Source organism: Anguilla anguilla, chromosome 2 (assembly GCF_013347855.1).
Source record: "Anguilla anguilla isolate fAngAng1 chromosome 2, fAngAng1.pri, whole genome shotgun sequence".
In the NCBI taxonomy this organism is placed as follows: Eukaryota; Metazoa; Chordata; class Actinopteri; order Anguilliformes; family Anguillidae; genus Anguilla; species Anguilla anguilla.
In genome coordinates, this window is record NC_049202.1 from 29306838 (window position 1) to 29363162 (window position 56325).

Sequence of the window (56325 nt, forward strand, 5' to 3'; positions counted from 1 at the left end):
GATGATTCTGAGATAAAAAGCTGAAATTCAACATTTGTATTTATAAATTATAGCGGTTTTGTTTTTTAGGCTAAGGGAAAATGTATCAAGGCATATTACAGGAGCACTGAGAAAAGTGCTAAACTGCACAGGACAAAATACCAAATCAAAAAAGTAGTTAAAGAAATACAAAGTTATTTATTCGGTCATAATGAATTCAGCACATTTCTCCCTCCATTCACTCCTTGGAGTAGGCTATGTAAAGCCTGCTCCAAGGAGTGAATGGAGGGAGAAATGTGCTGAAATGAACAACGTGCAGCTTGGGTGGTTTGCTGGGACCACATGCACACAAATCAGTCACATTTTTGTGTTCAGCACATTGTGTTGCAAATTTTTATGAAATGTTCTCTATAAATAAAGGCTGATTGATTGATTGATTGACATTTCACTCAGTTGTCATGTAGCTGCTCTATTCAGTTTATTCAAAGTCTCAGTTTCAGTGAAAACCTGAAAATATATCAATGGCATTATGTCCGCCTAGAAAAGCTTATCTTTTCTATAACTACAGCGTCCACAATTATTCATCCCCACCCCCCATATGGTACTTGTATTCGGCACCATCCCAAGGGGACACCCCTTCTAATTAATGGTTGCGGCTATTTCAGTCACCCATTGCAAACAGGTGCATAAAATCAAGCATACAGCCATGCAATCTCCTTTGGCAAGCACTGGCATTAGAATGGGTCGTATTGAAGAGCTGTGACATTCAACATGGCACTGTCACAGAATGCTACCTTTTCAACAGGTCAGTTCATCAGATTTCTGCTCTGCTAGAGCTACCCCAGTGAACTGTAAGTGTTGTTATTGGGAAGTGGAAACATATAGGAACAACAACAGCTAAGCCATGAAGCGGCAGGCCACACAAGCTCACAGACTGCCAAGTGCTGAAGTGCATAGGGGTGTGCAGAGACGTCATTATCTGTATCTGTATCTGTTCAACCAACAAAATTATCTGTATCTGTATTCGGATAGAAGACAGGAAATGAGCATGGTTTATACCGGAAGTCAAGTTAAATTCCCCCCCCCCCCCCCCCCTCCTTAACTGGGGGGACATTGAACAATCAGAAACTGAAAAAATATATAAATGGAAAGATTCTGTTTGGCATTGGAAACTATTTACAGTAAAGAAATACAGAAAAATGTCCTTCAGTTGAAGGGAATAATCTTAAATTCCAATGATGCTGCGTTCCCGTTTCTTGATGTGTTAACAGTTCGCTCCATTGGACTCCGGAGCAGTGGAAACACGTTCTCTGGAGTGATGACTATCTGGCAGTCTGACAGACGAATCTGGGTTTGGCCGAATGCATAGTGCCAACTGTAAAGTTTGCTGAAGGAGGAATAATGGTCTGGGGCTGTTTTTCATGGTTTGGGCTAAGCCCAACATCAGTGCCCAACCTCACTAATGTGAATGGAAGCAAATCAAATGGTTTTGGAATAAGATGTTCAACTAGTGCATATAGGTGTGATGTTCAGTTGTCCACATACTTTTGGAAATGTAGTGTATGTCACATACAAATAAAAACAATAAAGAAGCAACAAAGCCAGCTCTTGCAGTTGAGAATGGATGATGGTAGCATGTGTCTGCATCTTTATTACACATAGCTGGCTATGGTAGTACCAATGAACTGTTCCACTAACTATAATATTTATTGTGGGGATGGGCAGAGGTAGGGGCTGGGGAGCAAATGTGTCGCACCAATATCAAACTCACTCCAGTGCCCCTGTGTTTACACCTTAATTGAGAAGGCTTTAGCCTTCCTACTTCATCTGTGCACCAGGGGCAAAGGATGTGCTGAGCATAGGAACATGTCCCCCCAATATTGGAAACCGTTAAACTGGTCCCCCCCAATAATTATACCGGGAAAAAAAAGAAAATGTTCGCCATGGACTTTTATTTTGAAAGGCATGCTGTCAACAAGTCACAAACATGGTTCCTTTCAAAGGAGCGCAATCTTTAAAAAATAGCTCCATTTAAATTGTGCTGTAGGTGTCTGCTCACCAGTAGGCTCGGTAGATTGCATTCAGATGACTGAATTGGTACAGTATCAATCTTTTAAAAAATCACCCCATTCGATCTGATTTATCGATCGATCGATCGCTTAATAATGTTAACTGATAAACCTACCTAAATCTACTATATGGCATATTAAAAGAATGACTGAAAACAGGCCTACCAATTAATGAGTTGTGTATATATCATAGAAGCTTTATAAAGACATACTCAAACAATAATTGAAACAGGATCTGTATTGTGTATTAAGGAAACAAAATGATACAAACATAGATTCACGGACTGAGAAACCTACACATGAGAGGAGGGATGGCTGACAGTTTTATTACTGGTTGGCTGAACTGTCAGTGTGATGGTGATAAAAGATATTGCTTATTAATGCTTAACTTTGTGATAAACACATCAACTGCTTTAGTTGTTGTAAGCCAACACTGTTTTATACTAAAAAGGACACATCAATCTATTCAATAGTGTAAATCGTATTCTGCAGGCCATTCATTTAACAAAATTGTAGCGAGTACCCCACTTTGTAAAGGGGGCCTCATGATGTGCAGCAATACAAAAATGGTAAGTAAATAAAATTCAGTGCCATGAACCCAACAAAAGTAACTAACTTTATACATGTAAGCATTTTTGTCAAGGAATGTGAGCATGCCTATGTGCTGTGGGGTCAGTGTGGTGGGCAGTCTGCTGAAGGTGAGACCGGCAGCTGAGAAGGCGTACTCAGATGGCACCGATGTTCTAGGATTGGTCAAATAACATTTCGCTAATGCTGCCGAGGGAACCATGGCTTATGAACTTCACACCAGTCGAGGAGTTAAGGGAAATTTGTAACTAATGATGGAGAAATGTCTGTAATTTCAAATCTAATTGCCAATGTTAGGTTATTCATTGAAATGGTTTAACTATTTAATCAAGAAAAATAATGTATCAACATTCTTAATATAAGGTCCAGGAAACTGGAATATGTGAGCTCTTTGCTGATGTGTTATTTTAATATTTAAAAAAAGACATCTAAAAGCCTGCGGCAAAATTATTTTGTAACCTAAAGGTCACAGGCTTAATTCCTGGGTAGAGCACTGCTGCAGTATCCTAAAGCATGGTTATCTGCATTACTTCAGTATATATCCAGCTGTATAAATGGCTGTAAATGCTGTGTAAGAATGTTGTGTAAGTCGCTCTGGGTAAGAGCACCTAATAAATTCCTGTAATGTAATAATCATTAAAAACAAGGAATAAAACTATTAACACTGAATAACACAATGTTATGCACACAGTGCTACACAAAAGAAAGCCGGTTATTTTTACAGAATATTGGTTTTCCACGGTCATATTTATTTTGATTGATTTTGACTGGTTTCCCTCTTAATTCTGGTCATATCTTAGACACTTGGATCAGTGCATAGGTTTGAATCAGTGAATCTTTACACCTCTAGCTACAAGGCTTCTCTTAGAAGACCTTATCAGAGGGATGATTATAATAGCTGGCTGTAGTTGATATGATGTGTTCTGTGCTTACTACCCTCTCCTGTGGCAGCTAGTCAGAGGAGGCAACACTTGCTCAAGTTTGAGAGAGGCAAGAGAGAGAAAAAATAAACCTGGTTTATTAATTAGTACCATTTAATTTAAGGTTTTAAGAAGATTTCTGCTCAGTTTCAACCATATAACTAGGTTTCTATATGCAGAGGTGGGTAGTAACGCGTTATATTTACTCCGTTACATTTACTTAAGTAACTTTTTGAATAAATTGTACTTGTAAGAGTAGTTTTAATGCAACATACTTTTCACTTTTACTCGAGTGTATTTGTGAAGAAAAAATGTTACTTTTACTCCGTTATATTCGGCTAAATTCCGCTCGTTACTTTTATTTTTTACCCATTTTTTATTCAATGCACGTTCTGTTTGTTTCATTCTCTCAGAGAGACTTCAGCCAAAGAGGCTGACTGGTCTTTGCTTTGGCGCCGTCATAGCCCCACATGACTCCGTTTCACCAATCAGACGTAGCTAGTCACAGCACACAGAAGGATGAGTGGGCAACAATGGCTGAAACAACGGCGGGTGATTCGTAGGAGGCAGAACACCCCTGGCCTCACATTCAAACTACGTTTTACTTACGGACTACCAAAAACAGTAGTTACATTATGCGCTGCCTTCTTTGTCTGCCTAGAAATGTGGACATTTCAGCCTACAAGAACTCAACTTAGAACTTGAGAAAATATGTGGCGGTAAGTTGTATGTTAGTTTTGGCTGTGGATAAATAACTATTTGACTGAGTGGTCATTTATTGTCTTGGACAATCCGTTTGTGAAATATACGCGCATTTGTGATGCCTGGGTACCTTCCAAAATAGCTGTGCGTAATACCACAGGCGTTGTTTACGGCGGTGTCGCCCTTTTTAGTACAGTCTGGCTTGATTGACAATTCATTTATTCAGTAGGTGAGAGTATAAGCTTTCTAACGATGTATAACATGTCTAATTTTGCTTTTGGAATAGCGTTGTTTAGGTCAGCGTAACTGAAATTTTTCTTATCATCGCATTCACTTATGTATTCACTCTGTGGTAGCAGTAAAAGACGCAGCACGGAACGTGGTCAATGATTATTCGTAATTTCTTGGGAAATACTATTTTTATTGAGGACTTCTGGGCATAGCTAAGCCGTATGTTTGCTGATAGACCTAGCTGACATCGTTTTCTGGAGCAAAACAGAAGCGGGTTGAACTGTATTGTTGATTTACAGTCTCTGTCTCCATCTACTGAACACAGATAAGATTTTATCATTGCTATGTAAGTAGGCTATTATTGCTCAAAATACTTAGGTTATATACGTTATTTTTGAAATTGAGTGTGTTTAAATAGGTTACTGAATTTGAGCAGGCTCCTCTTTGTTGTGATGATGAGTCTATTTTAATGGATAAATCCCTGTAGCCTCATTGATATTTTTTCTGTCAACGGAGGGTTCACCCCAACAAACTGACGGGGTATACAGACTTAATAGAGTCCAACAGAAAGCGAAAATCCTCCTCTTCTGACGAACCTCCTGTGTATTGTTTTATTTAAAGGGATATGATTTAGGCCATATTTGAATTTGCACATGGCTATTTTATATTTTGTTTATTTCTATTGGACAAGCATTTACAATTTTATATTTTGGACATTTGGATTTTTACGTTCATTTACGTTGCTCTGCTTATTACATTAAATCAGATTATATGAAGTAACTCAGTACTTGAGTAGTCTTTTCACGAGATACTTTCTTACTCTTACTCAAGTAATTATTTGGATGACTACTTTTACTTCTACTTGAGTCATTATTATTTTAAAGTAACAATACTTTTACTTGAGTACAGTTTTTGGCTACTCTACCCACCTCTGTCTATATGGCATTTGCCTCCCTTGTGATAAGACCCATGAGCCACAACTGACCCTCTGTTTGAGAGAATACTTGACGTAAGATCAAGTAAGTGTGCTGTGTAATTCTTATGTGAAATTCCTTGCTTTTTCAGCATTATCAACTTTTACTGGCAAATAAAATACCAGGTTTTGTCTGAATTGTGATGGCAGGTGTGCCATCCAGCAAAGTTACACCTTGGCAGAGCATGCCGCATATTATATTTACAGCCAGGAAGGTTATTGGCTTGCTGAAGACCTTATTGTTCCCTCAAATAGGCTGAGTCATATATTTTATACGTTTATTTTCACTATTTTTAATAGCCAATTTTCACTGCTATTTTGCCACCCAATTTTAAGTACCCTATCACGCTTTGAAATGTGTGGTTCCAAGCAACTGCGTCCTTTTCCACGAACTAAGCCGTGCAGTCATTGTGTTAAACAAGTACACTTCCTGCAGACTGCATGCACCCAGTTCACAAAGCCAGCGCTTTTGTGTGATTAGATGAGGAAAAACCTGCTGGGTGGAACCCTTCCTCCCTGGGTGGGGCCACAGACAATTATGCCACACCCTATAAGTCAACAGTCAACACGGATGAGGCATGGAATGCATCACTACACTGATCCCTCCGTTCTGCTACCTCAGGACGCCTAGCACCTCCCCCTCTTCGCACCTGCACTTCCAGAACACGTCTCCTGTCTGTTCTGGCCCCATGATGGTGGAATGACCTCCCTGTGGAGGTCAGAACAGCTGAGACACTGACCCATTTCAAACGACGACTGAAGACTCACCTCTTCAGGCTGCACCTCTCCCCATCCCTCCCTACCCCCCTGTAAATGACTGTAAGCTTAGGGTTGTAACTAGGCAGCTGTTTCGTAGGTGACTTAGGTGCATTAACTGTCTTAACTACTGCTTGTATTTTTTCCATAGACTGCGTTGTTGCCGTTCTCGTTGTTTAGTGTTAATCAGTTTAACCTTCAGGGTCCAAGTTGAACTATGCGGTTGTTCCCTGCACTTGGACCGGTACTTCTCTCTAGGGGTTTCGTCATACTTGTTCCTGGTTATGGTTATACACTTTGTTGTACGTCACTCTGGATAAGAGCGTCTGCCAAATGCCTGTAATGTATGTAATGTAATGTAATGAAACCCAGATGAACCAAACTGTAGCTATCATAACTACAAAATAACATGGTTTATTGGAACTTGTTTAGAGATGCATTTTTTTGTTTGTTTGTGTAATGATAATATAATAATACGTTGTATTGTCTCTGCATTTTTAATGCCATTTTATCTGGATAGTATCTGCATTTAACCCATACAATTTGTAGGTAATTGGGATGGCAAGTATGCCATCCAGCCAAGATACACCTTGGTGGGGCATGTCCCATATCTATACAGCACTGAGAGTTTGGCACTTCAGGGTTCCCCACAGAAATAACTGCAGTAACCACAGACTCTCAGCCCTTAAAAACATGAATTTCTGTACATTCTGACCCCATTTCAACAGGCAGAATTCATAAACAACTTCACACGTCCACACAATAAACTAAGGGGATTTTGCGTTTTCTCCTTCTTCTTTTTTATCTTCTTCTTTTTACTGCCACAAATGCACCTAGCCCCCAAATAATATGTCTCCCCATTGGTCATGTTACGTACATCAACCAATAAAAACATCGGATGCAAACTCAAAATGAACATATATACAAGTGCGCACGTTTAAAACAGTAGGACTTTGCAACTCTGATGTCTACTTTCCTTGTAGCCTAGTAGCCTAGTGCCTTTGGCTTTTGGTTGGAACTATTTACAAGACTGATAGACCTAGGTTCAACCCCCGCCTCCAACTGCAGCAAATCTCTAACTCTGTACACTGGTTTGCCGGCTAACTAAAAGTACAACATTTAAAATATTCCTTTTTCATCTGTAAAATCTTTCTGGGACAGTTCCACATTCGGCCTTTTCAGCATATTTAACGTTAGCTTCCTTATGTGTGAGTAAGTTGCCATTCTTGTATGTTGAAAACGTGTTTTTCATGAGATTGGTACATATTACTGCAAGAATCTTTTTGTCTCTCTCTGTTACCTAGTGCGATACCAGTTAATGCCAGTAGAAGGCCGCCAGCCAGGCGTATGTGGTCAGCTAAAAGCTTTTATGTTTTATTATTAGCGTACATTTATATATAATTATTATTATCACTTACTCATTATAAACACATTCCAAAAAGAAATAATATCTCATGAAAAACATGTACAAATTACTCAGACTTTCAAAGCACTGTCTAAGTCATTCATTCAAACTGGCAAAATCTAGGCCTGCCATTAAAAGTACTGATATCAAAATGACGCCAAGTTACTGTACTACAAACAATATAGGCTATCTTGCCTCACAGAAATTAAAGAAGCTGTATTCCAAAGCAATGATACCCAATGTCTCCTGAATTGTTTCAAGTCACTTGGCCCTGTGTTTTTTAATCTTACCATTTCACAATGTTATCATTCAAGCTTTGTATCACATCAAAGTGTCAAGTAATTACAATTGCCTCATGCAAGACATTTAAATGCATGTACAAAACTGCTGGTGAATACCTACAGAAAACATATTCCTCCAGAAAAGATGTATACTTGGTTGTAAAGTTCATTTAACTAAATGTACAAGTTATTGTATATTTTCTACTTACAATAAATACTGAATGTAAAATAAATGTTGTATATACATACATAGAATACTTCATTATCCCCATGGGGACATTTCCCTCACAGCATGTAACATACACATTTAAAAACAGACATTTATACCAAGAAACATCATTCATGCAACAGAAAGGCTGGGCAGCTAAATTCATACATACAGATAAAAATTGAGGTTTATTCAATCAATCTAGACTCTTACAAACCTATCCACACATACTGTATGTTTGCCCTGTTAATCTACTGTATGCTTGTATTATTATCACTTACTCATTACCAAGCAACTTGGTCTCATTTTGATATCAATACTTTTAATGTTAGGCCTAGATTTTTCCAGTTTGAATGAATGACCTGTAGACAGTGCTTTGTAAGTGTGAGTAACTTGGCATTTTTGTACGTTGAAAATGTGTTTTTCATGAGATAAAATAAAACAGTTCAATTTGCAAGAGACAATGAAATTCACAAAATTTGCCTCATTCACAAAACATGTGTATGATTAAATTTTATCATTAACTGTGCTTATAAATGTTTCTACAAACATTTTGCCATTCATCAATTTTTTCTTATCTAAATTTGAACTTTGGTAAGATCAAAATCTATGCATGTTTGGAAACATGCATACTGGCTTATGCAGAAGATGGTTCTATTTAGAATGCTTTATTGTTCATGGAAAATCATTTTAAGAAGTTACAGACCCCATGATAACAAATGTTTATCAATACAATTATTATATTAATATAACAAAATATTAATATTAAGCATGCTATTGATTTTAACTATATTAACTAACCTAGCCAAATAAGCCCAAATTTTTCACTAGCTTTTTATTTACATTTCAGTTTTCGGTTCCTTTTTCAAAAACTCATATTCTTATTTTCATTTTAGTGTACAATAATGTTTTTTCCCCTCACATGCTTTTCATTTTATTTTATCATAATAATCTTGTTGGTAATGCATTAAATTCATTTTGCTTATTGATAAAAAGTGATTTGTGATGATTGATAATGATATGCAAAGATCTACAAATGTGCAGCCAAACCCGACACTTGGCAATGACGTATTTGTTGCTTTTGGATTGTTGGCTAATTGTGCCTTGGGGAAAGAGTGTGTCTTTAGGGACCACTCATATGAGGCCCAGATTTGCAGAGAGTGATGAATGGCTGAAGTTTGAAACAGGATGCTGCGGGGATACGCACAAAATTGAAGGTCTGTACATGCTTAATGAGTTCCATTTCGTTGTTTTGAACACAAGAAAGAAGAATTTATGAAAGGTTTTGTGAATGAGGCCCAATTAATTAAATTACAAAATTACAAATTTCTTCAACAAAATGCGAAAAATTAAATGTGACTGAACGGAGATGTACAAGAATCAGTTAGCTGGATTACAGTCACATGCCTGCACAAAACAGACAAATATTGTGGTGTTGTTAGGTTTAGGTTTCGTAATGTTTAATAGCCATAAAATACATAGAATACCTAGTTTGGTCTGCTGACTGAGTTTCCCTCCCTCTCTCTCAGGTTTCGATTGAATCCCTCCCTAAAGAGGGAGTATTTGTGGACTCCCAGAGATGCCACAGGAAAAACCAGTTTGCTTAGTGGCTTAGTTATTTAACTAAGAGGCACTGCTCTACATCAGGGCACTTGAACATAAAGGCAACAACATCATCCACCTGATTCCTCATAGCCCTTGCACATCACTGTATGGTAAGACCTTATTTAACAATCACACATAGAAAGCTGTAGCTTTAACTGTTTTCTTTCTAATAGGAAACAACAAATTATCAGTATGTAAAATAATTTATTTGTTCTGTAGCCATGTGTAAGTGTTGTTGACTTTGTTATAGCCTAAGGTTGCCAAACACAGGCTTTTCTGAATCAAAGCACCTTCAAAGCACCATTATGTTTGACACTTGAAATAGGTTGTGTCTGTCAAATTGTAGTACAATTTAAATAAATGTTTCCTGAATATATAGAGAAAACAATTTTCTTCAAAATATTTGCTGGTATATGTGATATCTAATCTGTGATGTGCTCAGTTTAATTTACTATTAATTTACTATGATTTACTATGACCTTTAGCATGTGCCATACCTTTTTGCACACGCAAAACCAATAACATGGCCAACAATCATACATGGTACTTGTTTTGCTCCAATCATTGCTTGTGTAATTAGCTTTGCTCGCACTAAAAGGTTTTGCATATGCAAAAGGTCTTAGTAAATCAGGCCCTTGGTTGCTACCCCTCTTATCTATATAAGCTATTATTTCTATCCTAAGCTGGTTTATGTCTTGTGTGAAATTGGAAGTTATATGGATTTTACAGTATGTGAAGGCAGTGTTGTAGTAGCAGGGATGTGCTAAAAGGGCACAAACCAGTAATTGAAACAGCCTATTTTTGTAACAAATGACAGTTGGTTTCAAATAAAAAGAAAATATCCATTCAGAAAAACGTATGTCATAACAGCTACCAGGACATGCTTTGAAAGCTTACAGCTGAAGCCAAAAGTTTACATGCACCTAGGCTAAAGATATTTAAACTCATATTCAAGTTTTTCACAACTCCACATATTTCATGTTACCATACATTTCTTTTGGCAAGTCAATTAGGGCACCTACTTTGTTTACATCAGAGGTCATTTTTAAAATATCGATTAGAGACTGATTTATTTTAGCTTTAATTCACTATATCAGAATTCCAGTGGGTCAAAAGTTTACATACACCAAGTTGACTGTCTCTTTAAATAGTCTGGAGGATTCCAGAAATTGATGTAATGACTTTTTAGAACCTTCTGATTGGCCAATTGCCATAATTAGGAATTAATTGGGAGTTAATTGGCACCTGTGGCTGTATTTAAGGGCCTATCTGTAGAGCTACTGCCTTTTTGCCCTTAATACCATGGGAAAATCCAACCAACTCAGCCAATACCTCAGAAAAAGAATTGTGGACCTCCACAAGTCCGGTTCCTCCTTAGGAGGGATTTCTAAACAACTGTAGGTATCACAAGCATCTGTACAAACAATTTTATGCAAATATAAAAATCTTGGGACCAGACAGACACTGCGTCGTTCAGGAAAGAGACACAAATTAACTCCCAGGTCTGAAAGAACCTTGATCCGAAAAGTTCAACTGAACCTCAAGACAACAACAAAGGAACTGGTTGGAGCATCAGGTACCAATGTATCTACATCCGCCATTAAGAGAATTCTACATCGCCAAGGCTGTCGCAAGAGGAAGAAGCCCCTACTCCATGACCGGCATAAAAAATCCAGAATGAAGTTTGCAGGTGATCACCAGTACGAAGCCCTAGCCTTTTGGATGAGTGAGTTCAAAAATTGAACTGTTTGGCCAGACTAATCAACGCTATTTATAGAGGAAAAAGGGTGAGGCTTTTAATCTGAAGAACACCATCCCAACTGTGAAGCATGGGGGTGGCAGCATCATGTTGTGGGGGTGTTTTGCTGGAAAAGGGACTGGTACACTTCAGAAAATAGATGGCATCATGAGGAAGGAGGATTATCTAGAAATACTGAAGCAAGTCCTCAAGACATCAGCTAGAATGTTAAAACTTGGTCACAACTGGGTCTTCCAGCAGCACAATGATCCTAAGCATACATTACATTACATTACAGGCATTTAGCAGACGCTCTTATCCAGAGCGACTTACACAACTTTTTACATAGCATTTTACATTGTATCCATTTATACAGCTGGATATATATACTGAAGCAATGCAGGTTAAGTACCTTGCTCAAGGGTACAACGGCAGTGTCCTTACCCGGGAATCGAACCGGCGACCTTTCGGTTACAAGCCCAGTTCCTTACCCACTGTGCCACACTCCGTCCTACGTGCATACCTCCAAACGTGTAACAGAATGGCTTAAAGACAACAAAGTGAAAGTATTATAGTGGCCATCACAAAGCCCTGACCTATATCCTATGGAAAATCTGTGGACTGAACTGAAAAAGCGTGCACGAGTCAAGGAGGCCCACAAACCTGACTGAGTTTCACCAGTTCTGTCAGGAGGAATCGGAAAATATTCTGGCAAGTATTGTGAGAAGCTTGTGGAAGGCCACCTCAAGCATTAGATTCAAGTTAAGCAATTAAAAGGCAATGCCGCCAAATACTAACAAAGTGTATATAAACTTTTGACCCACTGAAAATCTGATATAGTTCATGAAAGCTGAAATAAATCTGTCTCTTAGCTATTATTTTGAAATGACCTCTTATGGAAATAAAGTAGATACCCTAATTGACTTAACACAGGAAATGTATGATAACATGAAATGTGTGGCGTTGTGAAAATTTGGGTTTGAATGTCTTTACCCTAGGTGTATGTAAACTTTTGGCCTCAACTGTATATAGAGTTAAAAAAAAAAATTTTTTAATTTTTTTTTTACATATTTGCTGTTAGGACTTACTAATGAAGTTCCTCTTCATTTCCCAAGCAGGAGAGAGTATTTATGACTCACACTGACATTTGGTAAAAGTATGAAAAAAAATAATAAAAAACAATAAAACAAATAATGGGACAATGGGTTTTTACATTTTCTGTAAAGATATTGTTTAAAGCCTTAACAGTGACAGTGAATGTTTTATTGTATGACTGAGTTTTATTCACAGATGATTGAGCTCATAAATACTAGAAATGCAAGGTTGGTTTTGTGCTCCCAGAGGACTTTCACAATATAAAATGGTGGGTGTAGTTTGAAAAGTATGTAGTTTACCCTGACCTGTGAAGGGAAGTATCTGTGGATTACTGGAAAAACCAGCTTCCCAGGTTCCATAAGCAAAACATTGCATAATGTTATGCATAGAAAGGCACAACAGTACAGTCATATGGGTATTTGCCACACCCATGTCACATTCCATACACATGAATGCTCTTTGTTGGTGCAGAACAAAAAAATATGAGAGAGAGAGAGAGAGAGAGAGAGAGAGAGAGAGAGAGAGAGAGAGAGAGAGAGAGAGAGAGAGAGAGAGAGAGAGAGAGAGAGAGAGAGAGAGAGAGAGAGAGAGAGAGAGAGAGAGAGAGAGAGAGAGAGAGAGAGAGAGAGAGATTGTTATGGTTACAATCTAAATCTTGGACCATAGCCTATGTAGACTATTTTCAATTTCATAAAAAGATTAAGTGGAGAAGAAGTCTGAAATGTTGTTTATCAGTATGTTCATGTTCAGAAGGCAAGCGTCTTTTGCAATGGAAAATCAATATATTGTGAAATGACAACATTTTATTGACAGGAGATCCAGTATTATTCCATGGTATCTGTATCAAAGTTTTAGATACAAAGCACCTCATGAACGAGGCTTGTAACTCACTCCATTCATGCTTAGCAGGCTGAAGATTGTCTACATGGGAGAGCTATTAGCACTCTGAATGGTGTTTCGTATCGACAACACTGTGTCCTTGTTATTTATATTAGAATTTAGAGAGCACATTGGAAAGCACATCATATAAAATAATGTACCCACCCTCCATCAAATAGATCATTGTACAGTAGAAGTCAACTGCAATTATTTAAGCATCTGAAATTGTAATTGGTTTAATAATTATGAAAGCAGGGAGGTAACTTTAAATATGATCATGTGGGTACTGTCTGAGTTATTGTCTTGCAGACTTTTTGTGTATAGAACTACTTTGACCAATCAACTAATTTTAAAGAATAAGGGTGTTCCCAATTTAAAATAGCATTATATTAGTTTGAAACTTTTAACAAATCCAGCTGAATTATTTGTGTGAAAAAAACAGCCAGGAAGCTGATCATGGACAATGGCAGTAATGTCCTTAGAAACTTTATGAAGGACTCACAAATGTTAGTGGAAATGCTTTCTTGAAACCTCCATTTAAGAATATTACTCATATTACAACAAGTGATTTCATGATGCTAAATAATACACAGGGGTGTGCGATCATAAGCAATGCATCCCCACAAATCAACTTTCCCTATTTTATGAGGTTACTTATTTATTAGTTTTACTCAAAAGGAATAAGAATTAGATTTTTTAAAAAGATGCCCTAAAAATATACATCAATGATTTAACTCGACAAAACAAATATTTTTAAAATGTATGTAGTGCTGGCTACACTGGGTGAGTGGTATTCATTGCCATGTCAGCAGAGCCTGTCAGGGGATACTTTCTCCATTTTATTAGTGGGAAGTGGGAGCACTAATCATTGAATGGATTATCTTGTGAACGTCGACTGTTATTCTAGGCAAGTCTTGCAGACCAGTGAAAACACCATCGAAGCAGTAGCTATCACTGCTAGGTTAATAGACCCACTTCATGTCTGTAAACAAAAGAGGACTCTCCCGCAACCCTGGGGCAAAAAGTATATTACCTTGGTAGGCTATCATAATGCGGCAGACTTGATCATCAACAATTTAATGTACTACAGTAAGTGCATCTTGTGTTTCTGGTTCTTTTATTTCACTTTCATCTTTGCAAAACAATAGAACATATATAGAAGTCATATTACGACTGTTTCGGAACTTTTGTGTTGTGAACTAGCCCATCTAGCTATATTTAAGTTAAAAAAGAGTGAAAGCTACCCATCATAAACTGTCAATGTTTTATCATTGGCAAGTTGATAACTTGATTTTTAACATTATTCCAACTCAACAAAGTTCAGTCAGATAGGATACAACACATAAGATGGAGCTACTTACAGTTATAATTTATATTTATTTGAAATTGATTTAAAATAACTTGTGTTGATGGTAACATTTGGCCAGAGTCTACATAGTTAGCCTGCCTATAGTCTACTTACTACACAAATGGTTAAGCAGAAAACAATTATTCAGGAAAATTGTCTTTGTGAAATGATGTGTTGATAAAATAATGCTTAAAGCCTTTTGTTAAGGCTTTTGTTTGTCACTTCACTTTCACTTCATACAATGTTCTCCTCGCCTAGATTTCTAGACAGGTGTTCCGGTGAATTAAGTACCCCTGTTTTCTCTGCATAGAAGTATCGTAGGGTATCTCCTAAGAAGTAATGATACCAACGAGAAATCAACAGCAACAATACTTTAAAGATTTAGCAACATTTAATGAGAATTCCAATCACACTGCGGCATAAGGTCTTCAGAATGACAGAGCGATAAGGCCATCGCTCTTATTCACAGTAGCCATCCTTGAATCATTATTCACCAATTTGCATTCTATACTGTACCATGTACTACATTTCCAAGAGTATGTGGTTACTCCTTCTAATTGGTGATTTTGGCTATTTACCCCCACACCAATTGCTAACAGGTGCACAAAATCAAGCATACAGCCATCAAATCTCCTTTGACAAACATTGGCAGTAGGATGGGTCATACTAAAGAGCTCAGTGACTTTCAACTTGGCACTGTCATAGGATACCACATTTCCAACAAGTTCATAAAATTTGTGCCCTGCTACAGCTGCCCCAGTCACCTGTAAGTGCTGTTATTGTGAAGTGGAAATGTATAGGTGCAACAACAGCTCAGCCACGAAGTGGCAGGCTACACATGCTCACAGGACAGGACCACTGAGTGCTGAAGCGTGTAGCACGTAAAAATCATCCGTCCTTGGTTGCAACACTCACAACAAAGTCCAAACTTCCTCTAGAAATAATGTTAGCACAAGAACTGTTCATCAAGACCTTCATGAATTGGGTTTCCATGTCTAAGCAGCCGTACACAATCCTTACATCACCATGCGCAAAGCAAAGCGTTGGCTGGAGTGGTGTAAAGCACACCGCCATTGGACTCCAGACCGGTGGAAACGCGTTCTCTAGAGTGGTGAATCATGCTGCAATATCTGGTAGTCTGATGACGAATCTGGGTTTGGCAGAATGCATAGTAGTGTTTGGAAGTTTGGATTCTTTAAAATGAAGCAGTACATTCGTGTTTAACCAGCAAAGTTATTAGCTCTAGTGAGCACAACAACATCTTTCCCACACCCAACCACACCACCCCTCTACAGATACGTCATTATTTTCAGTTTATCTGAGCCTCCTTATTTTTTTAGCATCGTTTTTTAAAACAAAAGTAGATATAAAATTTATTCCTCCCATATTTCTCAGTAATTTCACTGGACACCGCAATGTTTTCACTGATGTAAACATCAGCAGTTTGGCGTCTTGTTACCATAGACAACAGAACCCTCTCTACAGCCCTTTGCCAAAGTATAAATGTGAAACGTCATGCGACACTTTCATTTTTGTTGCATGACACTCGTCGAAAGGGTCGTGCGACGAAGTATAAATCAGGCTTTAATCTTGCTCCACTGCCGAGGACTCTGGGAAAGTGGGTCACTAACTGGTAGCTACATGAAACCTGAATGAAAGGCTATGGTGGTGATGACTGATGAGGTCTTGGCTGTGCATAGTTGCATAAAAAGTTAGACAGCTGCTCTTCATAAATGCCAATCTGCGAACTACTCAGTATGTAAAATATATAGGCTATGTAGCCTATATTTGCTGGTGTAACTAACTGAAGTCCAAAAGGGGTTTTGTATCTTAATCTTGTAAAGAGAAAAGTATTTGGCCGTCCGTAGTTAAAAAAGACTTTAACTACAGAAGAATTCAATTAATATAGGCACTTTTATTGAATAATAAACCAAAGTACAAACATTTATTTTCAATGTTATACTTTGGTTTGTTATTCAGTAAATGTGCATACATTACCTGAATTCTTCTCTATCGAAGGTTTTCTAAAAACCACAAGTTGCCTAATACTGTACTTTTGGCATGTACTGTACATTACAGTGCACTGCATTTAATTCATTTCACAGTAATAAAAAAAAAAAAAAACTTTATTTTCCTGAATAAGTAGTCTAACGGAGGCTGCAGTTACTGTGTTCGATCAATACACTATGCTTGCTGTGATTGACCAGCTTACACGTTGCTCACTAGCGCCACTACGGTTGGCTCCAGTATAGGTGTTTCCATATCCGGTTTCCATGTAAGTCTACGATACAAATGCGGTCAAAATACAAAGTCAATCATTTTTTCTCACACGAACAAATAGTCACAATATGTGTATTTTATTTGTCTTATGACTGTCCATGGGCCAATTTCATGATGTATTGTGTCATTTGGGCACTGTTATAATATTTGTTGCAAAACAATGAGGTACAGTTTGCGTCAATTCCTGATTACTGCAGAGGACTAAGCTACAGTAGGGGCCTATTCCTAATGTGCAAATAATTTTGAATAATTTTGAGTACAACTGTATGTAGAGTGATAATGTTTAAGAACAGACACATCAGTCGTACATTAAAACTAGGCAAACAGCTCAACACTGTAGTATAGCCCACTGTGTGAAAAGGTGCCCACCCCAAATTTCTAATTGCAAAAACTTCTTGACCACAAGTTCATAAAATCTAAGGGTGGATATGTAGAACTACTATAGATTTGTGAAGCAAAAACTAAGCAGTGTACCCAGCGTCTTCAAATCTACCCAAAATGTCTAAATTATGCATTGCTGTAAATCACAACATATTCATGTATTTCACTGCAAATCAACTGTTTTGTCTCAAGAAACTCACTGTTGCATCATTTTCAAGTGACAATTACAATCTTTCCATCTAAAATATCCAGGGGTCCAGAAACATATCCAAAATCTCTCCAAAAATGAATAAAATGCTTTTTGTCCTTTATAAAGCATATAAACGAGTGCCTTATGAAGTTTTAAAATGGAACATTGCTATCAGGTTAAAAAATAATGCAAAAATATTGTCACAATGCGGTACAGTACCTGTGTAATAATTAACTCATATGTATTTCTATACTCTGTACTCTCATATGTTTTCTTGTATGGGGATGGGACGACATGAAAACAATTTTCAACCGTCCACCACGTTTTGGCAATGCTCCAACTCTCACTTCATCACTGTTGCATGCTTCACAAAAACTATTACACTACTAACTAACGCTTACATTACAGTGTGAAATATCCACGTTATATAATACCACTGACCTATTTAAAGACACTCAATTTCAAAAATAACGTATATAACCAAATTATTTTGAGCAGTAATACTTATATAGCAATGATGAAATCTTACTTGTTTTCAGTAGATAGTGACAGAGACAGGGAATCAATGATATAGTTCTATCCGCTCCTGTCTTACACCAGAAAACGATGTCAGCTAGGTCTATCAGCAAACATATGGCTTAGCTATGCCCAGAAGTCCTCAATAATAATAGTATTTTCCAAGAAATTCCGAAAAATTTGACAACGTTTCGTTAGCGTCTTTGTTTTACTGCTACCACAGAGTGAATGCGTAATTGAATGCGATGATAAGAAAATTTCTGGATACGCTGACCTATAAAACGCTATTCCAAAAGCAGAATTAGACGTGGTATACATCGTTAGAAATCTTATACTCTCACCTACTAAACAAATGAATTGTCAAGCCAGACTGTACTAAAAAGGGCGACAACGCCGTAAACAACACGTGTGGCATTACGCACAGCTATTTCGGAAGATACCTAGACATCACAAATGCGCGTATATTTCACAAAGGGATTGTCCAAGACAATGTATGACCACTCAGTCTCAAAAGGGACATCTCTACGCGTAAAACCAACGGTAAGGTTGTATATTTATTCAATATTTAGTCCCAGATATTGACTGTAGAATGACATGGTATCATTTTTAAAAACTTTTTCTCGTTTATTTCGTTATTCAGTGAGCAGCGTTTTCACTGCTGTATTGGCATATCTTACGGCTGTTGTCGGGTTTATCTTGTTGCTATGACAGAATACGATTTTTTTTTACTGGTGAAAGAATATTTTTATGAATGCCAAGATAGACAATATTGTCCGTTATGTCATGGGTGGGGGGTGTAGTTGTAGATGAGACTGCAGGGAGAGAGGCGTGTTAAATGAATGATCAGAGCGACAAAGGTGGCGCTGCCAAACTCCGTATTCGGCATAGTTGTAGTGTATCGTCTACTTATGAAACTAAAACAACGCGTTTCTGTTTTTAACTCGTACTTTGGTTTCAGTAGCACTAAATGTCTGAGTTCAGTAATCTCGGGGGACCACTAGGGGCTTTGCGCTAAGAGGTTAATGACCACTTTTGGAGCCAAAGATCTCTTATCTCATCCAGATGTTGACAACAGGGGCCACCAGCAGTCCAGGGTTATAGTAACGAATAACAAGCAGAATATATAATGTTATCGCTCACATCTGCTTTCAGTGGAAGTAAGCGGCACTGTCATAACATGGCAGAACTGTCCATGCATTGCTGGGGAACTAGCTAATAATTTCATTGAACATACAGTAATATTCTATACCTAACCTATGCAACTATGAAAAATTGATTTGCTAATCTTTGCTCCTGCGCACAGTTTTTAACCATTTTTTATTTTATTTTTGATATACAGATAGGGTACAACTTCATATTTTATTGACTATCCTCATAGGTTAACCAGAAGGTAATGATTTTGAACGAAAGCTTGACGGACTGCATAGTGGTAGTGGAACAAGCTTCCAGAAATAAAAAGTGGGGAGACAAATGGGGAGAAAGCACAAACAAGCTGCTGATTATGCAATGAAAAGTTATCAATGTTCGAAATTAAACTGTAATTTTCATCCTGATCTTTGTATTGTTTTTTATGATCCAATTTCTACCTGCATTTTTGCAATAGGCTATTATTTCCAAACAATTTTCACCCATTGTTTTAATATTCAAAATAAACACCGATCAATTTTTGGATTAATAAATAAATAAGTAAAAACAGAAAACAATGAGCCTAAAGTATTCTCAATTCTAAAACCTCTAGTCGGCTACTAGCTATTCATACTAACATCCGTCTTGGTATGAACTGTGTACTTCATGCTAAGTCAGTATGTAGTTTGTAATATTCATTTTCAAATGACGTCTATGGCTTTGTTTCAGGGGCTGCATCCTTTAGTGGACACATCCTCCATATAACTGTCCTATGCACACCAGAAGGCTAGACAGATTTTGGAACAGCACCTGAAATGGAACAGTCTACGAAAGATTGACATCTGCATCACAGAGTTCCCACCCACAACCTCACCAGACCAAAACAACCAGTATGTGAAAAGCCAACAAGAGAATGACAAGAAAGTGAAACCGTGAGTAATATAACCAGCGCGAATCCGCAATTACTGCGACCACACACGCGCATGCATCCATGTGTGCATGCATCCACGCACACACCCTCACACAAACACGTGACCTCTTCTTTCACTCATGACCAACCTTTCTACAAAACCTTGTGCAAATCTGTGAATCTATTCGGGAGTTATGCGCCTTTTTGTGATAGGCCACGCCCATCGCCACGCCCCCTCTTGCTCAATCGGCCTGAAAGTTATCCAGCTCTATCTTCGGTCATGACCGACCGAATGCCGAATTTCAGCCTCCTGGGGCAAAAACTGTGGCCGCTACAGGGTGGGACACTTTTGTGGACGAACCGACCGACCGACCGACCGACAGACAGAGCTATAGAGCTGCGGTCGCAGCTAAAAATGGAAAGATTACTTTAGATGTCTTGGTATTTTTCAAGGGAGTGGATTATCCTGTATATATCACTTGCAAAAATAAATGAATAAATTAAACAAGAGCATTCACTTATTTTTGCATTCAAAATTAAAGGTTATTAAGCAAGAGAGGTTACCCTTTTACCCTGACAACAGGAGGGTCAGACTAAGATATGGCAAGCAATACTGCCATCCTGTAATAAACATGAGTTTACAATGCAATCAGGATTCCAAGAAACCATAGATACAACCTAGCAACCAGACATTCATTCTGTTCCCTCTCGTTCTTCTCAAGTAGCAAGCCAGCATTATGCTAGACTTGCTGCTACTTCCGTAACTAAGTATAAATATTTGATTTAGTTAGTTAGCTTATTGTCCTCTTGCTGAGGAAATTATTTTCACAGTCAGGTGCCAATACATGAACGCATACATACATACATACATACACACACACAGCATTACATGTGCAAGACATGAACATTAACACAGAGAATGCTTGCAACAGTAACAGACCCTGAGAACAGTTTTACTAAGTGATTAAGTGGAGAGAATGTTGTTGAGGGTGTGTATGGCAGTGAGGATAAGGCTTTTACTGAAATTGGCTCTTCTGCACCTAAGTGTCCTGTATCGTCGACCTAAGGGGAGGAGGGTGAATTGACAGTAAAGGGGTTGTCCCGGGTCTTGTGCGATGTAGTGGGCTTTGCTGATTATTGCTGCTGATATGAGGTCTGTCAATTTGGGGGTGGGGAGTCCAATAATTTTGGTAGCAGTGTGTGAAAAGTTGGTTCCTACTGGTGACTGTGAGCATGTGGAAAAATTAGGAGCAGCATAGCGGGACTGGGTCAATGCTACAGTACAGATGGAGGAGAAGATGTGGTTGGACTGACAGGGAATGTCTATGTGGTATGGGGTGAAACTGAGTTTATTGTCAGGAGTGTTGCTAAGGTATTTGTCAACCAACTCAACTTTCTCGGCATCACTCTGGACATTATTATTGGGCTAGGGATATGGTAGGGCGTGTTGATTGAGCTGATAAACAGCTCTTTGGTTTTGTAAACGTTGAGCTGGAGGAAGTTATTATCACACCATGTTGTGAAGTGGGAGATGGACTGCTGGTTGGAGGAAAAGGAGTTATTGTCTTTGAGGAGTGCAAGGAATGTTGTGTCATCTGCATACTTCAACATCTGCCATGTCATTCTGCTATCAATATCTGCTACTAAATATGGAATAAATACACAATCTTACCATTGGTTTTACATGTAAAGATGTCTTTTTCAAAATTCAGTGGTCATTTATTGTCTTGAACAATCCATTTGAGAAATAAACACACGGGCAAAGATTAACCAGATTTGGCATCCAAAGGGGTGCAAAGACATTAATGTTATTTATTTCTCTGTAACCTTAGGAATATCCTGCACCAACCTATTTTTTAAATATACCTTTGAAATGTAACCTTGTGAAATGGTTGTCTAAACATGTTTTCACAATGAATGGTAGGCTGCATGCTCACGTTCCCACCATAAAGCACTGCCCAAGAATACATTGCAGCCCTGTGTGCCGGTTCTAATGCATACTCAATCTCAGTGTGAACATGACCCTAGGCCTTAACAAGTAGATTTGCAAGTACCCGATAAACTAGAGAGCAATGAGATGTGAATCCCTGCTGACAGAACCCACTGCAGGGGAAAACACCTCTACAAATTGTAGAACAGTAAGGATGTCTGTTTTAACAATCCTCACAAGTAGGCACCACAGAATGCACAAGGTATAAATATATTACCTCATGTGATGATCAAATGGTGCAAAAGTATAATCAGTCTCATAATTAATCAGTCTCATAAAATTAATTAAATCATGATTATGAATATCAATATTAAATATTAAAACAGGGCAGCACGGTGGTACAATGGGTAACACCCATAGCAAAAATGTCGCCTCACGGCAAGAAGGTCATGGGCCATTGAATCTCAGCTTAGGCCTTTCTGTGTGGAATTTGCATGTTCTCCCCCTGTCTGTGTGGGTTTCCTCTGGGTTCTCTGGTTTCCTCCCGCAGTCCAAAGACATGCATGCAGGCTAACTGGAGACTCTAAATTGCCCATAGGTAAAAGTGTGTGAATGAATGGTGTGTGTGCCCTGCGATAGATTGGCGGCCTGTCCAGGGTGTAATCCTGCCTCTTGCCCAATGCACACTGGGATAGGTTCCAGCACCCCCCGTGACCCTGCCCAGGATAAGTGGGTATAGATAATGGATGGAATATTAAAACAATAACCAATTATATAACTTGTGTAAGTTCTTTAAGGTTGTAGGCTCAAGCATTTATCCGAATAATGATCAGACCGATGATGAGGTTCAATAAAACAGAATTTAATGAACAAACATCTAAACTAAAATCATTAAAGGTTAAATAAAGGAGGATATGCAAGGCAGACTAGACTGTTCCACGTGTGTGTCTAGTCATGTGTGTTCACCAACACACGTGGTGCATAGCCTGGAAATCAGTGGAATGGTGTGAATGAAAGGCTACTGAAGTTAGCTACGTCTAGCTTATTTCAGTGTACCTTTGAATACGAGATCATACATCGAATGAGTATATGTTACTGCATGAAAGATCACATGCACAGATCTTGGTTAAAAGAAAGGCGGATCATACGCTAATGTTAGTGATAGAGTTTATATGTTAGCTATGCAGGCCAGATGGCTGTAGCTAATTAACAAGAGACGTGATATAATCTAAACACAACATTACATACAATCAATAACACAGTTCCTTGAAAACAATTAACAAACATAAGTTTCCTAAGCGAATTGATTCCTGGATGTTTGTCAGTCTTACTGGTTCTGTGTAGTGCTGGCTTGTCCAAGGGAACTCTGACTTAGGCACCAGCTGTTGATCTGTCCTTGCGCTGTCAGTAGAAGGGCTTCGTCTTTCTCCATCCTGGTCCTTTCACTGAAGCTGGAAGTTACTTTGCTTGCCATTGCAGGAAAGTACATGGACTACACGTGTTTAACTTGTTGCTATGTTGCAGAACAATAGCAAGTGGAGAATTAGTAAACGAATAGATCCTTTGATGGGTCGGTTTCTTTAGCTTACTTTCAGCATAGCTAACACGTCAAATTAATTAATTAATTCCTTTCTCAGGAATCAATGGCAAAGCCTTTATTTGCCATCACAGCAATCAAACGGTTCTTATAATTGGCAACAAGCTTGTTGCGCTTCTGCACAGGGATTTTGGACCACTTTTGCAAAGATCTCCAGGTCCTTGAAGTTGGAAGGCTTCTTTGCCATCACTCTGGTCTTTAGTTCCCTCCACAGATTCTCGATGGGATTCAGGTCTGGATTCTGGCTGTGCCACTCCAAAACGTTGATATTGTTTTCTGTTAACCATTTCTTGACCACTTTGGCTGTATGTTTCGGATCATTGTCTTGTTGGAAGGTCCAGTGCTGCCCAAGGTCAAGTTTTTCTGCAGACTGCCTGATGTTTTCCTCCAGAATCTTAATGTAGTCCTCTTTTCTCATGATGCCGTTTATTTTAACAAGGTTGCCTGGCCCATTGGCTGAAAAACACCCCCAAAGCATTACATTCGCACCACCATGCTTGGTGTTCTTGGGGTTGAATGCTTCTCCTTTCTTTCGGCAAACGAAAGCCACATCCCTGTGTCCAAACAACTCCATTTTCATCTTGTCCGACAACAGAATTGATGACCAAAAGCTTTCTTCTTTGTCCAGATGATCTTTTCGGAAGGGGAGGCAAGCTTTTGTGTGCCTGTCTTGGAGAAGTGGAGCCCTCCTTGTTTGGCATCCATGGAAGCCAGCCTTGTGCAGTGTCCGCTGGAGTGTCTGACTTGAGATCTTGGTACCAGAATTGCTCAGAGTCTTCTGGATGGCCTTGGTCGTGATCCTTGGATTCTTCTTGACCTCTTGCACTACCATTCTTGCCAGCGCAGGGGTCACTTTTGGCTTCCTACTACGCCCTTTGAGATTTTTCACAGTATGGAACTCCACATGACTTGCAATTGACTAGAAACTGACTAGAGAACAACTGCATCAGCTGTTCTTAATTTATAGTTGATTAGAATGCTCTAGAACAGGGGTGGCCAACCCTGGTCCTGAGGAGCTGCAGGGTCTGCTGGTTTAAATACAACAACCACGTAGACAAAAGAAACCAGGTGAGGTGAGTTAACTGTGTAATCAACTGCTTTAATTGATCAATTAAGTGCCGAGTGAAAACAAAAACCAGCAGACCCTGCGACTCTCCAGGACCTGGGTTAGCCACCCCTGCTCTAGAACATGGTAGAAATTACCAGGACCATTTGGAATGGTATAGAAGCTTGCATTTCCTCAAAACAATTTCAAGGGGTAATTTTGGACATGGAATGTTTTGTCAAAATGTAAAAAAAACAACAAAAAAAAAACATAAAAATAGGTAATATTTTTCATTAATATCTCTAATGCAATGTCTTACCGTCTTTTGTCACTTTCCTATGTCATTTCCAACCAGAAGAAACCTATTCATCAAATAAAAATTCACTATAACTATGAATAATGAATAATTTTGAGCTTAAGCGCATATATATATCACATATCATACAAACTGCATAATAGTCTATAGCATTGAAATAAAACAAACAGAAATAAGAAGAGAAACAAAAAGGCGGGGTCCCAGTCTCTGCTTCTAGATGAAGTTTTTTACAGTTATTGTGTCAATGCTTGTGCATGCTGTAGACATTGGGGAGCGATTTGGGATGAGGCTGAAGAGCATTAGGGCCACATCCAAGGTTCATATGTGGTCTTGTTCAAAGTGTTAAATGGCAAAACTAGTTCCTATCAATCTTGCTGGTAAGGTCCCTGGAAGACATCCAGTGGGTAGTGTGAGTGAAACCTTAGGTCGGGAGTTGGGTTGGCCACAATACAAATATTTTGTTTCTTCAATCATTGATTTCCCCTATTTTATTGTTAAGAGTGACAGCATTACATGTCCAACAATAACAACACATGACCTAAAACACATTAAAAATTTCAAAAACATATTGTACTAGATGGTGTTACTGTAAATCTATCAGGACAGCAGTGATAATATTTAGTTCACATTAATTAGCAAAGCCAAGAGGAGTAAGTAAATCTATACTGTACTCTGCATCTCAATCCCATACTTTCTTTCAAGAAGAGAGTAAGACAGAGAGAAAAAGAGAGAGAGGGCGAGAGAGAGAACCCAAAAGTGGCTCTGTGTTGGGTTTTAGTAGCCAACCTTTTGTCTATCTGCATTCCTTCAAAAGGCATCCCTCATTCTCCCTCGGTTCAGTCGGTTCTCTGTGTCTCAATTGCAATGATGATAACGTCAGGAAAAAAACTGACAAAAAGACTAAGCCAAGAGCATCACCACCCTATAGTTTCTCTAAAAAACCATGTCCTGTCACATAAGCTAGCTAGCTACCTAAACTAGATAACATTATTTGATTATCAATAATGCTATGTTGCTAACAACTAGGTACAGTAGCAACTAAAGAAAACATAGCTAGAGACTTGCTGCCACACTTGATGCCATGGGAATTCCCATACCGATCTGCAAGGGTTCTCATACAACTAGTGCCATCACTTACCTTTTTAAAAAAAAGCCATTTTCTCATTTTCCATTTGTTCTCAATGAATGGAAAGCTAGTCTACGAATTTCCGGATTTTCAGGGACACATGTTAGCCCCAAACTAGTAAAGGCAGTAACTACCAGAAAGCTAATGTTACAAACTAGATAACCAGCAATTAAGCTAACTAGATATATCCCAAAGGGAACATAAAGATGATTGAATGTGTTTTCCCCATTTTTGCATGTTTTCAGACAGTGACTAGTCATACTCACCAGTAGTTTTCCAACTGACTGGCTGAAATGCTGAAATGCTTCAACCAACAAAGATGTGCTAATGCTAATGATATGTTGTTATGGCCGCTCATTTCTTTCTCGTTCTAATGTGCACTGTGAGTCAAGGTGAAAGCCTCTCCCATTGAGGTAATATATTTTGACTGTTTTTTAAAAATCTGTGATACCATCTGACTCGGGCGAGGAACTAGCAAAATGGGGAAAAGGGGATTATTACCTAAGTATGTTCTCCGCCATATTTAGAAGAATACTTTTGACTCATATACGCTGAGCTCATCATGCATAATTGTTACAAATGACAAATTTAATAAAATGCTCATTTTATATCTGAGAGAAAATAAAAAAATATGAGGGAGCACGTGCCCCCTTAGTTTAAATGGACATAACGCCACTCAGCTACGATGACAATGAAAGTAAGTTTTAAATGTTTGCCACACAGTGCTAGTAGATGGGAGTTCAGACATACTTCCTGTCAGAAAACTGAAAGGTATAACCTGTGTAACAGCTAAGTGTTACTGTTGAGTATAAAGTGTAGACAGCTGAATTAGGTCCAAATGGAAAAATGATTAGTAAAGTTTCAAATATAAAAAACAATTCTAATATAAAATAACTGAAAGAAGAAGTTCAGGATACAATTATGCACTGACTGGTAGTTCTATATCTACAGTTAAGGCCAAAAGTTTGCATACACCTAGGCTAAAGTCATTCAAACTCAGTTTTTCACAACTCCACACATTTCATGTTACCATACATTTCCTGTGTTAAGTCAATTAGGGTACCTACTTTATTTCCATAAGAGGTCATTTCAAAATAATAGCTAAGAGACGGATTTATTGTGTACTGTATCAGATTTTCAGTGGGTCAAAAGTTTACATACACTTTGTTAGTATTTGGTGGCATTGCCTTTTAATTGCTTAACTTGCTCGGACACGCTTTTTCAGTTCAGTCCACAAATTTTCTATGGGATTCAGGTCAGGGCTTTGTGATGGCCACTCCAATACTTTTGCTTTGTTGTCTTTAAGCCATTTTCCAGCAGAACACCCCCACAACATGATGCTGCCACCCCCATGCTTCACAGTTGGGATGGCGTTCTTCGAATTAAAAGCCTCACCCTTTTTCCTCCATAAATAGCGCTAATCATTATGGCCAGTCAGTTCAATTTTTGTTTAATCTGACAACAGAACACTCCTCCAAAAGGCTAGATCTTCGTCCTGGTGATCACCTGCAAACTTCATTCTGGCTTTGTTATGCCGGTCTTGGAGTAAGGGCTTCTTCCTTGCGTGACAGCCTTTCAGGCCATGGCAATGTAGGATTTTCTTAATGGTGGATGTAGATACTTTGGTATCTCATGCCTCCAACTCCTTCACCAGTTCCTTTTTTGTTGTCTTGGAGTTCAGTTGAACCTTTCGGACCAAAGTTTGTTTAGCCCTGGGAGTTAATTAGTGCCTCCTTCCTGAATGATGCAGTGTCTGTGTGGTCCCAAGATTTTTATATTTGCATACAATTGTTTGTACAGATGCTCGTGGTACCTTCAGTTGTTTGGAAATTGCTCCTAAGGAGGAACCAGACTTGTGGAGGTCCACAATTTTTTTTCTGAGGTCTTGGCTAATTTGCTTGCATTTTCCCATGGTATCAAGGGCAAAAAGGTAGTGGATCTAAAAGTAGGCCCTTAAATACAGCTACAGGTGCCAACTAACTCCCAATTAACATTATTATGACATAATTAACAATTATGACAATTGGCCAATCAGAAGGTTCTAAAAAGTCATTACATCAATTTCTGGAATCTTCCAGACTGTTTAAAGAGACAGTCTACTTGGTGTATGTAAACTTTTGACCCACTGGAATTCTGATATAGTGAAATAAATCTGCCTCTTGTCAATTGTTTTAAAATTACCTCTGATGTGAACAAAGGAGATGCCCTAATTGATTTGCCAAAAGTAATGTATGGTAACATGAAATGTGCAGAGTTGTGAAAAACTGAGTTTGAATATCTTTAGCCTAGGTGTATGTAAACATTTGGCCTCAGCTGTATGAAATAATTCAAAGCCTTGTTATATTAAATGTTTTCAGATGAGGCACAGCAGGAGCAAGAGTTTCTCTGACAGCCTTGTCCTAGAAGATGTGGACAAAGGTGGTGTGATTGTCAAGAGCATCAGAGCTGACTCTTCCACTGACATAGGCCTGAAAGAAGGTAAATTGGAAAACAATACTTTTGTCTATAACATACAACAGTTCATCAAATCTAGACTTTCCGAGGTTTTTTCTGCAGCAGTTTTTACAAACTATGCAAAGTAAATATACGTATTCCTATTTAACTGATCAAATTATAATAGACTGAATGTGGCGACGTGTGGCACTGTCTGTAGGGCAGCTGAATCTCAAGCCACATCAGTCCCCCATGTAGTTTGTGGTTTGATTCTCTGCTATGACACTTTCTGTGCTAATAAAAGCATAAAATGCTGAGTGTCTGCTCTCAAATAAATAAACAAAATTATTGTATATGAGCTATCTCTTCAGTGGCATCTCATTTGTTCTTTCCTATTGCATAGTAAACTTTTTTTAATGAGAAATACTGATTTTTAATGGATACAATTGTTCACTGTAAACTGAGAAAACTATTTTGGTTATCTTGTGATGATGACCATGTCATGTATTTCATCATTGAAAACATTTTTTTCAGGTGATGAAATTATTGGTGCAACCATCCACTTCGACAAACTTAAGAAAGATGAGGTGTTGAGGGTACTGAAACTAATTGAACCTTATGATGAAAACATGAAAGTTCTGACAAAAGAAAGTTTGAAAGCCAGTGTAAGTTCTGGAATATTAAACAACTCCATTGCATCTCCAAAAGAAGTAAGTATAATTTTATTATAAGCAGTGATTACAGAATCAATGTCGAATGGATTTTGTTAAGCAACGTATTTGTTTTCTGTTTCATAGATGCTTGAGGATTCTTACTCCAGACTTTTCCACAGCAAAGTACAGAGATTCCTGAACAGAGAACCATTTGTATGTGATGCGGCAAAAACATCAGCTGTTAAAATTGGTGACCTGAACAGCCAGCTTCTTGTCCAAGGGACAAGACTACATTTGGATGGACCAAGCTTTAAGAGTGACATTGCAGGCCCTTCTCAAAATTTGTCCAATATGATTGCGCAAACACCTCAAGTAGATATTGATGCTAAATGGTCAGGCCCAAAGATACAAGACACAAAAGCTCTGGAAGATTCCAGTTTCAGTGTACCAGACTTCAGCAAAAGCTGCCCAATGCCACCTATGGGATTATCTTCAAAACTGAAAGAACCAGATTTGGAGGACAATGTAAAGTGCCTTGAAGTTAATCTCTCGGGTCCTAATTCAGAATCTTCAGACATGGACCTAAATATGAAAATTGACAGTATTAAAGGAGGTGACAATGTCTCTGGTATTGACATGTTAGATGACAGCACACATCGTCCTGAACTTGACCTGAAAGCAACAGATGTTGACCTCAAATCACCCTCTAAGAAATGTACATATCAAACATTACCTAAATTTGGAATGTCTGGGCCAAATGTAAAAGGGCCAGAAATGGACATTGATGGAGATCAGGAAACACCAGGGTTAAATTGCTCATCTCCTAAGATCCTAAAGGAAAACAATACTCCACAGTTTGGTGTGGATTTACCCAAAGCTGATTTCAACAGCCCTAAACTAGATATGAAAACATCAGATCTTGAAATGGGTGCCCCATCAGCGAAATTCACCATGCCAAAATTGAATCTGTCAGGGCCCAAAGTCAGAGGACCAGATTTTGATATTGATGCAGGCCTGAAAACACCTGATCTGAGTCTCAAACCTCATAAAATTAAAGGAGGAATTAAAGCTCCAGACATAGGTTTGAACTTACCCAGAGATGACATCAAAGGCTCTAAATTTCACATGAAAATACCAGACGTTGACCTGAAAACTCCCTCTCGACAATTTAAACTTCCAACATTGCCTAAATTTGGAATCTCTGGACCTAAATTGAAACGTACAGAAGTGGACATTGATACGGATCTGAAAACGCCAGATATGAATTTCTCGGTTCCTAAGATCAAAGGAGAAACGATTGCCCCTGAGTTTGGTGTGGATTTACCCAAAGCTGATTTGAACAGCCCAAAACTAGGTACAAAAACACCACATCTTGACATCAATGCCCCATCAGGGAAATTCGCCATGCCTAAATTTAGTCTGTCAGGGCCCAAAGTGAAAGGACCAGAATTTGGCATTGATACAGGCCTGAAAACACCTGATCTGAATCTCAAAGCTCCTAAGCTTAAAGGAGGAGTTAGAGCTCCTGACATAGGTTTGAATTTACCTAGTGCTGACGTGAAAGGCACTGGACTTAATATGCATGTACCAGATATTGATCTGAAATCACCCTCTCGTCATTTTAAATCTCCAACATTACCAAACTTTGGAATCTCTGGACCTAAATTGAAACATCCAGAAATGGATATTCATGGAGATCTGGAAACACCAGACATGAATCTTTCACCTCCGACAATCAAAGGAGAAATGAATGTCCCTGAGTTGGGTGCGGATCTACCCAATGCTGATTTCAACATTTCTAAGCTAGATATGAAAACACCAGATCTTGCCATTAATGCCCCATCAGGAAAATTTGCCATACCTAAATTTAGTCTGTCAGGGCCCAAAGTGAAAGGACCAGATTTTGGTATTGATGCAGGCCTGAAAACTCCTGACCTGAATCTCAAAGCTCCTAAGATTAAAGGAGGAATTAAAGCTCCTGACATAGGTTTGAATTTACCTAATGCTGACATTAAAGGCACTGGGCTTAATGTGGATGTGCCAAATGTTAATCTGAAGTCTCCCTCTCAAAAATTTAAATTTCCAACATTACCTAAATTCGGAATATCTGGACCTAAATTGAAACATCCAGAAATGGACATTCATGGAGATCTGGAAACACCAGACATGAATCTTTCACCTCGTACAATCAAAGGAGAAATGAATGTCCCTGAGTTGGGTGCGGATCTACCCAATGCTGATTTCAACATTCCTAAGCTAGATATGAAAACACCAGATCTTGCCATTAATGCCCCATCAGGAAAATTTGCCATACCTAAATTTAGTCTGTCAGGGCCCAAAGTGAAAGGACCAGATTTTGGTATTGATGCAGGCCTGAAAACTCCTGATCTAAATCTCAAAGCTCCTAAGATTAAGGGAGGAATTAAAGCTCCTGACATAGGTTTGAATTTACCTAATGCTGACATTAAAGGCACTGGGCTTAATGTGGATGTGCCAAATGTTAATCTGAAGTCTCCCTCTCAAAAATTTAAATTTCCAACATTACCTAAATTCGGAATATCTGGACCTAAATTGAAACATCCAGAAATGGACATTCATGGAGATCTGGAAACACCAGACATGAATCTTTCACCTCGTACAATCAAAGGAGAAATGAATGTCCCTCAGTTGGGTGCAGATCTACCCAATGCTGATTTCAACATTCCTAAGCTAGATATGAAAACACCAGATCTTTCCATTAATGCCCCATCAGGAAAATTTGCCATACCTAAATTTAGTCTGTCAGGGCCCAAAGTGAAAGGACCAGATTTTGGTATTGATGCAGGCCTGAAAACTCCTGACCTGAATCTTAAAGCTCCGAAGATTAAAGGAGGAATTAAAGCTCCTGACATAGGTTTGAATTTACCTAATGCTGACATTAAAGGCACTGGACTTAATATGAATGTACCAGATATTGATCTGAAGTCTCCCTCTCAAAAATTTAAATTTCCAACATTACCTAAATTCGGAATATCTGGACCTAAATTGAAACATCCAGAAATGGACATTCATGGAGATCTGGAAACACCAGACATGAATCTTTCACCTCCTATAATCAAAGGAGAAATGAATGTCCCTCAGTTGGGTGCGGATCTACCCAATGCTGATTTCAACATTCCTAAGCTAGATATGAAAACACCAGATCTTGCCATTAATGCCCCATCAGGAAAATTTGCCATACCTAAATTTAGTCTGTCAGGGCCCAAAGTGAAAGGACCAGATTTTGGTATTGATGCAGGCCTGAAAACTCCTGACCTGAATCTCAAAGCTCCTAAGCTTAAAGGAGGAATTAAAGCTCCTGACATAGGTTTGAATTTACCTAATGCTGACATTAAAGGCACTGGACTTAATGTGGATGTGCCAAATGTTAATCTGAAGTCTCCCTCTCAAAAATTTAAATTTCCAACATTGCCTAAATTCGGAACCTCTGGACCTAAAGTGAATTGTCCAGAGGTGGACATTGATGGAGATCTAGAAACACCTAATTTCAATCTCTCAGCTCCTAAGATCAAAGGAAAAATAAGTGCTCCTGATTTGGGTGTGGATTTACCCAAAGCTAATTTCAAGAGCCCTAAACTAGATATGAAAACATCAGATCTTGACATTGGTACCCCATCAGCAAAATTCACCATGCCAAAATTGAATCTGTCAGGGCCCAAAGTCAAAGGACCAGATTTTGATATTGATGCAGGCTTGAAAACACCTGATCTGAATCTCAAAGCTCATAAAATTAAAGGAGGAATTAAAGCTCCAGACGTAGGTTTGAACTTACCCAGTGATGACATCAAAGGCTCTAAATTTCATCTGAAAATACCAGATGTTGACCTGAAAACTCCCTCTCGACAATTTAAATTTCCAACGTTGCCTAAATTTGGAATCTCTGGACCTAAATTGAAACATACGGAACTTGACATTGATGCAGATCTGAAAACACCAGATTTGAATCTCTCGGCTCCTAAGATCAAAGGAGAAATGAATGCCCCTGAGTTGGCTGTGAATTTACCCAAAGCTGATTTGAACAGCCCAAAACTAGGTACAAAAACACCACATCTTGCCATTAATGGCCCATCAGGGAAATTCACCATGCCTAAATTTAGTCTGTCAGGACCCAAAGTGAAAGGACCAGAATTTGGCATTGATACAGGAATGAAAACACCTGATCTGAATCTCAAAGCTCCTAAGCTTAAAGGAGGAGTTAGAGCTCCTGACATAGGTTTGAATTTACCTAGTGCTGACGTGAAAGGCACTGGACTTAATATGAATGTACCAGATATTGATCTGAAATCACCCTCTCGTCATTTTAAATCTCCAACATTACCAAAATTTGGAATCTCTGGACCAAAAGTGAAACGTCCTGAAATGGACATTCGTGGAGATCTGGAAACACCAGACTTAAATCTTTCAGCTCCCAAGATGAAAGGAAAAATCAGTGCTTCTGAGTTTGGTGCGGATCTACCCAAAGCTGATTTCAACATTCCTAAGCGAGGAATGAAAATGCCAGATCTTGACCTTGATGCCCCATCAGGGAAATTCACCATGCCCAAATTTAGTCCATCAGGGCCCAAAGTGAAAGGGCCAGATTTTGACATTGATACAAGCCTGAAAACACCTGATCTGAGTCTCAAAGCTCCTAAGTTTAAAGGAGGAATTAGAGCTCCTGACATAGGTTTGAATTTACCTAGTGCTGACATGAAAGGCACTGGACTTAATATGGATGTACCAGATTTTGATCTGAAATCACCCTCTCTTCAATTTAAATCTCCAACATTACCAAACTTTGGAATCTCTGGACCTAAAGCAAAACGTCCTGAAATGGATATTCGTAAAGATCTAGAAACACCAGACTTAGATCTTTCAGCTCCTAAGATAAAAGGAAAAATCAATGCTCCTAAGTTTCAAATCAATGCCTCTGAGTTTGGTGCAGATCTACCCAAAGCCGATTTCAACATTCCTAAACTAGGAATGAAAATGCCAGATCTTGACATTGATGCCCCATCAAAGAAATTCACCATGCCCAAATTTAGTCCGTCAGGGCCCAAAGTGAAAGGGCCAGATTTTGGCATTGATACAAGCTTGAAAACACCTGATCCGAATCTCACAGCTCCTAAAATTAAAGGGAGAATCAAAACTCCAGAGGTAGACGTTGATTTACCCAATGGTGACATGAAAGGCTGTGAACCTGACCTCAAATCATCAAATTTTGACTTGAAATCACACATGATTAAAGGTGAAATCAGTTCCCCTGATGTAATTCAAAGTTTACCACAAACGGATATCAGAGAGTCGTTGAATTTGAATACACCACATCTTGATCTTGATGCTCTCTCAGGAAAATTGAATGTGCCAACACAAAAGAGACCTAAATATGGACCCACTGAATTAAATATGAATAGACAACAACTTGATATTGATGCATCCTCAAAAATGAAGAGTGCAATCAATACTTCTGACAAATCTGACAAATCACCCAAAGCTAATCTCAAAGGTCAAGTAGATATCCCCAAACCTAATCTGAAAAATCCCAGTGTTGTTGAGTATGCCGATTTACCAAAAGGGAAAGGATATAACTCGCCTAGTACTAATATCATGTGTACTCCAGATATTGACCTTGAAGTGCCTGGGGGCACATTAAAAAGGTCAAAGGTAAAGTTGCAAAAAACCTTCCTTTAAATGCAAAGGAATGACTTTACACTAAGCATAAACAGAAAGAGCAGCCCCATTTTGACTTTAATAATCCCAAGAGAAATGTAGGATTCCCTCATTTTCTTGTTGATCTAAAATGAACTAGATGTTTTTTTGTGAACTGTGTATGCAAAGATTTTAGTACATGACCAAGTAATCATTAACATGAAGATAGTGAGACTACTAGAAAAATACATAGCGCTAATACCATATTCAGCAACACTCGGATAATGCGTTCTCCCCAAAAGTTTTCTTCTCCCGAATTTGACCAATATTATTCGGATTCTGATCTGTTTTCCCATCTCTTTGATGCAAGTTGCTCAGAAGTCAGTACCAAGTTTCTCAATTAGAAACACAATGGCAGAGAGACAGCAATTGAGACTTTCCTTTAACACTAGATAGGCCAAAGAGAAGCCATTGCGCTTTGGGGACTTTATAATTAAAATTACTCCCAATGCCATAAATGCGATATCCTCCTCCTTCTATGACTTTCCTAAATATTTAGGCTTTAAATAACTGTGTTTTTAAAATGAGAAAAAATCGACTAAGTAAAGAAATACTGGCCGTCTGTGCCATTTTCTTCACAAACCCCTCCCCACCAGACAATAGAGAAGTGCTCTTACCCAGGTGCGAACATGTTGTGAACTCTGGGCCCGCTATTCAACAATTGAATGACCAGTGCTTTCAAAATAATTTCCCAATAAAGCACTATCAAGACAAATTTTGCACATACGATCACAAAAAATTCATTGACTGCAATTGTGATGAATTTGATAAAGCCTTTATGAATACTTGTGGATGCTGTAGTTATAGAAACGATAGGCTTAGAACGCCGTGGAGATAACGCCACAACATTGTTTTGAGTTTTCACTGAAACTGAGACTTTAAATAAACTAAATAGAATATCTACACAACTGCATGAAATATTTGAGATTTTTGTGCGTGCGTTTCCGGGAAACCACCAAAGCTACGCGTTCTCTGTTGAATTGAGGAGGGCGACAGTGCATAGAAAGCACATTTCCAGGAGAAGGGAGGGAGAAGTTTGCTGAATGACCAAAGAAATTACCTAAAATTAAAATTATTATAAATTTAAAAATGTATTTAACTACTTTTCTATTTTGTGTTTTGTCATGCACATTTTAGGGCTTTTCTCAGTGTTCCTGTAATATACATTTTCCCTTAGCCTATATAACAAAACCGGTATAATTTAGAAATATAAACACTGAAATCAGTTTCATGATCTTTATGAAATTCGGTCGCTGCTGGTGCAGAAATCGATGCTATAATGCTTAGTGGTAGTTGGCTACATAATAAAAAAAAGTGACCTTTTCAGAGTTAAAACATTACAGAAACAGGTTGTTGGCTAATGACACACCCAGTCATTGTGTGAAGCATTTAGACTGTGTCCTTCAGGTAGGGGTGATGGGGTTCATGCAGTTCATACTGTGCAGTTCATAGTAAGGATGAGGAACTTTTTTTTTATTTTTAAAAACATTTACCTATGTTTGAAGCTTGATTTGACTGTCTGTTTACTTAAGTGTTATAATAGCCTGTTATGGCTATATAACCATAGGTCCATGTTTGTTAAACACAGCTTTAAAAAGCAATTATAGTGATTATAATGGTAATAATTCAATACAGCTTCCGTGTTAAACTCCACCCACTTCTGGTTCACGGCACACCCACTTCTGGTTTTGATCCGAATACAAATACAAATTTTTTTTTGGTTGAACAAATACAGATACAAATACAAAGAGTGGAGTCTCCCTCCATCCCTAATGGCTATGGATAGCTGCTGTTTTATGAGAATTGTACTTTATCTGACCTGTATTTGTATTTGTTCCAGTGACCTTCGGTATGCACTTATTGTGCGTTGCTTTGGATAAAAGCATATGCCAAATAAAATCTAATGTAATGTAACGTAGCAGATATGGCAAGAAAACTGTACATATTGTAATACTGTATACTGTAAAACTGTAAATACGGAATACTGTAAAACCATACAATGAAAAGGAAAAGGGAAAAAAAGAGAATATCTCTGACTACATGTGCCTTTTATTTTATTTGGCAAAACAATAAAATTATGTCTCAGGCTTCAAATATGACTTTAGCCACTAGATGTAACTATGCATGGTCTCAAGACTGCACAAGGGTGTGCACTTTTCATAAAGTAAAAATTTAAGAAATAGTGAATTGTTGGTTATGTAAATAAAATTTGTTTAGCAATGTAAAATAGGGGAGTAAAGGGATAGTGAAAACATAACACAAAAGAGGTTTACCTTCCATAGTCCAAGGACGCAGGCTAGCCTTGTAAATAAAGAAAATCCATTTATATTTGAATAACTTACTGACCTATAGCATGGTTATCACACAGACTGTCACAACAATTTTGTTATGTCTGACCAACATTATGATCTTTGTTCTTGGATGTATTTTCATTTTGTGAATCCTTTTATTATCTTCCCATAGGATTTATCACACATGCTGTGACATCTGATTGCCTACATTTTGTCATTACATCAATGTTTCATGTTTCATGTCATCTCCTCGTCTAAGGTGTGGTTTATTGATGTGAATTATCCATTTGCATGATTTACAAACCAACACAAATGATTTGGATTGCATATAGATTGCACTGCATAGCAATTGTCATTCTGCAATATGTGATAAACTTTGTATTGATTTAGAACCGCCCTTTTCTGTATTTATATGTATGTAACTGCCGTATGTACAATATATTATGTAATTTGCCTCCATGTAATTTAATAGTATATGTATAACATCAACAATTTGACCAATGGTTTTGTTTCCCATCTGGTGATGATGGCCACTGTATATAAACAAGCAATTGCTGCACTGCCAATAAGCACTGAAGAAAGCATGTGACTGAAACATTTTGTGCTCACTTTTTTCTTCACTATGTAATCCAATATATTTTAAAGAGAAAAAAAAATGTGTGTGTATGTTATTGTTTCCACAAATCACTCTTATTCAATTAACAAATTGCTGTAGTTGCACACACCAGTGCTATATACTCATAGTTTAGGTTACAGTAAGACAATCAATATGCTGATACAAGTGTCATTCATTAACTGAACAAAAATAAAAACCAAACAAAATTAACTAAAATGTCAGAGCATGTAAACGATTGTGCTAATTCAGTAATTTAGTCGTCAGCCTGAAATCCAGGAACTAAAGCCGCTTTTCCACCGTAGGGCCGAACCGTTACCAGGGCCACTCTGCGCCGTTCCACGTATCTAGTGAGGACAGCAAGTGACGCGGTGGATCAGCGACGGAGTCCCATTGTGAATGTAATATGCGCCGGTTGTTGTCGTCGCTTCCCATACTGTTTTGTTTTTGTTATGTTATGTTTCGTTGGCTGACGAAACGGACGAGGATTCTGTGTATTTTGTTCTGTTTTTGGTTTTTCTTTTTATCGTATCCTCCACTGACCATCACTGTTGCATGCATTCAAAAACTACTAACTAACGCTTACATTACAGTGTGAAATATCCACATTAGCTATATAATACCACTAACCTATTTAAAGACACTCAATCCAAAAATAATGTGTATAACCGAAATATTTTGAGCAGTAATACTTACATAGCAATGATAACATTTTATCTGTGTTCAGACAGAGACAGTAAATCAGCGAGTTCAATCTGTTTTGCTCCAGAAAACGATGTCAGATAGGTCTATCAGCAAATATACGGCTCAGCTATGCCCAGAAGTCCTCAGTAATAATAGTATTTTCCAAGAAATTACGAAAAAATTGTTAACAACGTTTTGTTAGGTGCAGTGTCTTAATGCGTTAGTGAATGCGATGATAAGAAACTTTTCGGTTACGCTGACATAAAACGCTATTCCAAAAGCAAAATTAGACATGTTATACATCGTTAGAAAGCTTATAGGCCTACTCTCACCTACTGAATAAATGAATTGTCAATCAAGCCAGACTGTACTCAAAATGGCGACAACGCCGTAAACAATATGTGTGGTATTATGCACAGCTATTTTGAATGTACGCAGGCATCACAAATGCGCGAAATATATTTAATAAACGTCCATCCAAGACAATATATGACCACTCGGTCTCAAAAGGGACATCTCTATGCGTAAAACCAATGGTAAAGTTATGTATTTATTCAATATTTAGTCCCAGATATTGACTATAGAATGACATGGTATCATTTTTTAAAACTTTGTCCTGTTTATTTCGTTATTCAGTGAGCAGCGCTTTCACTGCTGTATATCTTATGGCTATTGTCAGGTTCATCTTCTTGCTATGAGGAATTGACATTTTTATTTATATTAGCTTTTCCACCAACCTAGGTTACGGAAGAGGACATGAAGAGACCGTATGCGGAGTCACAAAACTGACGTAATGTGAAACCAATCAGTGAATACGTCATTAAGCCTGCCCACCCGAACAGTTCTGCTGCACTGAGCACGGTTGTCTAACCGTGCCAAAAATATTGTGCTGGGCACGGTCTGTAATCATTCCCCGCCAAACCGTTTCCAGGTGGAAACACCATTGGAACCGTTCCTCTCCGTGCTCAGAACCGTTCGGCCCTGCAGTGGAAATGGGGCTTAATACACCCCTCTTTGCCCACACCTGATATGGAGAAATAAATGTGAATACATTTAAGAAAAAATAGGATCTGTACTTTCCCTTGATTTTCTATTTGATTTGGTATGTAAAAAATATGTTGAGGATACCTGAAGTTTTTAACTTTGACCCTAAATCTACTGATTGTACTAAAACCATATATATTGATATTACATGTAATGTTATTAATATATGAATATCAGAACATTGCATTTGAATGTAGCATTAGACAGGGGTAGGCTATCCACAGTGCTCTCTCCTACTGGTATCTCAAATTGTAATCCTGTAATCCAACTGAAATAAGAACATCCACTGCAGTACAGAAAAAAAACACAGGAAACTATGTAGCTGAGGATACAATTATTACACCTTAAGAATCCAAAACAAATATTTTCAATACTTCTACTAATTATTATCGGTTTTTTATCACGGTATTACCCTATAAATCACAAGTGGGCATTCCTAATTCTGGCTGGCAACCTCACCCTTTAAAAAGTATTGTATTACTACGGAAACCACATTGAACAACACTATTTCTACTTATAGCCCTTGGAGTGGACTTGAGATCTTATGGTTGTAATACTATTCTTGATGAACCCCTGGGCTTTAGAAAAGTCAGGAGTGCGAGAAATAGTCTGCTGGGGCCCAAACTGAAGTCCTGTATTGAAGCATGACGCGTATTAATCATATGGGAAATTTCAGAGACAGCACAGATTATATGAGAAACAGACAGGTATGGCTTGAATATTTTGAGTGTGAGTGTCAATGGACAGGCTCTGGCCGTCAAATGGCAAGCAATGGATCAGGAATTGTATACTCTATACATATAGAAACTCATGGAGTAGTCTTAATTGTATCTAAAAAGAAAGTGAACAACTTCCTGAAACAGAATGGCACTAAGACTGCCTATAAAAAGTGTAGTTATTATCTGCAGAGTGGGGTGTGTATGCGCGTGTAGTTTTGATTAGCTGGTTGTTGGTGCATATGCGTGTACAGTTTGGAGTGGCTGGCTGTTGTGTCTAAACATAACAATATTATAGCAAAATGTTGTGTCTATAATATGTCTTGCTCTTGTTGTTGGATCTTGCTCTTGCTTGAATGCTTGTGCCTGAGACACACTTCTTGTTAGTGGTACAGAGAGTGGAAGGAGTCTGGTGGAGTTTGGAACAGTTTGTTACAGGATACAGGATATTTTGCTTTCATTTGTGTGTTTGATATTAGTTCGCGTTTTTAAAACCCATGAGTTAAAACGATTATGCGCCTAAGGTGATAATATCTGTTGCGGTTATGGGACAGGGAGGGAACTGGCAAGCACTTCGCTAGCAAACTAGCCGGGTAGCTCATTTGGCCTCCTACTTGCTGAGGAGAGGTTTTTTGTGGTTGTTCGTCCTCCCAGGGGCAAAATATAACTCTCTTTAGATAGTTTGCATTTATTGTCACGTATTGATAACATTAGCAGTAGTTTCTTACAATCTGATTCCAGATATATTTTGGTTGTTTTTGTCCTGAGATATAAATATAATATTAAAGAGTACAAGGGTTCCTTCAGTTTGCCAGATATGCAATTCACCATTTGGCTGTTCTCAGTCATAGGAAGCTCAGCCAGCATAGCCTGGAGATAAGACAGAGTAGGAACTGGGGGATTACATCTGAGGTGTGAATGTGTGTGTCTGCGTGTGTCATAGGTATGTCCATGCCCCTACCCCCTTCTCTTTCTCACTAGTTAAAATATGCAGCTTTCTTTGAGTTAAGTCAATTTTTGGGCAACTACTGCAGGAAAGAAGACGTTTGTAACAGTTGGAAGTGAGCATCTGAGTCCTGCATCTAGGTCTGACGGTAATCTCTGGTTCTTTTTGAATATTCTGCTGTCTTTTGGTTTTTGCATTTTGGATTACTTTGAGACAAATAAACTGTGGTGGTATTTGCTTTCATTAATTTCTTGTGTGACTGCCCATGTCTGTAACCTTTGTTAATTATTTTAAGGTTGTCTGTAGATTAGACATGAATATTTTGTGTAACTTAATTAATTTCTTAACTTTCATCTGGTTGTGAGTTGTACATTTTGATAATGGTTGATCCAACAGTTTGCTCAGCCTATCAACGAATATGGCAATAAATAATTGATAATTGATATCTTTGATAATAATAACCTAATTAAATCAAATAAATATATTTAACATGTTGGGTAAGTGAGGGGTTTTAACAGTTGATGCACTTGTGTTCGGTATTCAGAGTGCCGGATGTCAAACAAGGGTGTTAACGGTTAAACCTGTTGGGTTCAAAAAAATATTATTATTTCAACGAATCCTCACCTTGCTGACAAGTTATTGCTATTTAATAATCACTATTTAGTAAAGGTTATGTCAATTGATTATAACCCAATTGATTCCACACCTGGTCATTCTTTTTCACTAATTAAACTTTTAATGTTAGATAGTTAAACAAAAAAAATTTGCTCTCTGGATTCTGCTGTCAGTTGGCTGGAACCACCTTTTTTAGGTTGTGGTCTTAGTGTCTCCATCTGAGCAGTAACTTACTGTAGACATAGGGAGATATATGGGGTAAAAATGTGGCCAAAGCTGTGTGAGGGCTACAGGATGATTGCACATCTGGGAAGTGATTTCCAGGGGTTCATTTGCCACTGTTGCTGGTTCATTGAGCACCTCAACAGTAAGATCCTTGAACATGAGGTCGAGCTTGGTGGACTCCACAGTTTGCAATTGGAAGAGTTACAGGAACTGAGCAGCATGTCTTTTAAGGAACTGGTGTGCCACAGCTGGGAAGGGGGAAGAGCAGGCAGGGCGAGAAAGTTGGGTGACAGCAGAGCTCAAGCGCAGAAAAGGGTGTGCACACCACACAGAGGCGGAATCTCCAGAAGTTGTGGTGAGAGGTCTGGAGCGTGCGGATAACCTCCTGGCCAGAATCGGGAGGGATCCAGTCATCATGGTTCATGTAGGAGACAATGACAAATCTGCAAGACAAATCTATGGAGTTAGGTTAAATGATTAGGAGCAGAACCTCTATGGTAGTCATCTCTGGAATTCCACCGGCACCACGTGCAAGCAGAGGGAAGCAAAGGATTATTTGGAGGTTTAACACGTGGCTACAAACCTCATATAGGAAAGAGGGGTACAGGTCTATGGGGCACTGGGACTCTTTTTGGGACAGGGATGACTTGTACAAGTGTGATGGGCTGCACCTGAACCAGAGTGGTGCTGCTGCACTGGGCCAGCGTATACTTAGGGTAACACGTGATTATTAGGGACTTGGGGGGAAAGGAGGTAATAGGAGAATTTTATCTGAGCAGGATACTGTGGGAAGTGGAGTCCCACAGGGATTAGTGCTAGGACCACTGCTCTTCCTTATTTATATCAATGACCTTGACAGGGACTTTGAAAGTACATTAGTTAAATTTACAGATGATGCAAAACTGGGAGGCCCAGCTAATAGTCTGGAATGTAATAAACTAATTCAAAGATTTATAAAAAAAAATCCAAAAGTGGAGGAAACCTGGCAAATGAAATTCAATATAACTAAATGAAAGTTGTACATGTGTGAAAAAAACTCTGACTTCCCCCTCTCACCTATTGGTCCAAATATCACATGGTTGGTTACGTCACGGTTGAGAGTTCAGAGGGCAGACTTCAACTTTCTTTTCCGGTTCATTCATTGCCTGTACTGTGGTAGCACTGTAATTAGTCACTTTAAACGCCTCTCTCTGTCTCTGTCGCATTTGTGCTTCGATCACCGCCGCCATTGTTGTTTTGTGTTGTGATCTCGCGTAGCCCTTCTCTTTATGCATCCATGTCGTAGCCGCGAGACGGAGGTCTGGGCGAGATTCCAGCCCCGGATAATAGCTGCCTCGTAATTATTCTGCGCCCCCCAGCCGCGTGGAGTGACATTAAACGGTGCGGTGTTCTCACTGAGTATACCGACAATGGTGTTCGTGGACATGTTCACCAGTGGTTCTCAATCCTGAAGTTCTTTCTTCTTACTGAGTATACCGCCAGCTTTATGAAGTGCTTATGTATGACATTGTTATGATGACATTTTAAGCAAAGCGTCAAATAAAGTGTTATCGTTAGAGCTAATGTAAATAAGCTGTGTCAAAATAATATTGTCCAAATAATTTTTTTTTTCTATCAAAGACCCAGGGTGTCAGTAAACTTGCACCTGAGGAACACATACAAATCAAATATAGTAATCAGCTAATCGCTGTTCTCGTTTAAGCATCAGTGTGGAGGGGAAAGAAATCACACGAAAGATTCACTTATGGATTTTAATGAAAATGAAAATGTGCTAAATATAAAAATGTAAAGAATAATCAAAACATAACAGGCTTTGTAGTAGTATGGTCCAGTGGTCTGTTTCACAAAACAGGATTACTGAGTTAGATGGATAGCTGCATAGAATAAAACCCGGAAAAGCTCTTTTTTTTTTTTACCTCAGTCCATGTTCCAGTTTTGGGAGGATTCTGGGTTTTACTCAGTGCAGTTACCCAACTAACTTATTAATCCTACTTTTTGATATAGCCCCCAAATGTTTTCAAACTATTCACATCCTAGGAGAGTAATAGCCTAATGATTCTTTGAATTCTGAAAGAGTAACAACTCACTCACATAGAACAGCCACTTTTGTAAAAACAATTTATGGAAGGGAAGCCCGGAAGATCGTTGAGTAGAAAAGCATGTGTGTGAATCCAGGTGTGTCACCAATTTGTGCCTCTGGCTAGGCTGGTATGCAGTTGTTAAACAAAATGGGCAAGGCGTAGGCTACCACCAATGCATAGTTCTTCTGTTGATGGTAACTGGCCTTGACGTTGAACTGTAATGTGTTTCAATTAAGAAAAATAATGAGAGTAATGTTTAATTAACTAAAACAACCTTTAATAATTTAATCTAAATTAAGTGACATGTTCCGTGTTTTCTCATGCTGATGTATCAATGCTTTTAGCTAGCTAGCTCATATTAAGTTCTTAGCGTTAGTTTTAACACTGTTTTTACTTTGCTACAACGGGTAATAAAACACATTCAGTATAATTTGCTGACGACCAAACACCATTTTCAAATAATAAATACAACAGTTTAAACAAATAACGCAACTTTTGTTTCCAAACATTATTTACTTACCGACATGTTTTCTTGCTTGCAGGACCAATGAACGATAGAAACACTCCTGGTCCCAATTCTCCTCCAAATTTCTCCCCCTCTGTTTTGAGTTATTCTTAATTGTAAGTGTCACTGACATACAAGGACCACTCACAAGCAAGGGCAGGCATCAAGGTGATTGAGAGCATAAAGAGAAGCAGGTATGGGACCAATTTTTTATTGTTTTATGAGTCAATATACAATCAAAGGCAGCATAACTTTTAACAAAATAAACATAAATAGACTGAGAAACCAGTACATTAACATTGCAATATATGGCAAATAAGGAATAAATACACTGAAACTAAAAAGAAAGAAAGAAAAATTTAAAAAAATAAAAAAAATAAATATCCTAGGTCAAGGAGAAAAAATGAAGCAAATGAAAATACAGCATGGTCTAGTTAGTTTTGTAGGGGACATTACATGTCATTTCGAGATGTAAAGACGTCTTTAAGTTGAAATTATTTTTCCCTTTTCATAAATGTAAGGGATTTAAAGTATTAATTAAAGTCTACTTTAAAAAAGTAAAGAGTGGGCAAAGACTTCATATATTTTTCTTCATGAATTGAATATTTTGCTATCATAATTATAGTATTCATATAGAGTACTAGATTAGAGTCGTTCATGCCAAAGATGACATCATTCCTGGTAAGGTTTAGAGGTGACATGTTTTACCAGAGCCATTCCACCGGTTAATTCCAGAAAAGATTGGTAATTGCTCAAGAGAAAAACAAATTCCTGTTCAGGTCCAAATTAAAACAAAGTCTAAGGAGCTTGTTGGAGGGGCAGATGGTCATTTTAAAATGTGACTCATAATGCCCTGAAAAAAGAAATTTGCAACATTAGTGGAAAATCTAGAGGAATATAGCTTTTTATAAAAATGATATATTTCTTGAGATATTAGACCCTGGTCTTATTCTATGCCATTGATTGAGGGAGATTTAATACAATTCATTTCCAAGTGCTTTTTCACTTAAATCCCTCTTCAATCCATTTTGACCTTGACTGCATAAATGGCCCTTTGGCTTTATTAATATAAAGCTCATGTAGTTTGGGTTGAAGATACGAGAGCCTCTGTCTGTCATTGTCTGAGAGGTTTGTTTTGCAACAGCATGTGTTTAGTTTGTTGACTTTAATTTCTTTATAGCCCCAATTAGACACCGATATCTAAAAATAGCATTTTCTTATTGCTTTCATCGGTCACTGATTCAAGTTGTACTGCTATAACACCTACATCGTTGAAAAGCTTAGATGCAAAAGACCCTGTCTTGATCTGTAAAACCACTAGAGATAACAGAAGAAATAACAAGGCAGTCCCCTTCCCCAAAGGAGGGCTGAAACTGACGACCCAGGTTGATGATTATATATTTTATGGTCCAATAACTGTCTGCAGGCAAGTCAGGCAACTGCTAATACTACAGGGATGCTATCGATATTGGTAAAATCCCCCTCTGATCCCTAACCCTCAACCTGCTTTTTGTATACAGGCTAGCAAAGCCATTATTCATTATGGGTTATTTCTAGTGAGCTGAAAACATTTTCTGGAGCATTTGAAAATTAGCATTTCTATGTACTGTGAGACAGGGCTGGGGGTGGCCACTGCTCACATGGTGGACAGACAGGACAACACATAATGAAGTGTTGACATTGTAAGGGAAAATTGGTATACTGCCGATCACGTTGGGCTGACTAAACTGTAAGGATTCAAAATTAGTGACAGGGACGAAGAGGTTAAGAAGACCAGACATGTCCTGCCAGGGGTGTCATGTCACAATCACCAAACTGTAAGGATTTAGCCATGGTCACAGGGAGGAAAGTAAGTTTATTTAGATATGTTTACAAGGAGGAAACCAAGTTTATCTGACTCCATAAATCTGTAATGTGGATGTTTGTGTGAATACGGGTTTACATATACATGTATTGACTGGGCTATGCTGAAATAGTGGGTGGCAAGACTTGTACCCTGGAGAGCAAGACTATCTACTGCTGCCAGGCATTCATCTCATTGTTCTCTCACACTAAGACCTTCTATCCTGGCAGGTAAAGGTGCTTCTCATCCGGGAATCTTGCAAATAATGTTTTCATGCCATGAATAAGCGACTTTAACCTGGAAAATATGTTTGTCCGAAACTAACATTTATCCCAGGGAGCCATAAATAAGGTTACTCCAAAAAAAAGTGTCTTGGTTCAAAAACATGACTGGGTATTGCACAGAACAGTGACACCTTCAAAATTTTAAAAGGAACTTCAGCAAGGCAAATCGTGTCTCCAAATCTATCCAAAACGGAGACAAAATTATGCATTGCTGTATATCACAACATAATCATGTATTTCACTACAACTCAACTGTTTTGACTCAAGAAACTTACTTTTGCATCATTTTCAAGTGGGAATTACAAGCTTCAGTACAGTGGTCTAGGGGTCCAGACACATATCCTAAATCTCTCCAAAAATGAATAAAATGCTTTTTGGCCATTATAACGCATATAAATGTGCCCCTTATGAAGATTTAAGATGAAACATTGATATCAGATTTTTTTAAAATACTGGAAAAACATTATCACAGGATGTGGTACAGTACCTAAATGTGTAATCGTTAACTCTTGTATGTTTTCTGTACTCCACAGTATGGAATGTCTTCTTGTATGGGGATGACATTAAAACAATATTCAACTGTCCACGTTTTGGCAATGTTCCAGCTCACATCACATCTGGTGCATGAAACACAAACCCTGCTGAAGCAACCAATGAACGTTTACCTTACAGTGTGAAATATCCTCATTATAAAGTACCACTAACCTATTTAAAGTCACTAAATTTCAAAAATATTGTATATAACCGAAATATTTTTAAACACTTGCATATCAACAAAGTAATCCTATCTGTGTTCAGTAGAGTCAGAGAGAGAGAATCAGTGCTGTTGTTCTCTTCTTCTGACATGGTCTAGAAAACAGTAACAGCTGAGTCTATCAGCAAACATATGCCTTAGCCATGCACAGAAATTCTCAATAATAATTTTCCAAGAAATTACAAAAATCATCAAAAATGTTTCACCGAATGCAGTGTCTTTTACTGCTGCAATGAAGTGAATGCTTAAGGGGGCTATGATTATTCACAACTTTCGGTTACGTAGGGCGATAAAACGCTATTCAAAAATATAAAATTAGACATATTAGGCATTGTTAGAAAGCTTATACGGTCAGCTACTGGATAAATCAATGCTCAATCAAGCCAGGTTGTACTGAAAAGGGTGACGCCACCATAAACAACATATGTGGTATAACACACAGCTATTTTGGAAGGTACCCAGGCGTCACAAATGAACGTATATTTAACAAACAGATTCCTGAAGACAATAAATAACCTACAAACTTTGAAAGGAACATCTTTACGTGTAAAACCAAAGATACGATTTTATATTTATTCCATGTTTAGTCACAGATATTGATATTAGAATGCAATAATATTCTACTGTAATTCCTCTTGTTCATTTCAGTGTTCAGTGAGCAGCGTTTTTCACAGTTATACTGGCATACCTTTGGCTATTGTTGGCTTTATCTTGTTGCTATGACGGAATACAAATTTCTAGTGGTGAAAGAATGTATTTATGAGTGTCTAGATAGATACTATTGTTCAGTGTGATGTGGTTGAAGGATGTAGTTGCAGATGAGACTGCAGGGAGGGGGTGCTTGGTAAATGTTGAACAGGCGCGACAATGGTGGTGCTTAGAAAATTTTCGACATAGTTGTCCTGAATCGTCTACTAATAAAGCTAGAACACAGAGTTTGTGTTTTCAACTCATAATTTGGTTGCAGGAGCACTGAAAGTCTGAGTTAAACAATCTCACCTGTGTCAAGGCCACTAGGGGATTGCGCCAACAAGTTAATGAAACACTCACTTACCGAATATAGTATTCACGTTCTAGTCCTCCCTCTCTGGCTCTAACTCGAATTATACACTTACAGCTCCTCAAAACAATGCAGCATAACAGATCGGAGAAACTATATTTATTTGCTCCCACCTATATACTACTAGGTCAAGATGCCTATTTATTAGAATATACGCCTTCTAATCAGAGAAGTTAGCTCCAGTCAGCGCAACATCTTTCCCACACACAGCCAACACTCTCATGGTGTGAATTCACCCTTAGTTCAATTAATATCTAAACAGAAGCTACTGCTAAGCACAGTTAATGACTATAACACTTGAACATTTTTAGCAACTGTAACAACATTCTGCAATATGAGTCTTAATCTTGCTGTGACAACCAGGACTCTGGGGAAGTGGGCGGCGCGAACTGTTAGATTAGATACAGTATGAAACTTTAATGAAAGGCTATCTGTGGTGATAACTGATGAGGTCCCGGCTGTGTATAGTTGCATAAGAAGTTAGATGGCTGGTCTTCATAAAAGCCAATTTACAAATTACTCAGTATGTAAATTTATATAGGCTGCATAGCCTACATTTGTTGGTGTAACCAACTGAACTTCCAGAGGGGTTTTGTATTTTAATTTTGTTTATTTTCCCATATATATTTATTTAAATTATTCTCTATTCATATTATTATCACTTTTCTTGGCTGCAGTTTCACATTTTTTGATCTTGCAATAGGCTACCTTTATTATATTTTCAACTGAGTTGATCCATATTTTATATTTATATTTATATCCGGTCTGACAGGCTTCCGCTCCAGCACAGTAGTACACAAGAAATTTCTTATCATTTATTTAGCCCATTAGCGCAAGCCCCCTAGTGGTCTGCACAGTGGCATGCCTAGATTACTCAGCTCAGACATTCATTGCTCCTGCAACTAAACGCAAACGCATAAACTGTTCTAGTTTAATTAGTAGATGATACAGGACAACTATGCCAAATACAGAGTTTCGCAGCTCCACCATTGTCTTGCTGGTCATTAATTTAACAAGCACCCCCTCCCTGCAGTCTCATCTGCAACTACACCCCCCATCCATGACACACTGGACAATAGTGTCTACAGTGTCATTCATAAAAAAATTATTTCACCACTAAAAATTCATATTCCGTCATAGCAACTTGATAAACCCATCAGTAGCTCTAAGATATGCCAATACAGCAGTGAAAACGCTGCTCACTGAATAACAAAATAAACAAGACAATTTTTTCTAAAATTATACCAAGTCATTGCATTGTCAATATCTGGGACTAAATATGGAATAAATGTACAGCCTTTCCATTGGTTTTATGCGAGATGTCCCTTTTGAGACTGAGTGGTCATATATTGTTTTGGACAATCGGTTTGTGCAATAGACGCTCATTTGTAACGCCTGGGTACCAAAATAGCTCTGTGTAGTACCACAGATGCTGTTTACAGTGTTGTTGCCCTTTGTAGTACAATCTGGCTTGATTGACAATTATTTTATCCAATAGATGAGAGTATAAGCTTTTTAACTATGTATAACATGTCTAATTTTACTTTTGGAGTAGTGTTTTATAAACCTGCGTACCCCAAAGTTGTGAATCATCATCGCCGCCTTACGCATTCATTCTGTGGTAGCAGTAAAAGACACTGCACTTGGCGAAACGTTATCAATGATTTTCGTAATCCATCCATCCATCCATAATCCATATTCCCTTATCCTGGTCACGGGGGTGCTGGAGCCTATCCCAGTGTGCATTGGGCGAGAGGCAGGAATACACCCTGGACAGGCCGCCTATCTATCGCAGGGCACACACACCATTCACTCACACACTCTTACCTATGGGCAATTTAGAGTCTCCAATTAACCTGCCTGCATGTCTTTAGACTGTGGGAAGAAACCGGAGTACTCGGAGGAAACCCATGCGGACACAGGGAGAACATGCAAACCCCACACAGAAAGGCCCAAGCCGAGATTCAAACCCACAACCTTCTTGCTGTGTGGCGACAGTGCTTCCCACTGCACCACCGTGCTGCCCTCGCACATATCTATTCATTTCATAATTTCATGTTTTTTTAAAACACTGCCACTTTTTTCAGTTTTCTGTCATTTTCAACAAATTTCCCATAACTGCTTCTTGTCTTTAACCAATATTTTCCATGACATACACCCAGCATTAATTATATAGGCTATATTGTCAGGCATATATGGTATATGATATATACCGTACCATGGGGTGGTGTAAAGTGATGTTTTTATTGGATATAGGCTATACAGTAGGCAGTAAAACTTAAAAATTTAGCAATAGATGGGAAAACTAGAAATTTATGCAAATCATAATTTATGCAAAAAAATGTTTTTATATTAATTAAACCTTAAATAAATGTATTGTAGACTAAAAACTCTGTATGTCGAGTTTTATTATGGTATACAATTTTGACTTCACTTTAAATTCACATTTTTCATAGCAACTGATCACTCAAGATTGCCAACAATGATCGACAGCAGTGAAAGAACATAGGTCTATATTGGGTTTGTACAACATATAACACCTGCTGAAATGAGCAAGGATTTCTGAAAATTCAATTCAATTTTATTTGTATAGCACTTTTCACAGAGAACTGTCACAAAGATGCTTTACAGATAGCAAGGCAAGAAACAGCAAAAAGAACAAACTGAGCAAACACGAGGCCTCATTACATTATTACAGGCATTTAGCAGACGCTCTTATCCAGAGCGACTTACACAACTTTTTACATAGCATTTTACATTGTATCCATTTATACAGCTGGATATATATACTGAAGCAATTTCGATTAAGTACCTTGCTCAAGGGTACAACAGCGTGTCCTTACCCGGGAATCGAACCTGCGACCTTTCGGTTACAAGTCTAGTTCCTTACCCACTGTGCTACAGTCCGTCCTGAACCCCAACATAGCAAGTATGTAAGGTAAAAACTCCCAGTGGGGAGAAAAACCCTCAAACGGCAGCGAGAAAAAACTCCCTAATGGGATGAAATCTCGAGAGGAACCCGGCTATTGAGGGGGAGCCCATCCTCCACTGGCCAGCCTGGTGTAAAGTAGCAGTAGAATGGAATATGGAAGAAATACTACAAGGGATCTATCACAGCATATTGAATGGGTTAAGTAGGTTACAGCTGAAGTGAAAACTAACAGGAACAATAGAAGACCAAATAGTATAGTTCAGTATAGTGCAGTTTAGAGGAGTCGGGTGACGGATCTGGAGCTCCAGGCTGCATCAAGGGATGGGTAGGGGAGGAACGAGGCTGAAGTAATCCATGACCATGGAGCGAAGGGATCTCGTGGACTCAGGCTGGAGGCTTGGAGGCTAGAGCAGTGTTTATCGCATCATTAATAACATCATTACCCATAAAACAACAACTGTTAAAGCTGCCATAAAAAGAATGAAACTAAACACGTTAATTCACATTAATTTATCTTTTGAGTGCTCAAATACTTGAGTACCCGTGCCCATCCCTTATACATATGGGCAAAAATCTACACCGATTGCAATGATACTTCTGTGGATAGTAGAAAGACATAGTGTGGACAAGGATGTCCAGGTTCACAGTGTTATCTTGCAATATTGCCTGTAGGGGGTGTGTTTTAACAAAATACTAACTTGCATTGGCTCAGTAAAGCCAAATTGTACAAGATTTGACAGTAACTCTCAAAAAAAGCTTCCCTACAGAATTCCTGAGAAGCACGTTCCCAGATTCTTAAAGATAATTACATATGAATATGCAAAAAAAAAGGCACCCATGTAGATCATGGAAATTACATTTCATGCACCTACCACCCAAGGTGGTGCTACAACACTACTTAAAATTGTAATGTTCAAATTATTGTAGATGTACATCGAATACACACCAAAGGAGGTACAGAAGATATTTCAATAAAGTTTGCAGTCAGTGACAACGTATAAGTTGCTACCATAAATTCTGGTTGAACAATGACTTTTCAATAGAACTCAGTTCAACTAGATAGCCTGCCTTTTAACTCTCTCTCTCTCTCTATCAAAAAGCTCCCCTCTCCTCCCCCACATTCACACTCTGAGGATTGCTGCAAGCAGGCCATGACAAACCCCCTCCTTGCCCTCCCCTCTCAACACACACTTAACTGCAGTGTACAGTTCTTGTGCCTTGATATAAAGCTACATTATGTTTCTACACGTACAAAGGCACATCGCTGACCCCATTACTTCAAAATAACAACATTGACATTTCTATATTCACTGAACTATGGCATTTCATAAAATACTTCCACATAAAGATGACCGCCTTTTTAAAAGATTTTACATGATTTCCCAGAACTGTAAGCTGGTTAATTTCCTTTCTATAGAAAACATGTATCATATGCTATAACCTCCCAAATTACTCCAAAAACTGTAAGACGACTTGGTTTCACTTTCTGTACAGGTCAACTTTTGTAAACATGAAGTGGCATACCATCTATTAGGGTTATATCACAAAAAATGTATCCCATCAGGACAGCTCTGTTAGGCAGTGGTTCTGTGTAGCATACAACTGCACCATCTCATCATGGTATATCTTATCTCATAAAAAACAAAATATTTGACACTTTGATCTGACATAATGTTTGCATGACATTGTAAAATGGTAAAATGACAAAACACAGGGCCAAGTGACTTGAAAGAATTGAGGAAATATTGGGTGGCATTGCTTTGGAATACATCTTATGTAAATTTGGTGAGGCAAGATAGCCTATATTGTTTGTAGTACCGTAACTTCGCGTCATTTTGATATCAGTACTTTTAATCGCAGGCCTGGATTTTGGCAGTCTGAATGAATGAGTTATAGACGGGGTATGTCTTGTATGTGTGAGTAACTTGGAATTTTTGTACGTTGAAAACGTGTTTTTTATGAGATATCATTTCTTTTTGCAAAGCGTTTTATGAGAGTGAGAAATGTGAAGTGACCCTGTAAGAAACGGTTGTGGATTATGGCTATCCTTGTGTGAATTTGTACAGTCTGATGAGCGTGTACCGTTTGGAGTTTTGGTTTGCTATGTATGTAAAACACTGGCTGTGACAAAGGGTGTGGTGGCGTAAGTGTAAACGCATCAGAAACGCAGGTGAAATATGACCAGTGTATGTACTCATGGATTTGACGGCCATCCAACGAGCCTTGATTGACAAAAGAATCAGCAAGCCCGTAGAATTAGAGCTCCGTTGTCTGTTATTTCGTGGAGATGCACTTTTAGTGTTTGTAAGGTTTATAAGGCATTTTGATAGGCTTATCTGCAGGTGGGAATCCTCTTCGCTGTTTTGCTAAGCTAGAACCGGAAAACTTGATAGTGGAGAATAGGAGCAGACACATATGTCCCAGCAGGCTTTGCATATGAGAAAATAACAACAGTGTGAGAGAAATTAGGATGAAATGATGAAATAGCGTAGTTGAAACAAGATGTTTTTAGCAGAATGGGTATGCAGGTGAAGGTTGACATGATCACAGACTATAGTGTGAAGTAAATGAAGTGACCATGAGTGAGCTTATTATCCTTATCGAATGGTATATATAACAGTCGGTATAAAGTATTAGCTGTTAAAGTGGAGGGTTAAGTGATGTGAAATTTATTGCACTGATGTGTTTTTCTCATGTTCAGTATGAGTAGTTATAATTATGAGTGAGTCATGGTTTTAAATGTAATGTTTAAATGGGGAGTTGCAGAACATACATACGTAGTAATTGTTTGTATGTGGCTAGATAGAGAACAGGGCGAGGTGACATGAATGTAGAAACGTGGCGTTTGCTGATAAGAAGGTTTTGTACGGTAGCCAAGTGAAGAAATGTAGTTAGTAGAAATGGCAGAGTGGTGAACTGGTGTAACTTTTTAATAAAAGGAATACATTTGCCGTCATGAAATGCATATGGGTGGCCGTGAGTGAGTTTGGGAAAACCAAATATAAGCGTAAGAAAACGTTAGTGTAAAAGAGGAAATTATCTTCCTGAGGGCGAGGCGGGATTCAATCCTTCAACCGGAGGTTTACCAGTCTGTGACTTAGTTAGTGCAGCACCATGACATAGCTATGCAATGCGTGAAATATCATTAGCAAACCTGTCTGTGGTTTTAAAGAAGAACACAGGCCAGCCACAGAAGAGCTCCCGTTGAATCCATATGGCTTTGCAATATTGTAGCCGGTTAATAACTGAAGGTGCAGACGATACGTCATAATGCAGTGTATACGTTCGGTGAACGGCGGGTAGATATGGTGCAAAAGCAATAATTGAGAAGTAGTAGACAATTATTAGTGAAGGTAAAACCATATTAAAGAAATGTGTTTCTAGCTGGGCTTGAACCTACAACCCCATGTTCCCAAGACTGTAACCTTGCTCACTAGGCCACAGCAGGTGTTTAAACTGGAAATGTTTCAGAATAAAAAGGGTATGCGAGTTTTTGATTGGGTCGTGTAGGTGAAGATTTGGCTGGTGTCGGTAAAATGTCCAATGGGGAGACATGTTGTTAGTGGTATTGGCGGCAGGAAAAATAAGAAGAAGAAGAATGAGAAGAAGAAGGAGAAAACGCAAAATCCCCTTAGTTTGGGGCTTTATTGTGTGGACATGTGAAGTTGTTTTTGAATTCTGTCTGTTGAAATGGGGTGAGAATGTACAGAATTTAATGTTTTTAAGGCCTGAGTGTCTGTGGCTGTTGTGGTTATTTCTGTGGGGAACCCTAAAAAGTGCCAAACTCTCGGTGCTATATAGGTATGGGGCATGCCCCCGCCAAGGCGTAACTTGGCGGGATGGCATACCTGCCATCCCAATATCATCAGTTACAACTCAGGAGGGCCTCTCAATTGGCTGTCTTTTTACACATGATTTTTTTCCATATAAATGTGTATGGAGATTTCTAGGTTAACTACGACTCCCATGTTGCACTTCGACATGAAACATCCGATCGCCGAGTTTAAAATTCTGTAACATGAGCCGGTAACTACAGGCAAGAGAGTTTACGATGTTGCAAAAACTGACAACTGCACGCAAGGTTGAATAATTAATTTATTCTACTTAAGGGTAACGGATACTCATAATTTGGCAGTCAAGTCTAAAAATAAGGGTATGTAACATAAAGCTGAACCTATAGTTTCACCTGGGTTATGATGGCTGCTGTCAATGAGACAGGCCAGCCATTTGGATCTTTGAACAACCCATGGGTAAGTAACGTTTGTTGTTTTTAAAAAAAAATTTTTTTAATAAACGCAAGGTAAATTGATAATAGTATATGATAATAGATAACAGTCATGTTACAGAATTTTAAACTCACTGATTGGATGTTTCATGTCGAAGTGCACCATGGGAGTCGTAGTTAACCTAGACATCTCCACACACATTTGCAAATCGCCACACGCATTTGCAGATCTCTGCCACGGCAAAAATGCAGCAAAAATCATGTGTAAAAAGACAGCCAATTGAGAGGCCCGCCTGAGTTGTAACTGATGATATAGACATTTACAGATCTGTGTACGCATTTACAGATTTATGTACGAATTTGCAAATAAGTCTGCAGATCTGTGTAGGCATTTACAGATTTATCTACGCATTTGCAAATAATTCTGCTACAATAATAGCCCCATAGTCTAGCCCTGCTGGCCGGGAACTGTGAGTGGGGTGGCTAGTGGCATTAGCCCTG

At 38.4% G+C, this 56325-nt stretch overlaps 1 protein-coding gene across 1 annotated transcript; it reads left to right on the forward strand.

The window, feature by feature from the left end:
- The first annotated feature begins 9056 nt into the window (after positions 1-9056).
- On the forward strand, positions 9057-37953 carry LOC118221619 (neuroblast differentiation-associated protein AHNAK-like). Its single transcript, XM_035406849.1, has 6 exons — positions 9057-9329; positions 9642-9827; positions 19999-20201; positions 28551-28671; positions 29161-29336; positions 29424-37953. The coding sequence occupies exons 4-6, from the start codon at positions 28551-28553 to the stop codon at positions 34986-34988; spliced, it is 5862 nt and encodes a 1953-aa protein (XP_035262740.1). The 5' UTR covers positions 9057-9329; positions 9642-9827; positions 19999-20201; the 3' UTR covers positions 34989-37953.
- Positions 37954-56325: the final 18372 nt, after the last annotated feature.

Bases quoted from the DNA above. Each gene is read 5' to 3' on its own strand.
- LOC118221619 (XM_035406849.1), top strand. From the start codon at position 28,551: ATGAGGCACAGCAGGAGCAAGAGTTTCTCTGACAGCCTTGTCCTAGAA. The intron at 28,672-29,160 runs GTAAATTGGAAA...CATTTTTTTCAG, and splicing joins TGACATAGGCCTGAAAGAAG to GTGATGAAATTATTGGTGCA. The intron at 29,337-29,423 runs GTAAGTATAATT...TCTGTTTCATAG, and splicing joins CCATTGCATCTCCAAAAGAA to ATGCTTGAGGATTCTTACTC.